At 35.1% G+C, this 72,089-nt stretch overlaps 3 protein-coding genes across 5 annotated transcripts in view; 2 read left to right on the top strand and 1 right to left on the bottom strand.

The window, feature by feature from the left end:
* LOC306879776 (phosphatase and actin regulator 1-like) overlaps nt 1–2,339 on the top strand; it is a gene marked incomplete at both ends in the record, with an annotated part of 12,378 nt that extends 10,039 nt beyond the window's left edge. The window contains 4 exons of the mRNA XM_079432961.1: nt 1,010–1,065; nt 1,145–1,206; nt 1,338–1,478; nt 2,259–2,339. Coding sequence (XP_079289087.1) covers nt 1,010–1,065; nt 1,145–1,206; nt 1,338–1,478; nt 2,259–2,339 — 340 coding nt within the window. The remainder of the gene's footprint in view (nt 1–1,009; nt 1,066–1,144; nt 1,207–1,337; nt 1,479–2,258) is intronic.
* An 11,654-nt stretch (nt 2,340–13,993) lies between these two features.
* LOC306880453 (desmoplakin-B-like) lies at nt 13,994–43,618 on the bottom strand. Of its 2 annotated transcripts, none has more exons than XM_079433963.1 (24): nt 43,346–43,616; nt 40,929–41,019; nt 39,091–39,221; nt 37,517–37,691; nt 34,788–34,913; nt 34,041–34,118; nt 33,768–33,935; nt 31,641–31,745; nt 31,470–31,565; nt 30,447–30,572; nt 30,184–30,339; nt 28,890–29,044; nt 27,494–27,620; nt 26,874–27,060; nt 25,392–25,567; nt 24,944–25,122; nt 24,002–24,140; nt 23,617–23,810; nt 23,374–23,536; nt 23,176–23,259; nt 22,063–22,170; nt 21,857–21,955; nt 18,470–20,296; nt 13,994–17,760 (listed from the first exon to the last, which is right to left on the bottom strand). In XM_079433963.1, the coding sequence occupies exons 1-24, from the start codon at nt 43,528–43,530 to the stop codon at nt 14,506–14,508; spliced, it is 8,130 nt and encodes a 2,709-aa protein (XP_079290089.1). In that variant the 5' UTR covers nt 43,531–43,616; the 3' UTR covers nt 13,994–14,505. The 2 variants fall into 2 exon arrangements, with proteins under 2 accessions (XP_079290089.1, XP_079290090.1); XM_079433964.1 differs by having other exon boundaries at nt 13,995–17,760; nt 19,799–20,296; nt 43,346–43,618.
* Nucleotides 43,619–58,438: 14,820 nt separating this feature from the next.
* Nucleotides 58,439–72,089, top strand: part of LOC306880297 (solute carrier family 22 member 23-like) — a 19,679-nt gene continuing 6,028 nt past the window's right edge. The window contains exons 1-8 of one of the 2 annotated variants that reach the window (XR_013785067.1): nt 58,439–59,422; nt 65,045–65,148; nt 65,217–65,371; nt 68,845–69,013; nt 70,821–70,948; nt 71,023–71,125; nt 71,230–71,441; nt 71,515–71,547. Coding sequence is in view for 1 of the 2 variants with exons in the window: in XM_079433752.1 (XP_079289878.1) it covers nt 59,021–59,422; nt 65,045–65,148; nt 65,217–65,371; nt 68,845–69,013; nt 70,821–70,948; nt 71,023–71,125; nt 71,230–71,441; nt 71,515–71,547 (1,306 nt within the window). In the remaining variant the exon portion in view is untranslated. The remainder of the gene's footprint in view (nt 59,423–65,044; nt 65,149–65,216; nt 65,372–68,844; nt 69,014–70,820; nt 70,949–71,022; nt 71,126–71,229; nt 71,442–71,514; nt 71,548–72,089) is intronic. The other variant, XM_079433752.1, reaches the window with a different exon arrangement.

Below are 72,089 nucleotides of genomic sequence, written 5' to 3' on the forward strand. Positions count from 1 at the left end.
TGAATCTAAAGTAAAACTGAAACCATACAGAAAATATTTTCATTGCATGAAATTAATGTTAATTAAATTATTTTTCATTAATTTATAAATCGTTAATAAATTATATATAAATGAACCAGAATTATAGTTGCCTGAATTATACTAAAAGCCAAAAAAATCAGTTGTCAGCTGAACCCTTGATCTAAAATATTTACTCTAAATGGAATATTTCAGTAATTTAACAGCACATCTGCATGCTCACAGTTCTCTATAGTTGGTTAACTTGGTCATTATTTTGCTACAATTCAAACGAGTTAAAACTAGAGAGACTTTTATATCTAAAAAATAGGTCAATAATTGTTTTTGCATGTGAATGCATTATATATGGGTTATAAGTTATATTGCTTGGAAGAAGGTATTTCTAAATGTAGTCATAGTAGTAACTGTTTTTAATGTTAATTAATGTTGCAATATCTCCATAAACTGCAGATCCTTGTTATCATATGGTTTTGTTGCATTTATGGACCAACAAAAGGAAAAAAATATTAATAGAAATCATAATTTTGTGCATATGATATTTTAATTCAATTCAGTTCATTATTAACTGTGCTATAAATTGCAGTTTTACATTTTAATATATTCAGATATTATCGTTATTTCTAATATTTGCATAATTTGCCTTTATTCCTTTTTTTTCTTGCATATCTTTTAAAAGGAAAAATGCATCAAAATATTTATCAGACATCTTAAAAGTGTTCACTGCAAATAGTTTTTTTTTTACTTTTCTATACTCCTAAGTAAGACTATAACAGGTGTGGGGTAATGTATACCTGATTTTAATATGCAGCTGTGGAGGGAATTTTGAACCAATGAGATTTCACTGTGGGTGGAGCTATACTTCTTGAAATGAAAGCAAACTTAGCAGCAAAATATTGCAATGTCTTTGAGTATTAAATTGCTTTATTATCAGTTTAGGATGTTTGTGTTCTTTTTAAATGATCTAAATGGAGTCTCTTGCGTCTGTCTCCAGTCGTCTGAGCCAGAGACCGTCAGCAGAAGAGCTGGAGCAGAGGAACATCCTCAAACGTACGTCTCTCAGACTCCAGTATGAGTATGATGAGGAAAGCTTGATGTTGTGAGTGAATGTGTCTGATTCTGTGTTCAGCGCGGAACGAGCAGGAGGAGCTGGAGGAGAAGCGCGAGCTGAAGAAACGGCTCTCCAGGAAGGTGAGAGCAGGAGACTTTTTTGGCTTTTCCTGTACTCTGTTCCTATAGCAACCAGCTATTCTGGGTCACGGCACACATTAGATTGGAGTTGCGCAACATCTTCAGGAGTGTGTTTCTCTGTGTGTGTTTAGTTGAGTCAGAGGCCCACCGTAGAGGAGCTCAGAGAGGCCAAGATTCTCATCCGCTTCAGCGATTATGTGGAACTGGCGGAAGCTCAGGATTATGACCGGCGCGCAGACAAACCCTGGACCAGACTCACTGCTGCAGATAAGGTTCATCTCCATCACCCTGAGCTTCTCTGACGATATAAAAGCTTGATGCTTTCACTTTTGAAAATTAAAGCATAAATGTTACATTGTAAGTAGTAGAATTTTGCATTAAAAAAAAAATATATATATATGCTGCAAAAAGTCTGCATATATATATATATATAATTTATTTATGCTGCAAAATGTCTATATATATATAAAATGACATTTCTGTTCCTATTTTAATTTTCAATGCATTTTTTTTACAGTACAATAGTATTATTAAAGCAGTAATATATTTCTAATAAGGAAAATCATAATAATTATTATTACTATTATTTATCATTTATCATAATTATTTATATATGTAATAAGTACTAGAAATTTACACTATATATTATTCCTATTCAAATTTTGTAATGCTCATTTTTTATTTTAGAGTATAATAAGATAATAAATAATATTAACATCATTTAATATTAGTCATATATAGTTAATAATAGTCATTCTTATTTTGTGGAATAGTAATAATATTAATATATAATTTTTTTTTATTTTTTTTTAACAAATTGTGCAGCCTTTCAAAATAAGCACAGCAAATGTAAAAATAAATAAATCACAATTTTATCAGGAAAATGATTTTTTTTTTTTTCTAAAACGTTCAACTCTGGGCAAAACATGGTGACATTCAGGAGAGATTTTGCTTAAATGCTTCTAGTTTAAGGATGAAATGTTTTCACTGGAAAACAAGAGCAGACTGATCTTCATGGGTTCTGAGTCTGGTGTGATTTGTGTCTCTCTCAGGCTGCCATACGCAAAGAGCTCAACGAGTTCAAAAGCACAGAGATGGAGGTGCACGAGTCCAGTCGACATCTAACCAGGTGAACACAAACACATCACTATCTGACACCAGATGCCTGTTAGGCTTCTCTGTACTTCATTAATGTCTAAATAATGAATCCAACATTATCAGCTGATTCCCTATAATGATAAGAAAGAAATCAAGCTTTTTTATATCCTTTTTGTCTATTTCCAGCAATGTATTTATTGAAAATATGCATTTTAATTCAATATAAATATACAGAAATAAGCTACTATTATTTTAATTTCAGTATGTATGATTTTTTTTTTACTTTCTAATGAATACCTTGTATTTTCTATCTACCGGTAGATCTATTTTTCTTTCTATTATTAAAAATATTAAAAAATAAATGTTTTTAAGTATATACAGTGCCTTGCGAAAGTATTCATACCCATTCCCATGGTTTATGTTGCTGCCTTATGTTAAACTGTTTTAAATTAACTCCATACACTATAATGGTAAAGCAAAAAACAGGTTTTTAACATCTTTGCAAATTTATTAAAAAACAAAAACCTTAAATGATTCTATTGCATAAGTAATCATACCCTTATCTGGGACAGTAGGAATTTAGCTCAGGAGCATTCATATTGCTTGTAGGTGTTACTAGACTTTGAGTGAAGGTAACCTGTGGCAAATTCAATTGAATGGGTATGATTTGGAAAGGCACACACATCCTAATAAAAGGTCCAACAGCTGATAATGCATATCAGAGCAAAAACCAAGCCCTGGGGTCAAAAGAACAGTCTGTAGATGTCAGAAACAGGTTTGCGTCAAGCCACACATCTGGGGAAGAGTTCAGAAAAAAATTCTGCTTCATTGAAGGATCACAGAAGCATGTCGTCTCTGTTACCCTTAATGGAAGAAGTCTGAAACAACCAGGATTCTTCTTAGAGCTGGCCTCCTGGCCAAACTGAGCAATTGATGGAGAAGGACTTTGGTTAGAGTGGTGATGAAGAGCCTGATGGTCACTCTAGTTGAGCTCCATGATCATATGTGGAGATAGGAGAAACCTACAGAAGGACAAACATCACTGCAACACTCCACAGATCTGGGCTTTATGGCAGTGTGGCCAAACTCAATCCTCTCCTCAGAGAAGACACAAGAAAACACACTTGGAATTTTAAAAAAGCACCTAAAGGACCCTCAGACTGTGAGAAACAAGATTCTCTGGTCTGATGAACCTCAATTCCAAGCATCATGTTTGAAGGAAAGCAGGCACTGCTCATCTCATGCAGAGTAGCATCCCAAAAGTAAAGTCTGCTGGTAGCAGCCTCATGCTGGGGGGGGTGTTTTTCAGCAGCAGGGACTGAGGGACTCGTCAGAGTAGAAGAAAAGCTCAATGCACCAAAATATTGAGATATCCTTAATGAAAACCCAGTCCAGAGCATTCAGAACGTCAGACTGGACAGAAGGTTTACCTTCCAACAGGACAATGAACCTAAACACACAGCAAGAGTGGCTTATACACAACGCTGTGAATGTCCTTGAGTGGCCCAGCCAGTGCCTGAGCTTGAACCCAATCAAATATTTCTGGAGAAACCTGAAAATGTGCGTCTGCGCCCATCCAACCTGGAAGAGCTTGAGAGGTAAAGAGATGAAGAGAAGAATGGCATATAATTGTCGCATTTGTTAATATAGTAATATATTTCTTATTTTGTTTACATTTTATATTAATTTTATACTCATATTTTTTAATATTTTTTTTATTGACTTCTATATAATTTTTTATTAATACATTTATGATGTTGAAAACTATATTGGCCAACATAACTGTTTTCAACATTGCTAATAATCAGTTTCTTGAGCAGTAAATCAGCATATTAGAATGATTTCTGAAGATCATGTGACACTGATATACATATAAAACAGTAGTGTATATTTAGCATAAAGACATCTACATGTTTCTTAATATATATTTTTTAATATGCATAAGTAAATTTGTTTAAAAATATATATTTTAATATTTTAAAAATATTTTATAAACATTGAAAATTGTACAAAAATCACATCACATATACATGATGTCTCAGTCTGTTTGGAAGCACTAGATTGCTGCAGTATTTAATGTAAATACGGACAAGTTCTTCCGGTTTAAATGATATGGTCAAGTGAAGCACATTGCATTATGGGATGGGCATCATGTTTACTGTGTTGTCATTCTTGTGTTCTCTGCAGGTTTCATCGGCCGTAGAGCCGCTTCGGTCCCTCTCTCTCTGGTTTGGAGCCGTTCATCTCTACTGGACCCTGAACAGACTCTCTGCTGCTGGTTTTGATCAGGAATCACTCGCAGCAGATCTGAGCTGATCCTGCTGGACTCTCAGCGGCCCGGCGGATACCAGCGAGCTGAAGATCTGTCTGTGTGCGGATATTTCTGTATATTTTGACAAAAACTGATCTATTACGTGCTCTTCGCCATGAATTTCTCTCTTTTTTGTTTTTTCCAGGCGATGGTTTTTAATGCAGCAGACGATGTAGTTGATTTTCTACTTGTAACTGAGAAACTATTCCAGTCCTTTTAGTTTTCAAAAACCGGAGAATGACTTTTCTAATGAGCGCAAACCACATTATTATAAGCTAAATTTAACTGTCTTAAAAGAAATAGTTGAGCCAAAAAGGAAAATTTGCTAAAATGTGCTCACTCTCAGGCTATCCAAAATGTAGACGAGTTTTTCTTCATCAGGTTTGTAGAAATGTGTCTCTGCATCAGTGTCTCAGCAATGGATGCTCTGCAGTGAATGGGTGCCGTCAGAATGAGAGCTGATAAAAACATCACAATAATCCACACCACTCCAGTCCATCAGTTAACATCTGGAGAAGACAAAAGCTGGAACAAATCCAGCATTAAGACGTGTTAACTTCAAACTGTTATGGATTACGGACTCATATTTTAGCAGGAAGCAAGGGTTTTTGCCATCATTCTGACGGCACCCATTCACTGCAGAGCATCCATTGCTGAGACTCTGATGCATTTCTCCAAATCTGATGAAGAAACAAACCCATCTGAGGGTGGTGTCATTTTCAGCCAATCATTCAGTTTTGGATAAATTATTCCTTTAATTCCACATTTCGTGCTTATTTTTAACTTATATGCATCTGCTAGACACTTTTATCCATTGCTATTAAATATTTATTTTTATCAGTTCAGTCATTCCCTGGGAGTCAAACCCATGATGTTGGCTGCTGTTTGTGCTATTTTAAGTCATAAAATTCAAGAACATCTTTAACCAATAACAAACAAGCAACGTTGGCCACGCCCACACGACTGGCCAATCACAGGAGGCGATGCTGCGGTTGAGTGACAGGACAGAGCAATAACGTGTTAAGTGTGACTGATTGTTCATGAGTCCTGTTGAGTGTTTTCAAACAGGGTTTTTGTTCCTCCTTCGTCTCATTTTGCGCTCATTGGTGCTCAGCTGTCATGTGATTGAGTGTTGGGTGGTCCTTTAAACTCCGCCCACTTTACAGGGCGTCGCGTTGCCAAAATAAACCCAAAACAGTGAAGGGAATCACAATAATCAGTGTTACATTAGTTTTCTTTTTGTATTTTATTCACAGTGATCATACAGAAATAGTAACATTAACATTAATGTATGAACTGAGTAATATTTGTTACAACGTTTAATCTTAGCTAATATTAATACAATTGTTCATGTTAGTTCACAGTGCATTATTTAATGTGAACAAATGCAATTTTTAATTTATTCAATTAACATTGTAAGTGTACTATGTTCATATTAATATTACATGAACTATTGTTGTGAATTATTTTATTTTAATTATATTAACTCATGTTAATGAACAACTTTTAATTTAAATGTCTATTGTTAAATGTTGAAATTAACACAATTATTTTATAATTTTATTTTATTCTTATTACATGAACAAATGTTGTTTTAAGGAGCAGGAAATTGCTTATTTTATTGTAATAATAATACTAATTAACAAAATGTAAACAAATACAACCTTTAATTTGAATAAAGGTTTTATTTGCTAACATTACATTAACGTTAATAGTTATTAAAATAAAAAATGTAAACATTAAATACAAGTTGTTTACTAGTAAATATTGAAATCAACAAACAGACTAATAAATTAAAGTTTGTCGATTTCAAAATTTACTAGTAAAAAAATTAATATTTACATTTTTCTTTTAATAACTATTAATGTTAACAAATAAAATCTTTTCATATTAGAAATGTATTAGAAAATATTGAAATTACCAAGAAATTATAAAAAAAAATAATTACTACATTAACTTTTTTTAAATTATGAATAACAAGGAATCAAAAAAACTTTAATATTAATTTAACAAAATTTTTTAAAATTTTAGCATGTACTAATCTATTTTTAAAATGAAGTTGTATTTGTTAACATGACTTAATGCACTGCGAACTCATGAATAATGATCGACTGTATTTTTTTATTAAACACTGACAAAGATTATTAAATGCTGTACACTGTTCATAAATATGAGACCTTTTTGTGAAGTGATACCACTTTTTAGACGTTTTTATGTTAATATATTATTTATAAATATTTTTAACTGACTTTGATACTAAGCACATTGGCAGGGCATTAAAGGAAAAGTTCACCAAATATATATATATATATATATCTGACTTTATCACTCATTTGCTCCAAACCTACGTTATTACATGTTGTTTTTCTGATGCTCATTAAAGGGATTTTTAATAACTTTTCTTGATCTTACGAATCAGGTTTGGAACGACATGAGGGTGTAAAATAACTGTGTTTATGACCGATCGGTGACCACACACACACACACACACACACAGAAGAGCAGACGTCGTCATGTTTTGAATGATTGATGTGTTTCTGTTTCCAGTCGTTTCTCTCTTCCGCTGCTGCTATTGGCTCAGAGAGCGCAGGAAGAGAACGGGAGGCATGTCATGTACCGTACTGTCACTCCTGAATGATGTATGCAGATTCTCATGTAAACCAACCTAATAAAAGAGCCACCACACACACAGCTGACGTTCCTGTCGTCCACGTCTGAGAGCTTTGAGTCTCTGTCACACATCAAACTCAGAAATGATGAATTATACAGAGAGCAGTGCTTGTGCCACAGATCGATGGCTTTAGTGACGATGGCGTCTGTGTTCTCCTGCGGCATCTGTACAGAGAGACCAAGAGATCAGAAGCGCTTTAGCAACATTTACAGCTTTATGTAGGTGCATCAAAAACTTGAATAAATGGCTAATCACAAAAACAACAGAAAAAGGAATTTTCGGGGTTCAATATTCTATTTATTCATATTCCATTCAGTATCATTTGTGGCAAAATGTTATTTAATATGATTAATAAAATAAAATTAATTAACTGCTTCTCAATAAAAAAAAACTATCATAATAATAAAAATATTTAATATAATAAATAATTTTAAATAAAGTAATTCCTTGTTCCTCAATTAAAAAACAGTACCTCATATAATAATAATAAATTAAATATTAGTATTTAATATAATAAATAAAATAATTCCTTATTCCTCAATTAAAACAGTAGTTCAAATAAAATAAATAATGTTATGTAATATATTAATAAAATAAATAGAAATAATAATTACTTGCTCAAAAAAACAGATAATATAATAACGATAATACTTTATTGAATTAATAAAATAAAACTAATAAAAAATATTTGTTGTCCCTCAATTAAAAAACAGTAGTTTATTTAATAATAATAGTAATAAAATACTATTATACTAAGTGTTTCTCAAAAAATAGGGGTTGATATAATAATAATAATAATAAGAATCAGTTAAATTATAAAATCATTAGTCAAAATCTATGGGACGAGATTACTGGAGGATTTTAAAAGATAAAAAAAAATTACTTGGAAAAGGGTCATAATATAAAGATTAATAAAGAACCCAGAACATTTATTTAAACAAACCCATTTTTGCCATGATATGTAACTGAAAGAGTGATGTTTGTGGCTCACAGTAGACAGGAAGTTGTTAACTCTGGGTCACTCATTCCCATCAACATGATCTTATAACTGAGCAGAATCTCCACGGCAACAAGCACCAGAATCTTACAGGAGCCGATGATGACTTTATCCCAAAACCCTGCCGACCAATCACAGCACAGCACAGTCTAACAATCAGCCAATCACACAAGAGCAAAATCAATTAATCAGACAATCACAACAGATAAAAAAAACAATGAAATATGTAACATTGATAATAATCAGAAATGTGTCTTGATCATAAATCAGTATATTGGAATGATTTCTGAACATCATGGGACACTGAAAACTGGAGTAATGATGAAGAAAATACAGTTTTGATCACAGAAATAAATTACAGTTTAACAGATATTCATGTAGAAAACAGCTGTTTGAAATAATAAAAATATTTCACAATTGTTCCTGTATTTTTGAGAGGAATCAGTAAACTGCAGTGGAGGTCATTGTGTCCTGACCTCTGTAGGCTGGACTCTGTAAACAGCCAGCAAAGCAGCGTCTGAACCAGAGACGGTACGGCAGCGAGTGCAGAGCTCCAGACGTCTTCAGATGAGCCAGAAGAGCGGCGTCCTCCTGAGACAGGAAGTGCTCCAAACTCTTCGGCTGAAACACAGAGACTGTGTTTAATTAAAAACAAATGAGAAAAACTATATCAATGAGAACAAGACAGAAGAACAACTAAACACGGACCATTTTTGTGGTGTTTCTGTTAGTTTTGGAGCTCCATATATGAACTTGGAAAGATGTGAGGGTGAGTAAATACAATAAAATAATAATAATAACTGTTGTTATTATTCAGTAATTTGTCAAAAAAATAAATAAAAAATCAAATCTGGTGTTAAAAGGAAAACAAGTAAAATGATTAAACACTTAAACATTAAAAATAATAAAAAATTAATATAAGAATCATATCATGTCAAAATGATAATCAACATTAAAGGGGACCTATTATGCAAAAATCACTTTTATAAGGTGTTTGAACACAGTTATGTGGCCGCAGTGTGTGAAAACAACCAGCCTATAATGTAAAAAATTCACCCACTCATTTTTTAATAAAACCAATAAATCATAAACAGTCTCTCAGAACGAGCAGTTTCAGATTCTCCCTCTGTTCACGTCACCGAGGGGAAAAAATCCCACCCAGTGACGCTCTCTGCCCGATTAGCATAAACACAGCCCTGAGTGAGAAGCTGCGTCTGTGTGCACTAGGGGTGTGCTCAAAATATCGATTCTTAGATACATACCGATATAATAAAAAAAGATACAGTATCGATATTCTAGCCCTTAGTATCGATACTCCGCCCAGCCATTAGGGGGCGCAGCGGCACCCGCGAGTTTAAAAAAAACTCATGGAAAATGTTAAAGCAAGATGTAGCATTTAAGCGATTTCAAAGTGAAATATGTTATGGCAGTACATGGTGTCACAAAAAAGAATTATAAGAAGATTTAATAAGAAGTTAAGAAGAAGAAGATTTTGTGCTTGTGTGAGCTCAGACTGTACCCTTGGAAAGTTAAATGTTGACTTGTGGTAATTTCCAGATTAATACAATTTGTGTACAATTAATCAGAGCACTTAAAGTTGCAAATATTTAAGCAAAATGCACTTTGTTATAATGCACTTTTGTCTTCATTAAATTGAAGAAAAATGCAGAGTTCTGTTTGTTGAGTAAATGTGTTCAGCATTAACTAATTGGCTCTGGCCCATGTATTTTTATTGAATCGTATCGAATCGTGTCACATTGTATCAAATCGTATCGAGACAGCTCTGTATCGAGGTACGTATCGAATCGTGACCTGTGGATCGAGGTATGTATCGTATCGCCAGGTTCTCCAAGGTATACAGCCCTAGTGTGCACATAGTGTGTGTTCATACTCGAAGCCGGAGGGTGCTCTCCGCAGAAAGTTGCACCATGAAATTCCTTTTATATGAAATGAATGAAAACAGCTGTTTTCACAGAAATTCACAGAGTTTGGAATTGCGATTGCAACCATGTTTAATTTGGTCATCTCCATGTAATAATTACCGTGCGACTCCACCGGGCAGGGACACCGGCAAGGGACAGAAGTGTCGCTTTTTATTTTAGTTTTTTCATTTATATGTTTATTATTGAAATGTTGTTATATGCATGTGTCAATTTTATTTAATTTCTTTATTTTCTTAAATATGTGGGTACATAGTATTTATAGAGTTGTAAATTTTACTTTTAGTTACTTTTTCTTATTTGTAAGTCGCTTTGGACAAAAGCATCTGCTAAATGACAAAAGTAAAGTAAGTAAGTAAGTAATAAAGCATATGAACAATGCAGTACTAATTGACATCGCATTCATTACAGTATAGAAACTATCATGGGATAAAAAAGTGTTTGTAGTATATAAACAAATCATTATTATTGGTTATTGTCCAGCATCTGATTTCTAAGCCAATTAAAAGCTAAAAAAAAGAAAAAATTAAAGTTGCCTATACACTACCAGTCAAATGCTTTTGAACAAAGATTGATGAAAGATTTTTAATGTTTTAATTTAATGCTCAGAAAGCCTGGATTTATTTGATCCAAAGTAGGCCTACAGCAAAACAGTACAGTTTTGAAATATTTTCACTATTTAAAATAACTGTTTTCTATTTGAATATATTTTAAAATGTAGATTATTCCAGTCACACCATCTTTCAGAAATCATTCTAATATTCTGATTTGCTGCTAAAAAAGAAAAATGTATTATTATGATGATTTTGAAGACAGCTGAGTAGAATTTTTTTCCAGGTTTTTTTGATGAATAGAAAGTTCAGAAGAACAACATTTATCTGAAATAGAAATCTTTTGTAACATTATAAATGATTTTTGATCAATTTAAACCATCCTTGCTAAATAAAACAATTAATTTCTATAATTTATTTTTCAAAATAAATAAAATAAAATAATAATAATACTGGCTCTAAGCTTTTTAATGGTATAGTGTATAATGTTACAAAAGCTTTTTATTTCAGATACATGCTGGTCTTTGGATCTTTCTATTCATCAAAGAATCCTGAAAAAAGTTACTCAACTGTTTTAAATAATAATAATAATTAAAAAAGGTTTCTTGAGCAGCATATCAGTATATTAGAATGATTTCTGAAGGATGATGAGACACTGAAGAGCGGAGTGATGATGTTGAAAATTTAGCTTTATATCACAGAAATAAATGACATTTTCCAATATATTCAAATAGAAAGCAGTTGTTTTACATAGTAAAAATGTATTTTGGATTAAATAAATGCAGGCTTGGTGAACAGAAGAGACTTATTAAAAAAAATCTTACTGTTCAAAACCTTTTGACTGTTATATATATTACAGAAAGTTATATTGTATATATATATAACATTTCTGTCCCCCTCACTTCTGAAATGATGGCTACACCCCTGGAGAGTCATCACAATTATCACCAGTAAAGTATGGAGTACCACAAGGATCTGTCCTAGGTCCTCTGCTATTTTCAATATAAATGTTGCCTCTTGGTAATATTATTAGAAAATACGGGATTAGTTTTCATTGCTATGCTGATGATACTCCACTATATATCTCAACAAGACCAGATGAAACTTCTCAACTATCTAAGCTAATAGATTGTGTAAAGCTAGTTCATGCATTCATGACCTCTAGACTGGACTATTGTAATGCACTGCTACCTGGTTGTCCTGCATCTTCAATAAACCAGCTACAGATAGTCCAAAATGCAGCGGCTAGAGTTCTTACCAGGTCAAGAAAATATGATCATATTACTCCAATTTTACAGTCTCTGCACTGGCTACCTATTAAGTTCCGTATCATTTACAAAATATTATTACTTGCCTATAAGGCCCTAAATGGTTTAGCTCCTGCGTACCTAACTTGTCTTCTACCACACTACAATCCAACCCGCTCCCTAAGGTCACAAAACTCTGGACTTTTGGTAGTACCTAGGATAGCAAAGTCCACTAAAGGAGGTAGAGCTTTTTCACATTTGGCTCCCAAACCCCGATAACGTTCGGGGTTCAGACACACTCTGTTTAAATCTAGATTAAAGACACATCTCTTCAGCCAAGCATTCACATAATGCATCTTATAATCTTGTACTGCAGTTATATCTGATAAAATGTACATTATTATTATTCTTTAGCTTGGGTTGAACAAATCATTTTTGCTTAGATGGAACAGCAGCTACGCTAATTATGTCTCTATTTGTTTCTCTGTTGATTAACATCCCGTGGTAACTAGGAATTACAGAATCTTCAGTCTGGATCCAACCCTTAAATGATCTGAGATCCGAACACCTGAGAAAAGATGATGCCAACCCCTCAGAGGACCTCAGAGGATGCCAACGCTCAGACAACATACAGAATTACCAAATGTTGCCATAAGTCAAACATATTAAGGTTCTGCAATATATAAATATATTGTGGAAACTTAAATTCCTGTAGAGCTGCTTTGCAACGATTTGTATCGTAAAAAGCGCTATACAAATAAACTTGAATTGAATTATTGAATTGGAGCGAAGCATTGTTTTTTGGTACTTCAGATCTGTTCTACTCTATGAACTGTCACATACTGTAATACAACTGAATGATAGGTTTTTTTTTTAAAGTTGCTAGGTTTGTTAGTATGTACCCGTTATGGGAAAAAAGCGCCTAAAGGGTGTCTGAAAGTTACTAAATATTGTTCTAAAGTCGTGCTCGTGTGTGTGAGACGCGGAGCTGATGGCAGCGGGCGGTGGATATTGTTGCGATCCGCCCAGGTAAAGTCTATGTGTGGGAAACTCTGACCGTATCCAGACACAATATTTTTAACTAACCATTCGGAGACGTCCTCCTGTAGCCGCTGAGTTGCAACTTCTTCATCCTGATCAGATTCTGGGTCAAACTGAAAAGCTTGAAGGACTGCGTGTCTACGAGCCAATGCCATACATCCACTGTCAACATTAGCGCATGGTACCATGGCCAAAGCTGCAGGACACACCCACCCTCCACCTCTCTCCTCCTCATTAGCATTTAAAGTTACAGACACAGAAATGGCACGTTCTAAGGAAAGCTCATTGTGGGACTGGCTGGTAGTGGCTGAAATTCTGCACCAAGGCTGAATTTGGGGAACGAGACTTCAGATACATTACTAGGGAGCACTTAGGCCTATAAAAAAGCATCCAAAAAACAGCATGTCATGGGACCTTTAAGCTTACCAAATAATTAATATAGCACATTAAGGGGATATATTATTCAACCACCTAGTTTATCAAAAAAGAATACTCATTTTCTGACTTCTTGGGCTGACCCCTAAATATAGAATGACTCTAGAGAGTCATGATAAATCTTAGTGAACGCCCTTTACTTTATGATTTATTATTTGAAGAGATCAAACAAATATTGCAATTAAAACTGACAACAGCAGCATTTCAAAAATGCTAAGTAATAATAATATGATGTTAGTACTTGTGAAATAATTTCACATCTTCATAAAACAGGATCCTTATTTCTTTAACATGCACTTAGATCTTTGGTTGCAATCACTAATAAAACCTAATGGAATTAAAAGTATTAATGTTCAATTTTGAAGTTTAAAAGTAAAAATTGTGAAGTCAAGCCTGGATTAGATTGTTTAAGGCATGAAATAACTCTGCTTTAACTCCTACATATATAATTTTATACATAAAATCAATCCGTAGTAATCATTTCTCACACGAGTCATACATTTAATGAGGTCTTTCTTTATTTGAGCAATAAAACCGTAAGAAAATGTCAGACACAATGTTAGTGTTACTTCACAAAGTAATTCAGGCTATTACAAAGGTAAAGTGAAGGCACTGAAACACTCAGAAAAACTACAGCAATTCAACAGTATTAGTGTAAAAACAAATCAGAAAAGTTACATCTGTACCCAAAATCTAGTGTCATAAACAAATTTTATCTGTTTAATAAAATTTAAAAAGCAGAAAAAAACCCATAATGTGAATAAGAAGTCAAAATTAAAAGTGTATTTTTTTGTATTAGCTAATACATTCAATATAGATTTAAAGAACACTAAATGCTATTGTTTTTTTTGTTTTGTTTTCTAAACAAGGTGGTAAATTTTTTTTGATTCGTTTAGAACACAATCCACATTTCCAATAATAAATGTTACTGATTTTCTCATATTGCTATCTTAAAATACTTTGATGGATAATTGTGTTATATAACATTGCACAGAACACAATGATTGTTTAAGAGAGTGATTTGGAGCTGAAAGAGGTTCTGCTGTAGCTAGTGCTGCTGTATCTGGAAGACGAAGAGGGGGATAAGGTGTAGTCTACGCTGCCCCTACGGGATCCGCTTCGAGAGCCTGAGGCTGATCCTGGATTCGAGAGATTGTAGGGGCTGCTGATTCCACGTGATGAAACCGTGGAGGCTGGAAGCATGTGGACACCCGTGTTCTCCTCGGTCATGCAACCTTCCAGAGCCTCCTTGTAGGATATCCTCAGCTTGGTCTTGGGGCAGGTGAGGGTCTTGGGGTGGTGGCGTGTATCCTGGAGCTTCTGAGCTGCTCTCATGTCCAGCCAGCCGAGCTGTAAAGCCTCCTCAAGCGAACGTCTGCACCCAAGCTCTGGGTCGAACAGCCCGCCGGTTAAATACTGGAATTCGAGGAAGCGCTGGCCAGCTTCGTACGGCAGCCATTTTTCCTTGACGGCCTCGGCGGCTGACATCTTACGTTTGGTTTTCACGTCTTCGAAACCAATATACGCTTTCTGGGCAGGTTTTATCCTGTTAGCCATTTCATCATTGAGAATACCAAGTCGGGTTGCTTCTTGAATAGAAATACGGCGACCGTTTTCAGGGCTCACAATCCCTCCAGTGCAAGCCTGTGCCTCCAGGAGTCGTTGTGCTGTGATAGAATCAATAATTCCTCGCTTCAGAGCATCACATATGCTGATCTTCTCCAGCTTCTCTGTGTCAAAAACTGCTCCAACTGGATTCTGTTCCTCAATTGTTTCTACTAATGGGGTCAGTTTGATTGACATGCTGGAAATATGCTTGGCGGAGTTTGTTGAGAATGGATCTTGAATGGTTTCTTGAGTGGAGATACTCTCGACTGTTTTAACAGTTTCAGTTTTAATTATATGGCTTTTCATTGACGTCTGGGATGTGAAAGATGATGAGGCGTCAGAGGAGCTGAGCGGTTTGCTGAGGGTCTTCGTCTTGTTGGTGATCATATCTGCAAGCTCTGTAAGGGTGAGACTTCCTGAGCGATACTTATCAAGGACATATTGGTCAATCACTCCCTTAACTAGCAGTTCTTTCAAGTCGTACTGAATGCCTGTTTGCATGTCCATTATTGCTGTACTGGTCGAGCCATCTGGGGCAGTGATGACGGTTTCTTCCCACTCACATTCTTGCTGAGACAAGTCCAAAAAGGTTTCGTAGTCTATGAGGTTCTTCTCATAGGCTTCACGCACAGTCATCTCTTTATTACTTTCAGGATCAACAATCAATACTCGTCTCTTCCTTTTGGAGTTCTTCTGCTGCATCTTTTTCTTATCATAAAGAGGCAGAAGCACTAGTCCTGTCTTCTTATCTGGAATGCAACGGCTCTTTAGCTGCAGGTAGGTCAGATTGTCCTCTGTGTTTGGGTCGAAGAAACCCTTTGTGTCGTCTCCTTCATCTTTTAGAATCTGGTTCATCTCTTCATCAAAGTAGCGCCTTTGGTACGCCACATCAACGTCAATTCGGTGACTGTGTTTAGGGTCAATGATGCCACCACTTGCAATCTGAGCCTCCAGCAGGCGAATGCCATGACCTTTCTCTATGAGACCACGTTCGATGGCTTCAAAAAGGGAGAAAATCTTGTTGGTGCCTGGATCTTTGTACCCAGTTACTGCTCTCTCTGCAGACAGAAGCTTGTCTTTGAACTCCACACCCACCAGTCCTTTCTTACAAGCCTCCTCGACTGTGTAGTACTCATTGTGGATGGGATCAATCATGAAGCCTGAAGCGGCCTGTGCCTCCAGAAGCTCCAAGGTAGTGCCTGGTCGCAGAAGCCCATCCTTCATGGCCTGGTAGATGGGCAAAGCGCAGTCGTTAGCTTCATCATAAATCCCAGCAATGCAGGTTGACCCTCGGAGATAAGCCCGAAGTCTGTGTTCAATATCTTGGCTGGTAATCTTGCCCTCTCTCAGATGATCTACTTCCAAAGGTTGCAGCAATTTTGCATCCACCAGATCTGACACGCTAACGTCATGGCGCAGTCCCTGTACAGTCATGGGTTTCTCTGGAGCTGGAAGCAGGAGCAAGCTAGTACTGAGGTCAACCTTGCTTCGCTTCTTGAGGGTAACATAGCTTGCACGTAGACCATTGTCAGGATCGATATAGCAATCAGGTCTGGCATTTAGAGCTTGATAAAGATTCTCATCAACAAGGTCACGGTCCATGGCAGTATCTCTGGAAAGATATACGCTAAGGATGGGATCAAGGATGCCTCCCGCCGCCTCTTGTGCCTGCAAATAACGCAGAGCTGTTTCTCGGTTAACTATTCCTTTCTTCATGGCTTGGCTTACTGGCAAGAGTTTACCAGTTTTGGGATCCCTGAATCCAACGCAGGCGGCCTCAGCAGTCAACAGCTGCTTCTTGTCAGCTTCATCCACAAGTCCATTCAGACAAGCCTCCTCAACAGTCATCCTCACATTAGCTCTGGGATCTATGATGTACCCTGTGGCAGCTTGAGCCTCAAGCAACATGTTTCCACTCTCGTCTGAAATCAACTTTTGTTTTTTAGCCTCGGTTAAGGACATTTTGCCTTTAGGTCCTGCTGCCAGCCCCGCAATGGCTCCTGTACCTTTAAGATTTAGCCTAATGTCAACAGATACGTCCTCGACAGTCCTCTGGCCATTCATTAACTGCTCAAATGTCACCTTGTCAATCACACCACAGTCATATAGCTGCTGGGCTGTGACCTTCTTGCGGACACCTTCGAAGACCAGCGAGGAGGCATCCGTTAGGTCTGTCTGAGTGTATTTAGTAGCTCCATCTGGTTTCCTCTGCAGTCTCAGCAGCTCATTCTGTTGCGAGTCTCGAAGCACCTGCATCTCTGCCCTCTCTCGTTCTAAGTTCTGCAAGAGCAGCCTGTAACGTTCTTCGGTCTCCTTCACTTGCGTCCTAAGCCTCTCCATCTCGGCCTTGACAGAATTAAATTGGCTCTCCAGGCCGGAGCGCTCCGAGTTGTGCTGTCGAATCTGCTCTTCGTGAGTCGTGCATTTGATCTTCCATTGGGTAAAATCCTTCTTGATCCTATCATTGTCCGTCTGCAGCTGTAATTTGAGTCGCAGTTCTGATTCCAGTGAGAGTTTGATACGGGCTAGCTCGTCTTCCAGCTTTTTCAAGTGCATCATATCCTGTTCCATTGTGGCCATTTTCTTGAGGAGGTCATCCCGCTCTTGCTGCAGGCTGCTGCACTGATATTGGGATGTTTGGATCACAGAGGAAGTCTGCAACAAAAGGACCAAAGAGAAAATTATTGTATTATCATTTAAGGTGACCATTTTGTATATGATTTTTCAGACAGGACAATGATTTGTTATTGTATGACAATGATTTATCATTCATTGACGATTACAAAACAGAACTAATTGGTTTTCAAGCTAATTACATAGCTATAGCCAACCCTGCTCCTGGAGGGACTACCTTCTAGCAGATTTTAGTTCCATCCCCACTCCAACACACTTTTCTGTTATTTTCAAGTAATTCTGAACACCTTGATTAGCTGGATCAGTGTGGTTGATTAGGGTTGAAGCTAAACCCCAGCATACTAGCTCACCAGGTGCAGGGTTTGCTACGCCTGTTCTAAAGTTTCAAAATCACAAAGGGTGTCACGAATAATAGAGCTTAGATTATGTTTTGAAAGTGGTTGATCATATATGCAATGGATGCTGTTGTGCAAAACAAGCACGCAGCATGGGAGCTTGCAAAGGACAAACTACAGCGATGTGTATTAAGATGCAAATCTGCAGGGTGTGGTGTAGAAATAGGTCAAACATGCACATTAAGACATGCAAAATTGTGTCAGTTTGTTATTGTGACATATTTTGCATGTCAAGACAATAATTATTTATAGCATGCAATGTGAGAGAGACGCATGCAGCTGGCTAAATCTACGCACTTTAACTCGAGAACTCTAGTTTCTAGTTATCCTAGTACCTCTCTGGCTTGTTTTTGTACATTTTCTATCTCCACTTGCAGTTTTTCTCTCTCTCGTGATAGCTGTCGCATAAGCCTGTCATGCTCTGCACCGGCACGCTGGCTGGACTCTAGCTGTTTCTGCAAAGCTGCAATTTGCTCAGTCAGTTCCCGATCGCCACGTTTTTTGTTTTTGAGCAGTTCTTCGTGTTCTAGACGCATAGAGCGCAACTCCTCCTCCAGGCGGAGGCGATCTTTGGTAAGAGTTTCAATGAGCCTTTGCAGACGCTCAGTTTCAGCAGTGCCTATGTTTAATGCACAGGTCTTCTCTTCCATGCTGCGATGAAGGGCCTCGTAGCGCTGGTTGGAGTCTTGGACGCGCCCCTGCTCCTGCGTCAGCTGTAGTTTCAAAGTGTTCATCTCGGCTTTCAAGGCGGCGAGGCTCTGAGAAGACGCTTTGTGCTCCTTCAAGGCGCGGTCTAGGGCCTCCTTCAGCTGCTTGCATTCTTCATCCACATGCTTGGCCTCAAGATTGGTCTCTTCCTGGCTCTTACGCAGCGTGGTGATTGTAGTAGTGTACTCCCGCATGGCCTGGCTACTCTTTTCAAGTTGCACCTCCGTTCTCCTGCGCTTGCTGGCCTCCTCTTCCACCGCTTGCCGCTGCTTCTCCAACTCATTTTCCAGCCGCTTCAGCTCCTCCTGGAGCTCTTGAATGCGGGTTTGGAAGCGCGTAATAGTCTGTTCAGACCGGCCCTTCTCAAGAGCATGGGCCTCCAGCTCCACCCGGATGAGGCTCAACTCCTGGTGGGAAGAGCGTAGTTGCACCAACTCCACATTACAGTTTTCATTCTTAGTTTTGAGGTCGGCCAGCTCCTCCTCCAGTCTCCTGGTCTCGGCCTCTAAAGATCTTTTCAGACGTCGCTCCTCCTCAAGAAGGCGTGTGAGACGGTTGATCTCACTACTCTTTTCTTGCAGTGCCCGACTGGAGCTCTCCTGTACTTCCTTCGTTTTGTTGTCTGCTTCACGTTTCTGGCTAGACAACATCTGGACTTGAGATTCCAGCTCATGCCTCTTTCGGCCTTCCTCTGTACTTACAGCACTAAGTCTCTGGACCTCCTCTTCTAGGTGCTTCCTCTGGGCCTCCTCCTGGCCGAGGGAGATACGAAGCCTTTGCAGCTGCTCTTTCAACTCCCTAGATTCTCCCTCTAATCTTTCAAACTCCAGACTCATGGAAGCAGCATCACTTTCCTTCAGCTGCGAAAGCTTCTGCATGCTGGTCTGAGTAACGAGGATTTGAGACTCGTAGGTCTGTTTCACCTCTCGTATCTCTATGTTGTGCTCCTGCCTTACCTTTGCCAGCTCTGCCTGCGCCTCCTTGACGCGCCGAGCCTCATCTTCCAACTCCCTTCGCAGACGCTCCAGCTCTCGGGTCCTTTCAGACACCGTCTTTTCCAGCTCCATCTTGGCCCAGCTGGTCTGCTCCAGTTCCTTGAGTTTCTTGCGCATAGTTTCATCATGTTCTTCCTGCAAAAATGTGTAGCGCTCTTCCACGATTTTCTTCTTCCTCTCCATTTCGTCCAACTGGAGTTTGAGGCGACGTACTTCATCCGTAAGCTCTTGAAGGCGGTTGGTAGAAGAGTCCAGGCTCTCCTGTGTGGCCATGCACTTGAAAGTCTCAGTCCTCTTCACCTCTTCCAGAGATAGCAGGTGTGTCTGCGATTCATTCAGCTCCTGCTGGTATTTCAGAAGAGCTTCCTGCAAAGAGGCATTTGTTGTAGTGTGATCCTTAATAGCATCTCGCAGCTCCTGAAGTTCCTCCTCGAGAAGCTCAATCCTTGTATTCCGGATCTGCAGAAAACATTTTAAAATACATTATTTTGTGCTACATAACTATATATTTATCAGGTAAGTCCCTTGAGAATAAACACTCGCATCATGAAACCTTCCACTGACATTTGGCCAAAATGTCTGTTGACTTGTCTGAGTCCAAAAACCATTTAAGGTCATTTTAAGGCATTTGCATTTACCGAAGAAGGGTTAGGGAGGGCTGCATAATTTGGGGGAAAATCTAATTGCCATTTTGTGATTTAAAATTCAATTTAAAAATGCTCAGCTGCACAATTTGGCTGAAAACTTTGTGAACGCGGAGAGGGAGAGCAAGAGAGAGAGAGCGACAGTCCGTGAGAGATATGTATACTCATATGTGATAAGGGTACGAACCAGTGCTGCCAGGGTTGTGGTTTTCCGCACAATTGGGCTATTTTGAAAATACAGTCGCGGGAAAAATTACAGAGCCGTGGGTTGCGGTTTTTTGGGCTACATTTATAATGTACTGCGGCCGCCCAAAGTGTATATATACATGTGATCGCAAAAGGAAGTTATTACAAACACTCGATGGTGGTTTAAAGTGAGTTCTGAGTAAAAGTGTACTATTAATCTCATAAACTGTCTTATCTAGCATGATGTTAGCTCTAATGCACCTACAGAACAGGTCCAATTCTTCTTCATAATGCATTTTGCCATAATACTTCATGTAATGTTTTGTTGTATTTATTTAGAAATACTGTTGATAATAGTTGGGTAAATGTGCCCTGGAATTAAAGCGATGTGGCTTGGTAAATGTTTTATTGCCAGTATAAAGGCTGATAATGGCTGAATTAAAACATAAGAATAATAAGGATTATGTCTCATACCTGGCGGAGATGTGAAAGGTTCTGTTTCCTTAAACTAGTTTGTCATGCATTCCTTTATTTCAACACATTTACAGGTAAATCCTAGTATTTTAAATTTGCAATTAATTGTGATTAATCACAGTCCAGGACTGTGATTAACGCAATTAAATTTTTTAATCGATTGATAGCACTATTATGACTTATCACATTGATTTAAATTGGATAATATTGTACCAAATAAATATATAAATGCAAACATGATATATAAAACATAAAAGAAAACATATCCACATTAATTTATTAACAACATGAAGTGCATTAAACATTACATTAAGTCAAGGTTTCTTAAACTGGGGTTCATGAAGGAACTGCAGGGGGTTTGTGAGTTTAATAAAAAGCTAATAATTAAAATATAAAATTAAAATAAACAACAAAATCAAAATGAAAAAATATTATGTATTTAATTTGTTACAATATGTAATCATGTAATCAAAAAAAATAACTGTAGTCTGATTACAAGTATTTTAAAATGTAATGTAATTTAATTACAAGTAATTAATTTTTGTAAACTGATTACCAGATTATGTGTAATCAGCTACTACCCAGCACTAAATGATTATAAAAAATATATATTAATAATAAATATTAAATAAAATATTACTATTTTAATATTTCACTGTAAAAAAATTAATTCTTGATTTCATCACTCTGCCAAAACCGAAGTGTCTTTATATACCTTCACTTCTTCCATGTTCTTCTGGGAAGCCATAAGAAGTTTGTAGTAATCGCTTGAACGGGTGAGCAGTTCTAAGTAGTGTGCATTTAGAGAAGAGACCTGGGGGACAAAGACAAGTATGAAAAAATGTATGTTATAATAAAACAACACTGCAATAACAGTAATGCTTGTGTGTTGACTGGGAAAGTGTGAGTTTGTAGGTGTACCTCTTCAGAAATGGAGGACGATGGTGACTGCAGCACAGTCCTCTTGATGGGGATGTTTAACAAAGTTTCCAGTCCAGCGCTGTAAGCTACCAACTCAAGCTCATAGTTCTACAGAGACACAGTTCAGGTTTACTAAATGCTGTCAGATCTGAAATCAGATATTAGTAAGTCTGCAAACTACAGCAGTAGCCTAAAACAATGACTACATATGTGTTTGTATAGCACTTTTCACATGGCTTCAGAGCAGCTTTACAGAAAGTCATGATGTGATTTTAAAGCATGAAGATATTATAAATATTAAATAGTCTTTTAAAACGTCTTATAATCGCAATTCAGATCAGAGCTGAGCGATAATGTTGTTTACATTTTACAGTGATGTTTTGTAATATTTATCTTAACACGTTACAGTAAGATCCCATCAGTTATTAACTAATATCACCTAACAATGAGCAAAATATTTGTTTCAGTATTTAATAATCTTTGTTAATGTTCGTGTTATTTTAGTAACCCTGAGAAACTATTATATTTTTTGCTAATATCCGAATCAGTTTTTGTTTACATTTTCCATTTTTATTTTGTAATTTAATTATGCCCATATAGTTTTATTAACTTTTATTTCAGTTTTAGTTATTTTAGTACATCAAGTTGAACAACTAAAATGAAAAATGTTGCAACCATCTGAAATATTTAAAAAAATATATATATTAAATTTTATTGCAGGTAAAAAATATTGGATTTTTGGGTGTTAATTATTTAAATTTTTATTTTCCGTTTCAGTTTTAGTTAACAATAATAACCCTGGTTAACATAAGTTAATAAAAACACATTAATAATATTAAGAGAATAAATAATATTAAGAGACACAACTTTTGATTTTAATAATTAATTAAATGTATTATGCAGTCAAATTAACGAACTAAACTTTCATTGTTTGCTTATGTTATCTAACATAAACAAATGAAATCTTATTGTAAAGTGTTAATTAGGCATGGCCTAGGTTACATAAGCTGAAAAGTATGATCATTTGGTGTATTAATTACTATATACGTCATCATTGGTTGGGACTTACACTACAAAATACTCTAAAAGCACATTAAAGGAAAGGTTGAATACCTTGATGGCATTTATGCAGGTTTCGCCATCTTTCTGCACCGTCTCCAACAGCTCTCTCTTGGCCTTTATATCAGAGTTTAACGCCTGCACACATTAGAAAAGAGCATAATGAAAGTCTACTTAAACTTCAGTTAAATTAATAGCTGTGGATTCCTTTAGGCGATTGTTTTGGTGATTAGCTTAGTTTTCCAGACTCACTTTCTGTTGGTTGAAGAGTTGTGTGTAAACTGCAATGTCATCGGTCTTGACGGTCTGCTGAGACTCGATCTGCCGCTGGGTTTGGTCGATCCAGCCGCTGAGATGAGAACTAGACTGCAGGTATCGCTGCAGATGCGGCAGGTAAGCGTCCAGATCGTCCAGCCTGAGAAAACACCCTCGTTAGTCTCTCATTCAGGCCTACAGCTGAAAACCAACCGTTCTGTTAGGGAAGCAGCGTCTGACCTGTTGTTGATCTGGAGCTGGATGCGTTTCCAGCGGTCTGACAGCTGGTTGACGTGCTCGGCGTACTGCACGAGGTTGATGACACACCTGTAACCGCCCTGACCCGTCTGTTCGTTATACTGCTGGATTTTATTCAAATCGATCAGCAGTGAATTCAGCAAATCCTTCTTCTGCTCCAAATCACTGCGCATTCCCTGGGTTTGGAGAAAACGTACAGGTTAAGTCATAATGTAGAGTTAACTGCACTTAGACTCGACACGAAGGACTCGTTCAGGTTTTCCTCAATTTGATCATTTTAATGAATTCAAAAATAATTAAATAATAAATAATTTAATTTTTATTTATTTTTTTGCCTTGTTTTCCAGAAATATCTAAACATAATTACCTGAAGCACTTTCTGGTATTTTTGCACCTCGTCCGGGTCGAGCGACGCCGTCTCTTTCTCTGTCAGCCGAGCTTCATAAACCTTCACCACATCTTCAGCTTTCAGCAGATCTTTCAGCAGAGACTTCAGTGAATTCAACCTGAAACACAGAAAACCCTGAACACTGAGGACGGCTGTGAATTTGAAATATTTAATATTTCACAGCAGCTGATATTTTAGCTGATGCATCCAATACAGTAATGTTCATAACAGTTGTTTTAAATTTTAATAATAATAATTATTATTATTATTATAATATAAAAAAATATATTCCAACAGAAAACTATTTTAAATTGTAATTTTATTAAAATATATACGAAAATATATTCAAAAAGAAAACAGATTGTATAAATTATATAGTAATTATAATAATTATAACATACTAATAATATATAATATAATTATAATTTATAAAAATATTCAAACATAAGTCATTTTAAATTGTAATTATAATATTTAATAATAATAATAATAATAATAATAATAAATAAAAACATTAACAGTTATTTGAAATTATAATATATAATTATATACCGTCTATGTATATTCAGATACAAATTAGTTATTTGAAATTGTAATTATAATATATAAATAAAATAGAAAACTGTTATTTGAAATTGTAATTATAATATATAGTTATAATTATATTACATTAAAATAATTTTCAAATACAAATGTTTTTTATTGCAATTATATAAAACTGTTATTTGAAATTGTAATTATAATAATATTAGAATATTTATATTTCACAATATTACTGTTCTTACTGTATTTCTGGTCAATATAATGCAGCCTTGGCAAACATGAGAGACTTCTGCATTAAGAATCTTAGCGACCCCAAACTTTTGAAGAGTACTGTATCATTACAATGAAATGCAGCTTTTCTGTTTGAGTGTGGTGTACCTCTGCACGTGTGCAGTAGTGTAGTTCTCCAGGTGAACTAGTCTCTGGTTAATGAGGTCCAGCTGTGCGCTCAGGTATCTGGTTTTATCGCTGTCCGTGGCGTCTTTGAGTTCGGTCTGAACGCTGTCTCTCAGGCTCTGAAACTCGGCCTTCAGCGTCTGCACGTCCTTCTGAAAGACCTGCACACAAGCGCTCAGCGTTAATCCCACGGCTCTCTAAACCTACCCTTACAGTAATGCAAATACAGTAATCATGTGTTATTCAGGGTTGTGGCTAGAAAGGATACAGCTATGGCCGGAAACCAACAACAAATACATTTTTCTACCTATTAGATTGTGTTTTAATGCAAATACAGTAATTATCGTTGTTCAGCGGGAGAAAAATGACACAATATAAAATCTGGCAGGTAGGATGAAATGTCAGGACACCAGACTCATGCGTTTGTCACCTGTGTTCTGGCGATGTGGCTTTCGCACTCCTCCGGCGCGTCATCTCCTAGCGCGATGTACAGGAACGTGACGAGAGACGACTCTGCGCCGTCCAGCCTCAGTCGCAGTGTGTTGAGTTCATTCAGCAGTTTGACGCTCACGGCCGCCGCGTATTCAGATCCCTCGCCTCGAGCGGCTACCATAAACACAACACATTCAGGATGTTACACAACAGATCTTCATTGGTTTTCACTTGTTTGCCATTAAAAATATCTAAACATTCTTCATAGTGTGGCATTAACTGCACTTAAAGTGACAGTTCACCCAAAATTGAGTTCATGTTCCCCATTAACTTCCACAGTATCTTTATGTTAATCAATCAATAGATCAATCAATCAATCAATCAATCAGATCTATCTATCCATCTATCGTTCATTTTAATAAAAAATATTTTATTATTATCAGGATTTTCCAGAAATATCTCAATATAAATGTACTTGAGAACTGCAAAACAATTGCATAAGATATTAATATTTGCTTTAAGGGGGAAAAAAATCTGGAGTTTTCGTTTTTTCTTTATAGCATAAACCTCACTAAATTTGTCTACATTTATACTTTAACCAAAAAAAAAAAAAAAAAAAAAAAAAAATCAAGATATTTTTTGTCAAAACAAGTCTTAATATCTTACTTGCACAGTTTTGCTTATCAGTACATTTGTCTTGTTTTAAGGAAGCTTAGATATTTTACTGGAAGTGATAGAGATATCAGAGATATTAATATTAATAAATAGATGTATTAATTTCCTTAAAAATATATTTTCCACAACTTTTGAATTTTAGTGTCTCATTGTTTCCACAAAAAGTGTTATATTTATATAATCTAATATTATATAGATATTATGTTGCATAATACCATTATTATATTACATAATATTTATATAAAATAGTATATAAAAATATTTTGATCAAATAAATACAGTCTTGATAAGAACAAAAAACATAATTATTCCAAACTTTGACTAGTAATGCAAATATAAATAAATCTATATATTTTTGCATGATTTGTGCTTAAAACAACAACAAAAAACTTGGTAAGGTTTATTTAAGAAAAAGATATACATAAATCTTAATATCTTGAGACCCCTGAATTCTGCATTTTGTTGCGTATCTGTGCATACAATACAAAAAACTATTTTATTAGTCAGTAATTTCAACTTACTTTCCATTTAAAATATCCAAACATTATTAAATCACAATACATTTACTTGGGAACTAAAATGACTGTTAGGTCTTGTTTTCTGAAAAATTAGTTTATGCTTAATACAAGGAAAAATGTCAGTAAGAAGTGCTTAATTCAAAGATTATTTTAACCATAAACTCACTTCATTTTGAAACTTTTTTCAGAAAACAAGATTTAATATCTTAAGTCTTTTTCCTTCTGAAGTAAATGATTTAGGAATTGTTCAATATTTGTAATAGAAGATCAGACTGCTGCACACTGACCGTAGGTGGGCAGATCCACCACCAGTTTGCTGTAGTGCTGCTGGGCTCCTGTATACTGGCTCTCGATGTGTTTGTAGTCTTCGGCCCCGAACAGCTCTGAACCCTGCGAGTGTTTCTTGAACTCCTGGAAGTGCATCTCCAGACTTCGGACGATGCTGCTGTACTCCTCTGGACCCATTTTGGAAAGCTGCACACAAAGACGAAACGCAATTGTTTTGTTAGCTGTTTTGATCATTTTGTTGGATAGTTGCTCTGATAATGCACAGTTTGTGTGCAACAAAAGTGACAGTAAAGACATTTATAAAGTGACAAGAGATTTCTATTTCAAATAAACGCTGTTTATTATTCATCTGTGAATCCTGAAAAATAAAATGCATCACAGTTTCCACAAAAATATTGCGCAGCACAACTGTGTTCAACATTGATAATAATAATAATGTTTGTTGAGCAGTAAATCAGTATATTATAATGATTTCTGAAGATCATGTGACACTGAAGACTGCAGTAATGATGCTGAAAATACAGCTTTGATCACAGGAATAAATTACAGTTTAACGCATATTCACATAGAAAACAGCTGTTTTAAATGATAATAATATTTCAGAATTTTTACACATTACCATGTTGATGGTGAGTGAATTGATGTGGTTGATGTCCAGCAGACAGTACTGCCATGAGACCATACTCTTGACGTTGATGTACAGCTGATTCCAGACGGTTAGAATGGCCTCATAAAACTGAGAGTTCCTATCGTCAAACAAACACAGTTAAACAGTAAAAAAAACAACTAAATCAAGTCTTAAATCATGTCTGACGTGCAGAAATACACTACCAGTCAAAAGTTTTTATTAAAGAAGTCTCTTCTGCTCACCAAGCCTGCATTTATTTGATCCAAAATACAGCAAAAGCAGTAATACTGTGAAATATTTTTACTATTTAAATGAACTGTTTTCTATGTGAATATCTATTAAACTGTAATTTATTTCTGTGATCTGCAGCTGTATTTCCAGCATCATTACTCCAGTCTTCAGTGTCACATGATCTTCAGAAATCATTATAATATACTGATTTACTGCTCAAACAACATTTATTATTAGTAGTATTATCAATATTTAAAACAGTTGAGTAAATTTTTTTCAGGATTCTTTGATGAATAGAAAGATCCAAAGATCAGTATTTATCTGAAATAAAAAGCTTTTATACACTATACCACTCAAAAGCTTTTAAATATATATATGTAAAGACATTTATAATGTTACAAAAGATTTCTATTTCAGATGAATGCTGTTCTTCTGAACTTTCTATTCATCAAAAAAACCTGGAAAAAAATTCTACTCAGCTGTGTTCAACATTGATGATAATAATAAATGTTTGTTGAGTAAATCAGTATATTATTATGATTTCTGAAGATCATGTGACACTGAAGACTGGAGTAATGATGCTGAAAATACAGCTGCAGATCACAGAAATAAACTACAGTTTAACACATATTCACATAGAAAACAGCTGTTTTAAATAATGAAAATATTTCACAATTTGACTGTTTTTGCTGTATTTTGGATCAAATAAATGCAGGCTTGGTGAGCAGAAGCAACTTCTAAAAACATTAAAAAACCTTTGACTGGTCGTGTAGCTTTTATGGTTGAGGCACTATTATAATTTTTATCACCTTATACTAACAACAATATATGTATAGATTGTGTTTGTGTGTGTGTGTGTGTTAGTGTGTGTGCGCGTTTTTGTGATAAATGAGGACATAAATTTGTATAATGACACAGGTATGGCAGGTATTACAAGGTGAAGGTGATTTATGAGGACATTGACCCATGTCCCCACTTTTTAAAACCCTTATAAATCATAAAGAGTGAGTTTTTTGTGGTTTCCTGTGAGGGGTAAGTTTAGGTGTAGGGCAATAGCACATACAGTTTGTTCAGTATAAAAACCATTACGCTTATGGGATGTCCCCACTTTTCACAAAAACAAACGTGTGTGTGTGTGTGTGTGTGTGTGTCTCACTTGCTGGCCAGGCTGACGGCGAGCGGGTTTGGAGGTGGCACTAACAGACAGACCGAAGGCACCTGCATGTCCATTCCTCCGGGTCCCGTCACCTGCCACGTGGTTCGCTCAGAGTTATCCTTCAGGATTCCTTCATCGCCCTTACGGATCGTCTTCTGCAGACGCACACATAACCAGAACAGCACTTTATTTCCCACTGTGCATCATTTATGAAACAGGAGCGACATTTTCTGTGTAAAAGTATTGATACCCAATTGATACTCGATTCATTGAAGCATTTACACAGAAATTAGTTTGGAATCAGTAAGATTTTTAATGTTTTTGAAAGAAGTCTCTTCTGCTCACCATCATTTATTTAATCAAAAACATTGTAAAAATTGTACAATATTATTACAGTTTAAGATAACTGTTTTCTATTGTAATATGTGTTAAACTGTAATGTATTCCTGTGATGCGCAGCTGTATTTTGAGCATCATTCCTCCAGTCTTCAGTGTCACATGATCTTCAGAAATCATAATAATATACTGATTTACTGCTCAACAAACATTTCTGATTATTATCAATGTTGAACACAGCTGTGCTGCTCAGTATTTTCATGGAAACTGTGATGCATTTGATGTTTTAAGGATTCACAGATGAATAGAAAGTAAAAAAAACAGCATTTATTTGAAATCTTTTGTAACATTATACATATCTTTACTGTCACTTTTGATCAATTTAATGTGCCCTTGCTGAATAAAACTTTTATTTTTTAATTATTTATATTATTATTATTTAATTCTAATTATTTATAATTTTAATTATTATAATTATATTTTAATTATAAAATTATTATAAAAACTATACATACTATTATTAATATAAAAACTATTAAAACATTTTTTTGCTAAACTTTAGAATTGTTTTGTATCAGTTTCCTCAAAAACATTATATTTATATAGCATAATATTATATACATTTTATACAACCTTATACTATTATTGTATTATTTATATAATATTATATTTCCATTAAATATAAAGATATTATAATATTTAAAATATTAAAGAAATAATATGATCAAATAAATGTAGCCTTGGTGAGCAAAAAACATTTTTCAAAAACATAAAATAATTGTATTTATACACTTTTGACCAGTTAAAAAAATAAAAAGTTAAAAAGGAAGAAAAAATAAACTATATATTACAAAGTTATTATTAACAATATGATAAATAAAAAATATTATTATTATTATAAAAATAAAAATATATATGTGTGTGTGTATATAGATATATATACACATGTAAATGTCACCTCATCCTGTCTGAAGTCACACAGCGCCTGCACGAGGATATTTTGGCCCGTGATCTTCTCGTCTGGGTTTCTGGGTCTCAGTCTGACGATGCTCTTGGATTTGAGCACCAGCTGCTGGACCATCTCCCTCTGCTCCGTCAGATGCTCGCGCTCTCTCTGTGACACACACACACACACACACACACACACACACACACACACACGCTGATAAAGCTGCAGTGCTGCATCAGCGCTCACTGTGTTAAACCGGACCGAAGCGTCACCTCCAGCCCCTGCAGCAGCTCCAGTAAGTTGTGTAGAGCGGTGGATTTATCGCAGGAGAAGTTCTTGCGGATGTTATTGTGCTCTTTCTGCAGCTTGCTGTTCATTTCACCCGCCTCCTTGAAGAACTGTGGAAAACAGAGCATAAAGATGCATAAACACCCTAGTGAAAAAAAAATATATACTTAAATGTATTTGAAATACATTTCTGTCATGCTAAGTATACTAAAAATACATTTTTACATTTTTGTACTTAATAAAATTTCCTGCAACTGTACTTTCAGTATACTAAACTGCTATACTTAAAGTCTGCTAAACTGGAACAGCTAATTTATAGTTAATGCACTTTAATTGTGCAGAAGTAGTGCTGAAGTACAATTAAAGATATACTTAGTATATGTTATTGTGCTAAAGTGCAACTATTGCAAGTACACTTTAAATATTTAGCATTTAAAGACCAATATTATTCAAAGATCATACAATCCTCATCAAAAGTGACATTAAAACATGTAATATTAAAAAAAGTGCATTGTGCACAAGTAATATGCCAAGTAAAGTTTAATTATAATTTTTATAACTGTCTTGAGTTATCTGTCAGTATTTTTAGATTAGATTCAACTTTATTGGCATTGTGCAGAGTACAAGTACAGAGCCAATGAAACACAGATAGCATCTAACCAGAAGTGCAAATAACAAGGTCTATACAGTAAATAACATAAAATATAGAATATGTGTATATGCATTACGCTTTATGACATATAGTGCAAATTATGAGGTAGAAGGGCAGAGACCAGGTCAGTGCAAAATGACTGTAAATACATCATAAGATGCAAGGACGTATAACAGAAGGTGCATTATACAGTGAGGTATGGAAATAGCATATGTTTATATATGGCCAATGACCATAACAGTGCAGATATGTTAATACATTTCAACTATACTTAGTTTGAATTAAATGTATTTTAAATATATAACTTTTTTACTAGAGCACTCAATCCAAAATGCAAAAAAAGCATCCATCTCACCTGGCTGTATCGTGCATTTTCCTTCAGATGGACGTTAATGCATCTGGTGATCTGTAGAAGCCAGCTCCACTGCGTCTGCAGCGTCTCCATGTAAGCCTGAGAAACACAGTCAGACTGAGCGAGAAACACGACAGGACAGGTGAAAGCGTATCAGAGACCAGACGCGCTCACCTGGATCTTATCAGACGCCGGGTGCTTGTTTTTCAGCAGACTGTCCACCTTCGATTTGAGCACGTTCAGCTGAATCTCCTTCTGCTCCAGTTCACTCATGAGTTTCTGAAACACACATTCAACAGATGTCAACAGGATTAACCAGAACTTTCACTCTCTTTTTAGAAGTTAGGACACACATCGTTAAAGTAATGTTCATTGAACATTCTTATAAACTTTTTAATAGTTGATATATTATAAAACATGTGACCCTGGATCACAAAACCAGTCATGAGGGTCAATTTTTTTACATTGAGATTAATGCATAATCTGAAATCTGAATAAATAAGCTTTTTCCATTGATGTATGGTTTGTTATGATAGGACAATATTTGAAAATCTGGAATCTGAGGGTGCAAAAAAATCTAAATATTGAGAAAATCTCCTTTAAAGTTGTTCAAATGAAGTTCTTAGCAATGCATATTACTAATCAAAAATGAAGTTTTGATATATTTATGGTAGGAAATTTACTAAATATCTTCATGGAACATGATCTTTACTTAATATCCTAATGATTTTTGGCATAAAAGAAAATTTTGTTAAAATGTTGGCTATTGCTACAAATATACCCCAGCGACTGAAGACTGCTTTTGTGCTCCAGGGTCACATATTAGAACAATATTCTCTTATCATCCTAATAATGTGTTTTGTACTTGATAAACGTTCTAAGAAAAGTTTTTTTTGTAACCTTTAAATAATGTTTTAGTCACATTAAGAAAACTGGACATTTTAAAATTCTTATAATATTACAAAAGCATTCAAATAAAATTACATTTTGGGTAAAAATAAAGTTTGTAGAATATTGTAAGAAACGTTTGTAACCTTTAAGTAACATTATAATCATAACAAGAAAACTGGACATTTTAACGTTCTTAGAATATTAAAAATAAATGTTGAATTAACAGTATAGAATATATATTTTTTTTAAATGAAATATAAATTTTTAGAATATTAAAATAAACTTTCAGATAACATTATATTTTGGGTGAAAATATCATTTTTGTAAGCTTTAAATAAGGTTATAATCACATCAAGAAAACTGAGACATTTCAAAATTTACAAACATTTCAAAACAACATTGATTATAACCTAAATGTGTTACGTGAGGAAAAATCATCAGTTAAGTATCTCCAAAACCTAAATTATATTCAAAAGACATGATAATACTACAGTAGGTAGTAAACACAGTCCACAAGAGGGCGCAGCAAGTAAATAAATACACCGTGTTATGTTGTTCAATAAAAACAAACCTGCAAGTGCTTTTATTTTTACAAGTTAAATTGCATTAAAAATTATTTTAAAATATTTAAAATTATTTAGTCAGTTTTTGATCATTATATGGAAATGTGCTTGAAATTTACACCATATTTTGTCATGTTAAATTGTACTTTTTATTCTAAAATAAAATAAACTTCATAGAGGGTTTTGCATTCATAAAACACCTGGATTCAGCAGGTAAAATACTTACATCAAAATAAACAGGTATTTTAGTTTATGAGAAATGAGTGCAAAATTAAATCAAATATTTTCACACATTTTATAGATTCATTTAAACATACATTTTTGTGATCTGATCTCCTGAAATATTAATAATATTACAATGCATTCCCTATTGTAACACAATATTATTCACAGTGTGACTTACAGTTCTGTCTAGTTTGTTAATTAAGTTCATTTGAGCATTTGCATAATTCGGTGCAGACACAAATTGTGAAATGATGTTTATGTAGTGTTATGTCTGATTAATGTCATCTAGGAGGCATTTGGTTAAGCGTGCCCCAGTTTATTCACTCTTCAGCTTCTTTAAAAACGTTCATGTCTTCATTGAAATCGGTGTGACCATGCATTTATAATGCAAATGCACTTTGCATTTTTTTTTTCAGTCATTTGATTTTATTATGCTGAGACGCCTAAACAGGGTTGTTATCATTAACTAAAACAAAAACCATGAAAAAACATTTACATTACTTGAAATATATATATTTTTTATTGATTTTAAAAAGGCAATACGTCTCATTCTGGTGTTGTTTTCACACACACTGATGAAGGAGTCAAGCGTATTGTCAGTAATGAGTGTGTGTGGTCTTACTGAGAAGCTCTCTTGTTTCTGAGGGATGTAGGTGTCGATGTTTTTGTCGCCCCAGTCGAACACCAGCTCCTCCTCCTCTCGCTCGTTCACCCACATGATCTGTCCGGAGATCTCCTTGAGGATGCTCCGCAGGTCCTGCAGCTGGACGCTCCGCTGGAACGAGGCTTTCTGGAAATTAGCGCAGGTTATGTCTTAACTCTCTCACACACTGGGAAATTAAAACACATGTTTAGCGGTATGTTTAAGTCTGGGTTTGATTAGAGCCGGTCTCACCAGTAGACTGTCCCATTCTTGATCCAGTTTGTTGAGACAGGATTTGGCCAGTTCTGGATTTTGGTCTCTGCCTCGCAACTAAAGCAACAAAAAGGTGAAAATATACAACAAATACTAAGAATAATCTATAAACTGTGTATTTATCTATCTATCAAGATATTTAATTTTTTTCATGTGTGTGTGTGTATGTTTAAAAAAATGACATGAAATCACACAAAAATGAAATGGAAAAAAAATGAATACAATTATTTTAATAAACATTTAAAAAAAAAAAAAACATTACATAACATCTAATATGTTTTTTAATTTTCAGGCAAAATATATCATATGAAATATTTAATAAAAATGAATACCATTTGTAAAATTATTTCAATAAATTCATAATTTTCTTTATAAAATTTAAATAAATTATTTTCTTAAAAAAGAAACATTACAAAATGTATGTATGTGTGTGTGTATATATATATATATATATATATATATATATATATATATACACACACACACACTTTTTTATTATGAGGTGAAATATGACCTAATCATGTAATAAATCTCAGGTGCATCATAATGCACAGTAGAAAAGATGGACAGTTATTAATCTGCCACAGATAAATGAGACTAATTAGACCATAACTTAAGCAGTCCAGCACTGATATGGCAGCCAATAACAGATGTGTGTGTGTGTGTGTGTGTGTTAAAGGTCACGTCTGAGTTGTTTGATTGAGGAGGTTTGTGTGTATAACTCACCAGCTCCGTTCGCCCTCGATCCACCTCCATACTTCTCTGGATGGAGCTGTGAAACTCGCTGTGATTGGCTATCTGCTGCTCGATGGCCATAGAATCATCTCCCCACGACGACGTCTCTATCAGCCTCTGCACACACACACACACACACACACACACAGATTTAAACATGGTGTTGTAGTAGTAGCAACACATTTAACACAGTTTGTTTTGTTGCATTAAAACTAGTTTGGTATTATAATGAACAAAGCCGTCTGCACTGGAAGTTTGATGTTTTCTGCTTAGTTCCGCTTAATAATTTTTGCTTATTCATATGGTTGAATTTGATCATGGAAGGTCAGCAGCAAAGACGCTGGTGAATAAAAAGGGTTTAAATACTTAAAGGATATTTGTGTTGTTGAACATCTTTAATTATCGCAGGTTTGCTACAGTAACATGTTCGCACACAACGCTCTCAAGATTTCTCTCAACATGGCAACACAAGAGCGGTCAGTCAACACATGGGAAACAAAGTAACTGGAGTTACTTATTTGAAAAAGTAAGTTAAGTAATGAATTACTTTATTGGCTACTGAAAAAAGTCATCTGATTATGTAACTTGTGTTACTTGTAATGCTTTCCCAACACTTGATGATGCAAGCCCTGAACAACTAACAAAAATATGCTCTAAGAACGTGTTTCTAATGTTACCATTTAGTTATCTCTGAATGTTTTTTTGTTTGTTTCATTATGTGAATGTTAAGGGAACTCTCCATTACTTCTGAAACAATCTAAAAAATCTTACACAAAAGTCCAACTAAAACAGTTCATTAAAACAAAGTATAAATACTATTTCGGTGCTAACAAGTTTTGAAAAATGTTATTTCTGGATGTTTTGAAAAAGTTTTTTTTTAGTTTTTTAATGTTATACCAACGTTATGGGAACATTCCATTTTAGAATTCTTGCAAAAATGATATGAATGTTACTGAATGCTCTCCGAATGTTCCAAATAAAGTAGCAACATTTAAAAGAATGTTAGACGAACGCCCAATGTTCAGAAAAAAATCACTCCATGAACAATGTATACGAATGTTTTCTGAACATCTTAAACAGTTTTTTATTTTTTATTATGCAAACATTGAGAGAACATTTATTTTAATAATTGTGCAAATGCTATGGGAACGTTACTTTACATAACGAATGTTTTTTGAATGTTCTCTAAAAAAAAAATCAAAACATCCACTTTTTAAATGTTTAAAATGTTTTGTGGTTCTGCAAACATTAAGGAAACATTCCATTTTAGAATTTTCCAAACATAACGTGAACGTTACTTTTGAATGTTTTCTGAATATTCAGGAAGAAAAAAAAAAATCCATGAATAATGTTTAAATACTATTTTGGGGCTAACATTTTGAGAACATTAGTGAAGACCAGATAACAATGAATAAATGTTCTATTAATGTTACATAACGTTTGTTTGCTCATATCTTTACTAAATATTCTGACACTGCCTGGTTTTCTTCTCCAGCCCACTCAAAATCAGTGTGCTCTTCAGCAAGCGTCTGTGATTCATTAACTGTGACCTCCTGACAGGAGGGAGTGTCAGTGTTATTGACCCCTGCGGGAGCCTGAGGAATTCTGGGCTATTAGGACTCGAGGGAGAGACTCAGACAGACAGACAGAGAGAGAGGCATGCTGGGTCTCATCTGAGTTTCTCAGTACAGGATTGTGTTCTCTGGCAGGACGCCACGCTCTAATCTCTAAAGTTTTTCTTTCGTTTTCTCTCACTCTCTCTGTCCTGGCAAACACTCACCCTGTGTCTTTATCTAGGCCTGACTGAACAGAGCAGCACTTATCTGTGTGCTGTTAAGTTGATTTCTATTTCTGGTGCATCAAGCTGTAGTAGTAGCTCCGCCCACAGTGAAAACTTAATATTAAACATCTCATACACTAACAGGGCTGCACTAAATGGGTCAAACGTGACAGTAAAGACATTTATAATGTTACAAAAGATTTCAATTTCAAATAAATGCTGTTCTTTTGAACCTTCTATTCATCTGTGAATCATGAAAAATAAAATGCATCACGGTTTCCACAAACATATTTGGAAACTGAGCAGTAAATCAGTATATTAGAATTATTTCTGAAGATCATGTTACACTGAAAACTGGAGTATAATGATGCTGAAAATACAGCTGCGCATCACAGAAATAAATTACAGTTTAAAATAAATTTACATAGAAAACTGCTATCTTAAATTGTAATAATATTTTAAAAAATGTACTGTATTTTTGATCAAATAAATGCAACAGAAAAGACTTTACATTAGAAATCTTCCTGACCCCAAATTGTGAACAATATATTTTCTATACATTTTAAATATTTTATATCTATATTTTTAAGTTATATGTTTATTTGCACTCATTTATTGTTTACGGTTTTTTGTTGTTGTTTTACATTTGATCTTTTTGAATTTTGATACTGCAGCGAGCCGATATGGCTAAACATGATATATCACAATGTATTTCAGTCTTTTGATTATGTTGATATCAACTAGCCCATAAAAATTACATTAAAGTAACTGCAATGTTTACAAAGCTACTCAATTATAATCATTATATTATATTAGATATTATCTCCTGCAAAAACCACCCGTGCCATGGAAAACATGCATGGATAAAACACTGTGCAAGACCGTATAACACTTTCATAAGCTCTCAAACAGAGACGGCTGTAATGTGAAGGCTGTTTACCCTCTGCTGAAGCATCCAGGCCATGGCCTCGTTGAAGCTATTGAAGCTACCTCGTTGGCTGTGCTCTTCACGGCTCGTACTGCGCCGCATTGACCTGCTGTTCCTATTCTGCTGCAGCGGAGGACCGTTCAGAGCCATGCTGAGCTCTCTGAACTGCTCAGAAAATACTTTCACACTGTCCACAGACACAGAGAGAGAAGATAAGGTTATAGCAAAGGTGTGCATAGACAAGACACTTAAGGACAAAACATTCAGAATTATGGATTGCATACAGTGACATGCGAAAGTTTATGAACCCCATCTTTTCCCACTGAGGACAATTCAGGGAGTCCAACACAACTATTAAAAATGGTTCAAACATTCACTGATGCTCCAGAAAGAAACACGATGCATTAAGAGCCGGGGGTGAAAACTTTTGAACAGGATGAAGATGTCCAAATTTTTCTTATTTTGTTGAAATATATATATTTTGTTCCATTTAGTACTGCCCTTCGGAAGCAACAGAAGATACTTGCATGTTTCCCGGAAGACAACTTAAGTACAATTTACCTTGATCTTCAAATTCAAAAGGTTTTCACCCCCGGCTCTTAATGCATCGTGTTTCCTTCTGGAGCATCAGTGAACCGTTTTTAATAGTTGTGTTTGAGTCAATCTTTTATGTAAAATATCTTACTCAGGACTAATGAATAAAAAAAAAATAACATGCATTGTGTATGCTCTCTCTTATTTTGTTATAATTAGTCACATTTTCACAGATTCTGCAAGGGGTTCACAAACTTTTGCATGCCACTGTATACAATACTGTTCAGAAGTTTGGGATCAGTCATATTTTAGAAAGAAGTCACTTCTGCTCTCCAAGACAGCATTTATTTGATTAAAAATATAAAATTGTGAAATATTATTGCAGGTTAAAATAACTGTTTTTTTTGTGTGAATATCTGTTAAACTGTAACGTATTGCTGTGATGCGCAGCTGAATTTTCAGCATCATTAATCCTTCAGAAATAAAAAATTTCATATTATTGTGGAAATCTTGATACATTTTATTATTCAGGATTCACAGACGAATAGAAAGTACAGCATTTATTTTAAATAGAAACTTTTGTAACATTAATAACGTCTTTAATACAACTTTTGATCAATTTAATGCACCTTTGTTGAATAAAAGTAATAATTTATTTTTAAAAAATTATAATATTACAGCATCGTTTCCACACAAATATTGGGCAGCACAACTGATTTCGACACTGATGATAATCAGAAATGTTCTTGAGCAGTAAATCAGTATATTAGAATGATTTCTGAAGATCATGTGACACTGAAGACTGCAGTAATGATGCTGAAAATACAGCTTTGATCACAGGAATAAATTACAGTTTAACAGATATTCACAGAGAAAACAGCTATTTAAAATTGTAATAATATTTCACAATTTTACTGTATTTTTGATTAAATAAATGCAGCCTTGGTGAGCAGAAGAGACTTCTTTTTAAAAATGGTAATTATTAGAAAGGTTTGTCCAGTGGTGTGTGTTTATTTGGTGGCAGGTACAGTAACGTCTCTCGTGTGTCTCACCTCCTCACCACGCTCTCAGACGACAGGTTCTGCTGGTTCAGATCCATAGCGAAGCCTTTGAGCTGGTCAATGATTTCTGCAGCAGACACCAGACAGCTCTGAGCTTCAATAAAAGCATTGGCATCTCCACCCTGCAGCACACACACACACACACACACACACACACACAATAGAAAGAAAGCCACCAGAAAAGCCCAGGATCAACAAATGCAAACAATCAGCTGTATCAGAGCAACTCAGTGTGTGAGTTTAGGCATTCTGACTTGAGAACAAACACTCTGTGTTCAGTCCTCTAGCGTCAACTCAGTTTATTCATCATTAACAATAATGTCTAGTCCTCTTCTCAGCTTATTCTGGCCATGAAGGGCACACTTTGACATGACCATGTTTCAGCAACGTGTTTGTACATCTGAAATCAAAGCTACGTCAATAACAAATCTCTTGCATGTAACCTCAAATAATAGTACAGCAGTCTCAGTACAGACAACACTGATGAAATTAGCAGAATGTGTGGATTTCTAGATTAAATGTGACAAACTTGAAACATTCGAGTTTTGCTCACAAAATGAATCGGATGGTGTTTGAACAGTGTTTATTGTCCTTCACGTTGTTCTACACACAAATGACTTTCTTTCTTCAGTGGAACGCAAAAGAAGATATTCTGAAAAATGCTCACGCTGCTCTTTTACATACAATCACCACAAAAAAAAAATGATTGTTCAGTTGTTTGTCTTGTTTTCCAGTAAAAATATCTAAACACTGAATCAAGATACATTTACTGGAGATGCAAAAACGACTCAAGATATGAAGTTCTGTTTTCTGAAAATTTATCAAAATTAAGTGGGTTTATGCTTAAAACAAGAAAATAAAATCTGCCATGGACTGATATTTTTTCTTGTTTTAAGCATAACTTTAACATCTTATTTGTCAGAAAACAAGACTTAATACTGTCATTTTGCTTCTCAAGTAAATCTATCGTGATTTAAGAGTCTTTATATATTTGTAATGAAAAAGACAAAAACAAAATAAGACAAAAATACTAAATTATTATTTATTTATTTTTTCAATAATGAAAGAGAAAGTGACCACAGCAAGATTTTGAAAAAGCGTCTGCTAAATTAATAAATGTAAAATTATATTATATATATATCATTATCAATTCTTTAATATAAATAAATAATTATAAAAATTAAATCTTGTATAATGCACAGGGCTAATTATGATGCTTTTTTGCTTTTGTTTATGATATATTTTTTGCATTATGAAGAAGAAAAAGGTCATACAATACTCATATGACGGTGAGTAAATAAGGATAATTGTATGTTAAGTAAATAATTTATATAATATATTTTTTTTTTAATATGATTTATTTAGAATTTTTTACATACATTGTGGCAAAAAAAATAACTATAAGCAAAATTAAAAACTATATAAATATATATTTCGGAAAACTGTTTTGTGTGTTTTTTTTCCACTGCTGTGAGTATAATAAAAAAAAATTAAATTATGCATATAAAATTGTTTAATATGTTAAAGTAATATAAATAAACACATGAAGTAAACACGTGTTTCACTTTCATTTTCTCTAAAGTCACTCAGGGACAAAAGTGTTTTATTATCTGAGAAATGTTAGTTATGTGTGTGTGTGTGTGTGTGTGTGTGTCTGAGTGAGTGAGTGAGTGTGTGTGAGTGTGTGTGAGTGTGTGTGTGTGTGTGTGTGTGTGTGTGTGTGTGTGAACGCAGCAAACAGACTCATGGGAAACTCTACAGCTCATTTATGATCCTGTCAACTCTTGACATGAGACTAAATCAAACTGGTGTTTATTCCTCATACTCACAGACTTCAGTATAAACGCTGCTTTGTCCAGGTAATCCTGACACTGAGCCTGTAGAAACGATATCTGCTGCTGCACAGGCGTCATGCTGGGGCTGATGGGGAAAAACATCAACTATCAGCATCATCTACAAGCATTACAGACAGGGTTTTCACTGCTGACTGTGCAGTATTTCACTGACGGCTCTACATTATGTGTCATGAATGTTATCAGAAGTTCATCTGAACATTGACGGATTCATTGTGAATTATGAACAGCTTGTTCTTTGCTGATTTACAGTGCTGCATTCCTCTAGTCAAATCTCTCAGTCGAACCAACCAGCCGGGGCACATCTCCCGTGCAAAAAACAGAGCAATAAATCCCTAAAAACGTCTGGTTTTGGTTCCTGACTAATATTTGTCATATTGCAGTATATTACAGGTTATACAGTTCCAGCTGAAACTAATGGCTTACAAACTTATCGTTGGTTATTGATCCCTTTTCTAAATAATAATCTACATAAAGAGTTTAATGTTGTGTAAATCAGTCAAGCATATCAGCTCCCGTGGAAAAATGGCTATATAAAATGCATAATTTGATGCATTAACATAAAATTAAAAAGGCAAAACGCCATATATTTATACATATTTGTTTTTAATAAAACATTTTTTTATTTCTATACCTTTTATTTATATAAATTTATTTGGCACATTATTTAATTTATTAACTATTTTCATTACTATTATTTTTTTTTATCATTCATTACTTTATTATTTTTAAACATTTAAAAAAAGATTACTATTATTTAATTTTTTATGTATATTTTTATTTATTTATATAAATTGCATTTATACACACTTTATCTGGTGCATTCTTTTACAATAATATCTTGACGGCATTCAGAACAAACAAGTGATACACAGTTGAAACTGAATTAAATGTTCTGGTGAAAAGTTCTACAAATATGCATTAGGCAAGAAAACAAATAAAAAGCAGCCATTTTTAAACTTAGATGAGCAGATGTGTCTGATTTGAATGGAGAATATGCATATGAAAGCACAACGGAGTCGTTATTCATGTTTATGACCAGTAGCTGCCAAATGACTCATGAGCTTGTGCGGAGCGCTTGGATACCGCAGGCAGAGCCTTTTCTCACAGGATCCTGTAAATATTGAGCATGCAGGTCTACAGGACGCTCTTCACGTCTGAAAGTGCAATGTAAACTAGTGCAGAAACGGAAACAAAGGAGCTGCACAGTATCAGCAGGGATTGTGTTACAGAGCGACCAGCAGAGGCCTACATTTACACAACTACACCTCATCCTGACCACAACCTGTCTGACAAAAGACTGCAGCTTTACACACTCCACAGAGAGATATGAGCCTTTAATGTGCCTATTATAGACCTTTGAACCTCTTTTGAATTATGATACAGTTTCACCTTGATTGTACTAAACACTTTGTGACTTTTAGTTTTTACTCTGTATTTTTTATTTTTTTTTTTACAAATGTCTGTTAAATTCTTCTTTTAACTTCTTTGCTTTAAATAATTAAATTAATATTTTTAAATTTTAAAACTTAACTTTTGCTAACAAAAACAAATCATAGAAAAAACTTTACATTTGTTTACGTTACATGTGCATACTAGTGCTTTTTTTTCAATTCTGTTAAATACGCATTTTAAATACCTCTGGTAAAAACTTTTAACTTGTGTTTTGAATAATTAAATTAATATTTTTAATTATTTAAATTACGTGTTTGTTTTGTATTTTTAAGCTTTTAGATTTTCTATATAAAAATTGCTGAAAATTTTTACAGTAGTGTCCGTGTTATATTTGCATAGTTCTTTTTTTATTTGTTAAATATTACATTTATGTTTTAATTATTTGGAATTCTATAAATGTTTAACATTTTGTATCTTTTAACGTTCAGTTATTTTCTGTAAACTGGCTGAAACTTTTGCGAACAAAAATAAATCATAGAAAAAATATATTACATTAGTGTTCGTGTTATATTTGCATATTAGTTCATCTTTATTTTCAAATTACTCAATATTTAAAAAAAAAATTGTTTAAATTATACAGCATTTTGTATTTTTAAGCTTTTAACTTCTGAAACTTTGGCAAACGATAAAAAATACTTACATTAGTGTCTATGTTACATGTACTAGTGCTTTTTAAAATACTTTTAAACAATATAAATATGCAACATTGAGTTTGCATTACGTTTGTTTTGTATTTAACGCTTTTATATAACTTGCTGAAACTTTTGCAAACAAAAATCATAGAAAAAAAATACATTAGTGTCCATCTTATATTTGCATACTAGTCCAATTTAACGCAAATATTTAATTTAAATGTAATTAGGTTACATGGACGCTATTGTTACCAAAAAAGAAAAAGAAAAAGAAAGTAAACCCGCGAGTAACAGGTGTTTACTCACACTTGGCCAGCGCTCATCGAGCCTCTGGAGAAGCTGTGGCTGTATCCGTCCACATACTCCTGGGTGAACCCATTATTCCCCCGCTGCACCACAACCTCGCTGCGCGCGTACGGGTTGAGCTCGGTGCGCGATCCGGTGCGGCGTCCCAACATATTGAGGCCGCGCTGCGAGCCGTACGTGCTCATGACTGCGAACAACGGCGGAGATTCAACGCGAAGCTGAGCTCAGATCAATCCAGCAGTCCAGACCAGATCCTCTGCGCGGAAGAGCCGCAGTTTAGGATCTGAAGTCACACCCACTGAACCCTCCCTCCCTCCCTCGCTCTCGTGCCCAGAGGCGTTCCTGAGAGAGAACTTCATCACATTCTGCGCTGTGACATGCGCCGGACTATTTTAAAGACGTATACTTATTGCTAATTATCATGCATGCGGATTTATGACCTCAGATGAATTCATAAACCATTCACAGGATGTTTGCGCTTTAATACATGCATTTGCAGCTACTTTTAAGCAGTGTTGAGGGTAACGCATTACAAGTAACGCGAGTTACGTAATAATATTACTTTTTTCAAGTAACTAGTAAAGTAACGCATTACTTTTTAATTTACAAGATAATATCTGAGTTACTTTTTCAAAAAAGTAACGCCAGTTACTTTTTCCTCATTTATTGACTGACAGTGCGCTGTGTGAGCATGCTGTTACTATAGATCTAAATGTGAATGTGCATTAATTCATCCCACTCGCAAAAAACAGATTTAGTATTCATCAAAATGAATTAAAACAGTGAAATGCAAACTCAGAATATGACGCAAACCTGCAATAATTAAATATGTTAAACAACACAAATGTATCTAATCCCATTTTATTAACCAATGTCTTTGCTGCTGACCTTTGATGATCCAGTTCAACCATACTAATAAGCAAAAATGACTTTAGATAAACTAACAATTGTACTTCATTGTTTTTTTATTGCCGAAGAGTGTTAAACCTTCTTATCCTGAGTTTTACTTTACAGACGTGAATTTACTTTTCCTTCACAAGATACAGGGCTTTTACATTTGTATTAATGTAATGTCTTGTATTAAAAACAACCAAGCCCTGCTCATATTTTAAAAGTAACGCAAAAGTAACGCAAAAGTAACGTAACGCATTACTTTTCATAAAAAGTAGCTAAGTAACGTAATTAGTTACTTTTTTAGGGAGTAACGCAATATTGTAATGCATTACTTTTAAAAGTAACTTTCCCCAACACTGCTTTTAAGTGAACTCCAATAAAAAGTGCTTAAATAAACTTTAAATTTAGAGTGTAATTAAATAAAAAAAATAAAAAAAGAGCAATGCAACTTTTCCCAACATGCATTTTGGCACCACCGAATATTTAAGCAAACCATTAAAGTTAAAGACTGATGCACTTAATACATCTCTTGAATACTGACTACACTGAATTTTTCTTTTTACTTTTAATTAAGCACCTGTTTTTAACTTTTCAACAATATGCAAAAAATGATTTAAAATAAACAGTTGCTATTATCATGCATGCAGATTTATGAGCTCATAAAATCATAAACTATATACAGAACGTTTGCGCTTTCATTAATGCATTTGCAGCTCATTTTAAGTGAGCTTGCTATAAAACATGTTTAAATAAACTTTAAACTAAGAGTGTAATTAAATATAAAAAAGTGCAATGCAATCTTTTCCTAACATGTACTTAATTGGAACCATTGAATATTTAAGCAAACTGTTAAAGTTAAAGACTGATGCACTTAATACATTTCTTGAATACTGAAAACACTGTTGGAAAAATAGACTTTTAATCAAGCACCTGTTTTTAACTTTTCAACAATATATATAAAACTATGATAAAAAACTGTTGCTATTATTATGCATGCAGATTTATGGGCTCAGATGAATTCATAAAAATACAATGTTTGTACTTCCAGAAATGCATTTGCAGGTCCTTTTAAGTGAGCTGCAATAAAAACGTAATTAATGAATGCTTTTGTAAGAGTTCTGGGATCTGTAATAAAACTCAAGATGCATGGTCAAAAAAGTGCAATGCAAACTTTTTACATCAGGCTGTAACTTTTTTCCAGCTGAAATCGATGTGTACAAACTGATAATTAGTTATAGATCACTTATCCAGTTAATAGATAACGACTAGTTAAAGCAATCAAATCAGCTCCTGTTGGAAAGATATATTTCTAATTATTTAACTACTTTTAACATTCCAACAATTCATTAAACAAACAACATAGTTGTTGATAATTATCATGCATGCAGTTTGCTTTTTTTTTAGAGTTTTATCTGTTATTAAAAATTAAAAATGGTCAGAAAATACAAAGCAAACTTTTTACAACTGGTTGAATATTTTATATTGAATATTTAAGCAAGTCATTAAAATGAAAGTCTGATGCATTTAATAAATCTCTTAAAAACACTGCTGTTTTTGGTTCCAATAGGCTATAGAATATATATTCCCACCTGAAACTGATGGTATCGCTTCCAATTAATAGCAACTTCTTTTAACTTTCAAATATGCATAAAAATATTTAAAACAACATACTTGTTGCTAATAACCGTGCATGCTAATTTATGACCTCAGATTAATTGAGATTCAAGTGAAAAACATTTTAATTTTTTAGTTTTTATCAATAATTACATTCAAAATGGTCCAAAAAGAAATAAGCCGTTAAAGATGTTTTTGGTTTATTGATTTATCATGTTATATTACATTACATGATTGATATTTCAATCTGAAACTGCTGGTTTGTACACTGTTTATTAGTTACAGATCACTTATCATTTTAAATGTACTTTCCACCACAAAATTAATGAAGTGGAGATGGACATACACCATTGTTAGATGAATAAAATATTCTAGTGTGCTTGAAATTAGATTTTATATTAGTCCACATGTCTTAAAGTGTCCAAAAGTGGAAGAAACACCCAATTTGAGAATGCATTGCTATTGCCACATTAATAATGCTGCTTGAATCTTGGGATTGATGGACAATGGAGTAACAGAGAGAGGCAAGTTCAACCAGAGTATCAGGTGAAACGTAACATGATCAGTTTAGGCTTTTGGGAACAAAACACAAACACATTGAGTCTCTCTCTTTCTCACTGCTTCCCAGAATAATGGAGAGCGTTTCTTATCAGGAGGGTCTTTCTGACTCACTTCCTGCTGAAAAAAAGTTCAACTGTATCCTGAGTTTCCTCCGATCACACAATCACGCATGCTGCCCTCGACACAATGAAGCTACTTCAAGAGGATTTCCCCAGACAGACAATTATAAACCCGGAGTGTCTAAGTGCAAATAGCCCGCCTTGTTGGCAAAAGCTATTTACACTCAACCCACCAACGTGTGATTAGTATTTTTGAACACGCTCATTCAGTATGAGTTTCAGTAGAGTAGATGGTAAAGTGCGTGCTTGTTGACATGATCCACCCGAGTTCAAACACACCTTTTGCCAGTAGCCCCTCACTGCAGAACAAAGATCCAGGGGGCGGGGTTGGATCCACATCTAGAGGGTGGAGATTGGTAGGTTCAGGGGTCAGGGGGTGGAGACGGGTAGGTTTAGGTATGTGTAAGGTGGGAGGAGTTGGATCTAGATCAACCACGCCCCCTGGATCTTGTGTTCTGCAGTGAGGACCATCTCCCTTTTGACAAACTTTTTTTCTCCCTTTTCAAATCTCATATCGCATCGGAAAGGCATCTATTTTCAATAAAAATTAAGGAAATAATAAAAAAGTTGAAAATAAAAGTATCAGGTAGGGTTAGGGTAGGTGTAGGGAGGGCTTTATTGTCCCAATAAGGTGGCATCCTTTTAATGATTTGATCATTTACACTCAATACGATATTATTGTGTACTGTTTTATAATGTACTACAATACAGAGGTGCAGATAATTGCCATTATTTGCAGTAAGTAGTATAACAGCTTGCTATTTTAACATAGTATAAATATAATCTATAGTTATTTTCACAGAATGTAAAGTCGTCGTGACGTATTGTCAAGTATGGTGACCCATACTCGAAATTGGTGCTCTGCGTTTAACCCATCCAAGTGCACACACACAGCAGTGAGTAGTGAACAAATGCACACACACACACACACACCGTGAACACACACCCGGAGCAGTGGGCAGCCATGCTGCGGCGCCCGGGGAGCAGTTGGGGGTTCGGTGCCTTGCTCAAGGGCACCTCAGTCGTGGTATTGAGGGTGGAGAGAGCGCTGGACATTCACTCCCCCCACCTACAATCCCTGCCGGCCGGGGACTCGAACCCGCAACCTTTCGATTTGTTGCGGGTTCGAGTCCCCGGCCGTATCGTAATAGTATCTATCACTAAGAAAATATGCTGCCCTGCTGCTTTATAACCAGCACAAGGTTTCAGTGCATTTCTTATATATAATGGGTGTTTGCACAGAAACTTCTCTTGGGTTTCCAGGCATGTCACTTCCTGTCTGCATGTTCATATGAATGCCACTTCCTGTCTGCGATCTGTCCCAGTGTTTGTGCCGAGCCTCAACACAAAAATGAAATGAATGACATGATAATAACGTTGCATGGCAAACTTTTAGTAGGTTTAGTGATAAGAACAAAGCTCATATCTAGTACGAGCAAGCAGTGGTAACTAAAACTAATTACATTTGGATATTTTGCCTAGCTATAATATTGCTTTATTTCATCTATATTGTTGATCATTTGTTTTCCAGTAAGTGACAGTGGTTATTTCCATGCTGCTCATTTGTTTGGTGAGAAGCATGGTGAGGGAGTGTTTCTGTGTGAAGCTGCTGCACAAGCCAGTTTCCATTGGGTTTATTTGCATATTAGACCAGTCATTATCCTCTAAAACTGCACATATACAGGTACATCTCAGAAAATTAGAATATCGTGAAAAAGGTCAATATTTTTTGTCCCTCATTTCAGAAATTGAAACCCATATATTATATAGATTCATTACATATAGAGTGAAATATTTCTATTTTTTTGATGATTATGGCTTACAGATAATGAAAACCCAAAATTCAGTGTCTCAGAAAATTAGAATATTACATAAGATCAATAAAAAAAGGATATTTTAAACAGAAATGTCAGGCTTCTGAAAAGTGTGTTCATTTCTATGCACTCAATACTTGGTTGGGTTCCTTTTGCATGAATTACTGCATCAATGCGGCGTGGCGTGGAGGCGATCAGCTTGTGGCACTGCTCAGGTGGTATGGAAGCCCAGGTTGCTTTGATAGCGGCCTTCAGGTCATCTGCATTGTTGGGTCTGGCGTCTCTCATCTTCCTCTTGACAATACCCCAGAGATTCTCTATGGGGTTCAGGTCAGGAGAGTTTGCTGGCCAATCAAGCACAGTAACACCATGGTCATTGAACCAGCTTTTGGTACCTTTGGCAGTGTGGGCAGGTGCCAAGTCCTGCTGGAAAATGAAATCAGCATCTCCATAAAGCTTGTCAGCAGAAGGAAGCATGAAGTGCTCTAAAATGTCCTGGTAGATGGCTGCGTTGACTGTGGACTTCAGAAAACACAGTGGACCAACACCAGCAGATGACATGGCAGCCCAAATCATCACTGACTGTGGAAACTTCACACTGGACTTCAAGCAACATGGATTCTGTGCCTCTCCAGTCTTCCTCCAGACTCTGGGACCTTGATTTCCAAATGAAATGCAAAATTTACTTTCATCTGAAAAGAGGATTTTGGACCACCCTTTTCCTGAAGATGTCTGAGCGTGGAGACTCCTGATGCACTGACTCCAGCTTCAGTCCACTCCTTGTGCAGCTCTCACAAGTGTTTGAATCAGCTTTGCTTGACAGTATTCTCAAGCTTGCGGTCATCCCTGTTGCTTGTGCACCTTTTTCTACCCAAATTCTTCCTTCCAGTCAACTTTGCATTTAATATGCTTTGATACAGCACTCTGTAAACAGCCACAGCTTTCAGTAATGACCCTCTGTGACTTACCCTCTTTGTGGAGGGCATCAATGTTCGTCTTCTGGATCATTGCCAAGTCAGCAGTCTTCTCCATTATTGTGGTTTCAAAGAACAAGGCTGCATGGTTAGTGTTTTCACAGTATTTTCGATGGCCTTAGTTAAGCCCTGCTGGTAGATGCTAGAATTGCATGCTTATGATAGCAAAAAGCCTGTTTCTCCATTGACATGCATTCAGAAGTAGCTGTGTATTCTGATTATTTTCGGTAGACATTTAATTTTATTGTAGATGTTTTATCATTGACAGATTATTTTAATTGTGACAGATTGCACATATATTTTTTCATCTGCTGCCTATGATGAGTGATGTGTCACCAGTTTTATTTATTTATTTGATTTTAGCTTTAAAAACCTCAGCAAAAATAAGTAGCTTCCTTCAGCTATTAATCACATCTTTGGTTGTGACATGGAAGACAATATCATAATATAATGTGTTGAGGAAAGACTCCTCCTCTCTGCTGTATTAAGTAGGTTTATAGTGTTTTATAGTGAATGTTTAAGGCTCTATACTGTAAATGGCATGAAGACGCACGTGTGTCTTGAGTCATTATAATGCTGCTGAGACTCAGATTACTCAGCACAATGCAAGGGATTTGTGTAAGTATCACTGATTAAAAACTTCTTCTCGTAGGGCAATTTTTTAGTCAGAAAACGTTTGAGATGATTCCAGCTGTAAGTTTATACGAGCATCTTAAGTTTATACAAGTCTCATGCCCAACAGCTACACAAAGACATCTGAAACTCACAGAAACAGGTTGCATTATATATTTGATCTCAAAATCAGAAGAAACAAGGACTTTGCATGTAGAACAAATACACTTTTGTATTTTTTATTTGAATCCCTGTGAAATATGAAATGAAATATGACTTTTTGTAATTCTCATTATGCTTAATAATGATTCTCAATAGATTACTGTTACTGTAATACAATAATTCTTATTATCTTAAATTATGATTGTTAAATATAATTGTTAATTGGTTGTTAATTGTCTTGAAAATGGAGCTGCATTGCAAAAACAGTCATTTTACTTGCTGCAAAATATAATTGTTTGGTTTTGAGGTGAAATATGTGCTGCATGTCTGTACGTTTGTGCATTTTAGAGGACAGTGCGTGTGTTAGGCTTCGTTCTGATCATCTCCACCCTCGCCGGAGGCAACACGGGAAAAAAAGACTGAACTTGTTTGCATGCGCAAGTGTGTGTGAATGACAGCCTCATTTGGCGTGCTGGGAAAATGATTAGAGCGAAGAGCAAGTCGAGCAAATGTTAACTAAAGTATAGTTCACCCAAAAATGAACATTTCAGGTCATCCAAGATTAGGATGAGTTTGCTTCTTCATCAGATTTGGAGAAATGCTGCATTGCATCAGTGTCTCAGTAATGGATGCTCTGCAGTGAATGGGTGCCGTCAGAATGAGAGATGATAAAAACATCACAATAATCCACACCACTCCAGTCCATCAGTTAACATCTGGAGAAGACAAAAGCTGAAACAAATCCATCAAGACGTCCATTATCCGTAATAATTCTTAAGAGGAATTCCTCCAGTGAAAAAGTGTTCTGGTCTGAATCAGGAGAGAAATCTGCACAGATCAAGCAGCCAAAACAGCTCTAAACAAATATGTGGGTGGACTTCTTCACTGGAGGAAGCGTTATTATGGATTATAGCCTCAATGGTTAAAAAGGTTTAAAAGTGTCTTGATGGTGTTTTGTCTTCTCCAGATGTTAACTGATGGACTGGAGTGGTGTGGATTATTGTGATGTTTTTATCAGACTCTCATTCTGACGGCACCCATTCACTGCAGAGCATCCATTGCTGAGACACTGATGCAGACACATTTCTCCAAACCTGATGAAGAAACAAATTCATCTACATCTCGAATGGCCTGAGTGTGAGTCAATATTCAGCAAATGCTTATTTTGGTGAACTATTCCCTCAAATCTGCATTTATAGTCAAAAATGCAATAATACCAAAAAATGCAGTTTTAGAGTTAACACACAGACACTGAGAAGCAGGAGACGTCGTAACTCATTAGGAGAAACCGTTTCTAATTAGTGATTTATCTTTCCTGCAAGTTTCTTTCTTATGCAATAAGCGTGTGCAGTTCTTGAGAAAGTGTTTTCACAAATGCCTCTGATTATACGTTTGGTGACAGTCAGAGGTTTGGTGAGATTGGAATGAGCGCCAGGCCGAGACATGCAGTAAACACGTTCAGAAATGTGCCCAGAGCGCTGGTTAACCCAGTGAATCTGAAAGACAGAAACTCTCTCTGAGCGTCGGTGACCGTATGCGTGGTCAGATGCGCTCATTCACACGTCCTGCTGTGAAATACTGCAACTGCATGTCTGGACTAACACACTGTTCACACCCACAGAGACACCAGCACGTTCTGATCACATTATTACAGCCATGAGAAACGAGTCCACTTCTGTAATGTGATGTGTTTTGTGTCTCAGAGATGGAGTGAGTTAATCTATTTCAATTAAACATTAGGGAGGCCAATTTCTTTTTTTTGGAAATAATGTGCACTGTTTAAAATAAAACACTGTTATTCATATTAAATGCATGCACTCAGTATGTTGCAAGGACACAATAATGAAAAGTGTTACATAAATGTCACTTTTTAAATGAGCCTATATACTTTCTTAATACATAATATGTCTTAAGCAATAAACAATAATTCACCTACATAATATTTACAATTAAATCAAAGGATTGCATTAATGTGCACTATTATAACACGAACACTGATGTAATATTTTTTGTTTGCAAATGCTTAAGCAAATAAATAATTGCTTAAAAATAAAACAAACAAACAAACAAAAAAGTTTAGATAATTTTAATAGTATTTTAATAATTTTAGAAAATAGAAAAGATAAGTACTTTGACAGTAAAAGCTAAATAAAAATACACTTAAAATACAGAAATACTTAAAACACAAATATGTTAAACATTTGGATAATTAAAAAAATAATAATAAAAAAGTAAAAAAAAAAAATAATAAAAATAAAAAAGAGATATATTTAACTGAAATATGTAAAAAAAATAAAAATAAAGAGTGACAGTGTAAAAACTAAACTAAAATATAAAAATACTTAAAAATGCAAAATAATTAACAATACACTTAAAAATATAGAAAAAGTTTAAAAATACAAAATTTTTAAACAATTACATTATTTACATATTTTTAAATAATTATTTTAAAAAATCAAAATCAAAGAGAAGCATTTAACCTAAGCATTTAATCTAAGAATTTATAATAATTTTAAATAAATAATAAAAAATGTTAAAGTTGAATAAATAGTAAAAAATGTTAAAGTTAAAAGAGAGGTATTCAAAAGAATGATGCCAAAAAGAGTGAAAGTGCAATGATGCACCGTTGAAGCATGCAAAATCTGAAGAAATCATTTCAAAGGTGCCTATGTCTGTTAACTGATGCGAAGTGCATGAGGAAAACACTGATGCAGCACAGAGTTTAAGAGAAACACACCGCTCTCATATATACACACGACTCAAACTGCACTGTAATCACTTCAGAGGACAAAGAGATGTGCAAAGCCATCAGATCTGATAGCTGGAGTTTAATGTGCATGCATTAACGGTGTACTGTGTTAACTTGTTTAATTTCTGACATACCTGTCTACCGCTTCTTTAATCAGGTGCCAGAGGCAATTCATGCTCATTTGGAGCAGCTCAATGACAGAAACTGACTGCAGGGCTTTTTAGGAGAAAGACTCGTCTTTCCTGTAGACCCAGAACTTTTGGTGATGGCAAACACTTCAGGATGAACATTTGAATGATCTCAGGGTAGCTTGGACTTGAGGATTAAAGGACAAAGGCTTCATTTAATTTTCAAGTCCTTGCAGGCCATTTCAACAGTTTTAAAAGTGCACGTTTTATATGTGCATTGTGTAAGTGTCATGCTATTTAAATTAAAGGAGGTCATAAATTTGCATGCATGATAATTAACAACAAGTGTGCTGTTAAAAATACTTTTATGCATATTGTTGAAAAGTTGCACATATAAAATAATAATAATACTAAAGAAATAAAAAAATATATATTTCCAGCAGGAGCTGATATGCTTGATTGATTTACTTATTCTTTATCTAGATTATTTTAAACATTCTATCCAATGCATATTCGCACCTTGAATTTATCTTTTGAAGTTTTGCCATGCAAAAAAGATCTTTATCTCTATTGTAAAATGTTTAAGTCACTTTCCCTTGACCTTCTGTATTGCTCTCTCGCTCTCACCCCCCCCCCCACACACACACAGACCACAAACTCGCCTCTCACACCTGCAGGTGTTGCACAAGTCTGATCAGAACAGGTTTGTGTGTGAGAGAGAGAAAGAGAGAGTGTGAGTGGGGGGCTGGGAGTGTAAATGGGTGTGTCTGTGTATGTATGTGTGTGTGTGTGTGTGTGTGTGTGTGTGTGCATGTTTATGTGGTTTATGAGGACACAAATGTGTATAATGACATGGGTATGACAGAGGTATTACAATATGAAGGTGGTTTATGAGGACACTGCCTATGTCCCCGTAATTCAAAAGGCTTAAAAAACATACTAAATGGTGTTTTTTTGAAAATCTAAAAATGCACAAAGTCTCCTGTGAGGGCTAAGTTTAGGTGTAGGGTTGGTGTAGGGCAATAGCACACACAGTTTGTTCAGTATAAAAACCATTACGCCTATGGAGAGTCCCCATAAACCACAAAAACCAACATGTGTGTGTGTGTGTGTGTGTGTGTGTGTGACCAATTGACACCAAGGATAGTAAAACCTGAAATATTTGACATTTTAAATTAAAAATAGTAAATGATGTTTATCTGTAAGTGTAAGAATGCAAACAGATTTTCTGTAAAGGGTAGGTTTAGGGTTAGGGGATAAAAAATATTGTTTGGTCAGTCTATGGAAAGTCCGCAAAATTTACAGAAACAAATACATGTGTTTGTGTGTGTGAATGTGTGTGTGTGTGTGTGTGTGTGTGTGTGTGTGTGTGTGCGTGTGACCTTGAGTGGGTGGAGTTGAAACAAATATTTTGTCTTGCAACACACCCACACTGCAAGGCAAAACTATAGATAGACAGATAGACAGACAGACAGACAGACAGACAGACAGACAGACAGACAGATAGACAGATAGATAGATAGATAGATAGATAGATAGATAGATAGATAGATAGATAGATAGATAGATAGATAGATAGATAGATAGATGTGTGTGTGATGGCATGTGTGTGTGAGCTGCATGAGTTCTGACCGTATGCTGTCGTCTCACTGTGAAGAAACCCCCCCCCCCCCCTCTCTCGCTCTCTCTCTCTCTCTCTCTCTCTCTCTCTCTCTCCCCCTCTCTCTCTCTCTCTCTCTCTCTCTCTCTCTCTCTCTCTCTGAAGCGTAATAACGCTCCTCTTCTGAGCACATGATGTCACCTGGCTGCTCGCAGTGGCATCTGGCAGCTGAACGCTCAAGTCATCAATTATACATCAGACGGATTCTGTTGAAAGAAGACAAACAAATAAATGGAACATATGCCTGAGCTGTTTGTTTAACCACAATATAGTATTGTTTGTGGTACCTTAGAGAAGCATGTAAATAGCATGTTGTGTGACTAAGGTGATGATAGATATCAAAGTATGGTTTTACTATATGGAGATGCATATACTGTAAATGTATCTATTTATTTATTTGTTTGTTTGTTTACTGTTCATTTTCTCCAAATGGATTTAAAAAAAATCTTCAATAATCCATGAACCAGTCAAACCATCTCCAATATAACACAATATTACAAAGTTTAATTTGAAGTAAAAAAGTATTTGATCATCTGAAATAAATAAATAAAAAGTTTATTTCAGTTGATCAAATACCAAATCCTTTTGTTGTTTTTTTCCATTAATTAAAAAATAAATAAAACAAAAGGTATAGACTTGTATTTATAATAAACAAACAAACAAATACATACTTGTTTTTTGAGAGAGAGAGAGAGAGAGAGAGAGAGAGAGAGGATGAAATACTCATCCCTTGTCACTGACTATGACCAAAAGTATGTTGACAGCTGCTTCTAATGAACCGGTTTGGTTATTCCAGTTAATTGTTATTATCATCTTGCACCATTTAATGACATTCTAGAGAATTATGTGCTTCAGGCTTTGTTGCAACAGTTTGTGGAGGTTATTTTCTCTTTTGCAAAGCAAGATCATTTATAGAAATGTGGAAAATCTTGAAACGTATTGTTTTTTTCAAACAAGAAGTTGAAATGATGCTGATGGTGAGTGGCTTCTGTCATATTTTAAGATCACTGGTCGTGTATTTTCTGGGAAATCGCATTACTCTCTGGAGAAAATGCAAAAGCCTTTTATTTCTGTAACTCCACTGAGACTTTACTGGAGTGAGCATACTTCCGAATAACTACTTTCTTGAAAAAAAACTACAAAGGTGGCCATATGAGCCCAAACTGCACCGGAAGTGTGATGTAAAGTTTCCGCTCTTCTTGTTAACATATAGCGCCATCTGCCGGTCACTATTGAAATATGACTTTACCAACATCCACCTCCAGAGGGAAGCAAACAGCAGCAGATCTTCTCTGGTCAAGTTTTATTCTTTAGGGGGAAGGGAAGTGGTGTGTGGCCAAGTATGGTGACCCATACTCTGAATTAGTGCTCTGCATTTAACCCATCCAAGTGTACACTCAGTAGTGAACATACACCCGGAGCAGTGGGCAGCCAATGCTGCAGCACCCGGGGAGCAGTTGGGGGTTCGGTGCCTTGCTCAAGGGTCTCACCTCAGTCGTGGTATTGAGGGTGGAGGGAGTGTTGGTTATTCACTCCCCCCACCGACAATCCCTGCCGGACCTGAGACTCAAACTCCCGACCTTCGGGTTACAAGTCCAACTCTCTATCCATTAGGCCACAATACTGCCCTTTAGTCACTGCAAATGATTTGTCGGTACGTAGCCTGCCGTTTATCATGCCGAATTGAATTTGGACAACACATTTCTTAAACGAATTGCTGTTTTGTTGTGCTATGCAAGAGTCCTTGTTGACACTAATCTGAATCTGGTGATCACAAACGACTGAGATTGGTTGATCCTGACCAGCGCTGAGAAGAATAACAGGTACCACGTGACTTGCTCGCTGTGCACTGCTGCAGTCTAATAAATTAAATAATGCCACCGAGCAATTTGATTAGCCATTAAATAAATAAATAACTGCTAAATACAGAGAATTGCTAATTATCAGTTGCAACTGACCAATTAAAAACAACAGGCAGGTCGCTAAACCCTGCATATTTTCCTCCCCGACCCACTTTTCGCATTCACACTAGTTTATTTGGTCTAACAGTATCATAACTGCGATATTTATTTCATACACATAATTACTAATTTTGTGACATTTTAACCATACAAGAGGTCACCTTTGTACATTTTATCCTAAATGCACACAATTAAATTAAAATTTCAAAATGTATCATTTTAAAACATATGACGAATAATGAAAACACAATATTTACCTTGATTTGTGCCTCAGGTGCTTCACTGACACTGTTGTTTCCTTAGTAAGCAAGAACACTCATTTGTTTAGGGACAAAATTGTTGGTTGTGGTGGAAATGATGACTAATTAGACTTTATGATGGTATTGCATATTTTAAATGACATAAATATGCCAATAACAAAACACCCATAGGTGTACAACAACAGCTGCAGTTGATGAAAGACCACCTGTGCTGAATCTCCTCAGTGAAGTACAGTGTGTCCTGAAGTGCTGAGCTTGTTCTTGTTTGGGTGTAAAGGATAATCCACAGCAGAGCGAGCCAAGGACGGCAGACATCTCCAGGAGAAGCTTTGTGAGACGAGCGCTGTCGATGTGTGCCAGGCCATATGGTGCACGGCCTGAATGAATGAAAACAAGGAGATATTTCAATGACTTCATATAATCATAGGAGTGATGAGAACATCTAACAGGAGCTAACGTGGATTTTCAAAACATGTTTTAAAAGCTGATTTGTTATAGTATTTGGTCTACATTTTCCAGGCTTTAAGTGAAATGAATAACTGTTAAACTCTCACAACTAAGCAGGAACTACAATAGAATACAATATAATATGTCACTCTTTTTTTCTCACATAAAATATTTTAAACTCAAATCAATATTTCATGTCAATTTATTAATTTTATGGCAAGATAATGTACAGTATACATAAAGCACATTAAAATATGAGATATAATATGATATAATATATCCTTGGCACTCTCTTTTTTAACTCACATAATAATACTTTTACAATTCAATATTTCATGTCCATTTATTTATTTATATGGCATGATAATATACATAATACACAATATAATATAATAATATAATATTCCTTAATGCCCTCTACTCATAATACAATCATTTAAACTCAAATCAATATTTCACATCCATGTATTTAATTATTTATTTGGCACATTAATGTACAGTATACATAATGCACATTAAAATATAATATATTATAATATAATAATGTTTAATACCCAGCACTCACTTTCTTCTCACATAATAAAATCATTTAAATTCAAATCAGGATCGAATGTCCATTTATTTATTTATTTATATATGGCAAGATATTAGAAAGCATAATACACATTATAATACAATAGGCTACAATATAATATAGTATAATATAATATAATATAACTTAATATGTTCCATGACACGCTACACTCTTTTTTACTCAGATTACAACGGCATTTAGTGATCAATATTTCATTTCCATTCATTAATTTACCTATTTGAGAAGATACTGTACAGTATACTTAATGCACATTATACTATAAAATATATATCATGCACATTAGACTATAAAACATATTACATTATTATAATGTAATATTAATATGTAACACTTGAATACTGCCGAATGTGAGGTTTTTGAGCATCTGTTTTTTGAAACTGGACATTAATGCGCTGAAGTTAAAAGAGCACTAACTGTCCAAGAAGTCAAAAGTCAAAGTCTCCTTTATTGTCAATTCTGCCACATGTGCAGCATATACAGAGGATTGAAACTGCGTCAGACCCCTGGTGCATACAGATAACACCAACACTAACGATAGAATGTACAAACACAAATAAATACAGAAGAAGGCCACTGAAGTGTTTTTGCCCTGATCTCATGGGGGGCAGATGCCACACAAAGGCTCTTTGTTGCGCTCGTCCAATCACACACACCGGAGGACAGATCATGCGAAGAGGGCGGATCTTGCGTTTGGATGTGTTCGGTGCGCGATCGCCGGTGCAAACGGCGCGCTGAGGGACCAAGCATTCAGTACTTAGGGGTTATTTATGAACTAGTGCGCGGCCGCTGGGTGGGATCGGCTCAGCAGCATCCCTGATGTGAGGACAGCGGGATTCAAGCATGGATACGCGGGCCACACCTGTGCGCCAGCTGCGTTACCTGCGGACCTGTTGGAGACCACCGGGCACAGACGCGCAGATCTGGGCATCCTGCAGCGCGGCGATGGCGTTGTGACCACCGGGTTCGATAAAGACCTTATGGGGCCCCTTGCGCATCATCGCGCCCGCTGGATTATCATAGCTCGGATTCGGAGTGGGTTCCGTTCAGACCGGATTTACACCGAACCTCAGCGTGTGTGAGTGTGATTTTGAGACAAAGAAGACCGTCCGCGCAAACCGACGCGCTATGGATGCGGTTCAGATGGATGGGCTCAACCCACCACCGTCGGAGAACGGCAGTGTGTCGCAGTCTGAACCGCACAAGCGGCTCTCGCAGGTGGACACGGTGGTTCTGCCGTTCCTCGGCGGGTTTGGGAGATATCAGCGGCGCTTGGTGGCTCTAACGTGGATCCCAGCGTTTCTCATCTCGTTCAGCCAGTTCTCGGATCAATTTCTGCTCGGTCAACCGGACAGAAAGTGCGTCCGTCCGGATCAGAACGGAACGAGTTCGGCTCGGGAGATTTTCGATCTGATCGCGACCGGGAACCCCGTCGCCGCCGCCACCGAGGGCAGCAACGTAACGGCGTGCATGTGCTCTGAGTGGAGGTTTGAGCTGCAGTCGGGACTGCAGCAGAATGTAGTCACCAAGGTAAGATGCTCTGATGGATGCCCTTGGAAAAGATTCCCTCCGGCGGATGGAAAGCTGCCATTTAAAGGAATAGTTTACCTAAAAATTAAAATTCCGTCATCGGTCAGAATCGGTCGTATTTACTCGCCCTCGCCTCCTTCAAAACCCGTACGACTTTGTTTTAACCAAAAAAGGGGGTTAACCGAATATTTACGCTGCTTTTTTTTCTGTACAATGGAAGTGGATCCTGATAGCACACATACATGACGGAGACATCTATTTAACATCTGCATTTACATCTGTAAGACATATTTTTTGATCATCTGCAATGTCTACTGGACGTTCCCTATTAGATGTCAGATAGACGTATATATTATATATCTTTTATATGTTTATGATTTAGAATGTATGTAAAACTGACATCTGAAAGACGTCGTTTGTACCCAGCAGATGCTTTCCAGATCATGAGATCTTTAACAGACATCTTGCAGACGTATGTGTGCTATCTGGGGATGGGGACAGGGACAGTTGAGCTGCAAAAATTCTGCAGAGAGGAAGATTGTTAGCTCAAATTTAGGTCTGTTTATCTCACAACCAAATTTTATATGGAAGCCCATTCATGCTTTGGTATGTTGTACTTATGGCATGAAATGTCATAATTCTGACATACAAATACATAATAGATTTTTAAAAAATCGACATTATGAGGAAAAAAAAAATCGAAATTATGACAATGACACTAAACCACGAGTCAAAATTGACACTAAGTCAATTATGACATAAAATGTCAAAATTATAGCAAAAGACTTAAACTTGGCCATAATTATGCTTTTATTATCATTATTTCGTCTGAAGTATGCCTCAATTATGACTTTTCAATCTCCTAATTTTGATTTTTTTATTTAATAATTTCTACTTTTTAAAATAATGTTGACTTTGTTTTATATTTTATGCAATGATTTTGACTTTATTTCTCATAATTTTGACTTTCATCTCATAATTGTCAATCAAGAGATAAAAGTCAAAATTATAAAGAGTAAATTTTTTGCATAAAATATCATAATTATAAAACAAAGGGGATATTTTTCGTTTAATCTCATAATCAAGACCGAAATAAGCTTCCATCATTTTATGACATTGCTTTTGTGTTCTTTCTTTCTTTCCTTCTTTCTTTTTTTCTTTCTCTCTCTCTCTCTCTTTTTTTTTTTGTTATTTTGGAGCTTGACAGCATCAGGCCACAAACATACATATGCAAGTACTTGGCAATACAATACCTTGCAAATAAGCGAGCTGATTGAACATATTTAACATGCATCTTGTTGGTCTTCTTGAGTGATAGACCTCAGTGCTCAATATAGTTTTCCAATGACTGACAAAAGATGGCAGAATTAAAAATTTGTGGGCGAACTATTCCTTCAATTCCTTTTACAGAGAAATGTATGCAATGCACAGGGAAAATAAAGGATCTAAAATGATTGATGGATGCATGCTGCATGCTGTGCATGATGTGTTGACTAGGAAACCATCTCCTCCTGATGAGAAATCACATGAAATCACATAAAAGTCATTCATTTTAGGCCTTACCAAACATGCACTGAAATGACTGACAATGCACAATGAATCTGTAAACGTTTAGCATGAAATCAGCTGATTATTTGATGCACTTTGTAGATTTACTTTTAATTAGCAAGGTTTTACTCAATAGGGTGTTGGATCAAGGAATTGAAAGGTTGTATTGATCACTGATGGTTATGTAAATGAGGTATTTAACCAGCAGTGTCAACGGGTTCGTGAGCATATCACTTCACCTACAGTATGCATATCAGGCTGATAATTCAGTGTCCCACCCTCCAGACTGGAGCAGATAACTATTTAAATGCTCACCCCAACGTACAGAGATAACGCTGAGGCCTGAAAACTATTGTCAGCACATTTCCTCTTAAAGTCTGAAAAAACAGTTTGTCAGATAGCAAAAACTAAATGTGATTAAAGTCACAATCATCCTGTGAAACTCTTGTGAGATTTGCATTTGTGCTGCTGAGACTCCAAATAAACATCTTTGAACGCCACATGGGAATCTCACGCAGAACTAGTTCCAGTAAAGGCTTTTATCATATTATTATCTCACACATTTTCTTTCAGAGCTCAATGCACATTTCGGTTTGCACAGAAGTTTGCTACTTCACATGGAAGCCTGTTTCCGCTATGGGATAAAAGAAAAAAGGTAATTGTGACTTTTTATCTCACAATTCAGACTTGAGAAACATTTAATAATTGTGAGATATAAACTCAGAATTGCATAAACACCAAATCATCATGTATAAATGATGCATGTAATTCTCATGCAGAACTAGTTCATATAGAGTCTTTTATGACATTATTATCTAAGAATTATCACAGAATTGCGGGATCTAAACTTAAAATTGCAAGATATAAAGTCAGAATTGCAAAATATAAACTCAGAATTGCAGGATATGAAGTCAGAATTGTGATATAAACTCAGAATTGTGATATAAACCCAGAATTGCGAGATACAAACTCAGAATTGCAGGAAATAAAGTCAGAATTGTGATATAAACTCAGTTGCAGGATATAAACTCAGAATTGCGAGATATAAACTCAGAATTGCGAGATATAAACTCAGAATTGCAGGATATAAACTCAGAATTGCAGGATATAAACTCAGAATTGCAGGATATAAACTCAGAATTGTGATATAAACTCAGTTGCAGGATATAAACTCAGAATTGCAGGATATAAACTCAGAATTGCAGGATATAAACTCAGAATTGTGATATAAACTCAGTTGCAGGATATAAACTCAGAATTGCAAAATATAAACTCAGAATTGCAGGATATAAAGTCAGAATTGTGATATAAACTCAGTTGCAGGATATAAACTCAGAATTGCAAGATATAAACTCAGAATTGCGAGATATAAACTCAGAATTGCGAGATATAAACTCAGAATTGCGATATAAACTCAGAATTGCGATATAAACTCAGAATTGCAGGATATAAACTCAGAATTGTGATATAAACTCAGTTGCAGGATATAAACTCAGAATTGCGAGATATAAACTCAGAATTGCAGGATATAAACTCAGAATTGTGATATAAACTCAGAATTGCCAGATATAAACTCAGAATTGTGATATAAACTCAGAATTGCGAGATATAAACTCAGAATTGCGAGATATAAACTCAGAATTGTGATATAAACTCAGAATTGCGAGATATAAACTCAGAATTGCGAGATATAAACTCAGTTGCAGGATATAAACTCAGAATTGCGAGATATAAACTCAGAATTGCGAGATATAAACTCAGAATTGCAGGATATAAACTCAGAATTGCAAGATAAAAAACTCAGAATTGCAGGATATAAAGTCAGAATTGTGATATAAACTCAGAATTGCAGGATATAAAGTCAGAATTGTGATATAAACTCAGTTGCAGGATACAAATTCAGAATTGTGATACAAATTCAGAATTGCAGGATATAAAGTCAGAAATGTGATATAAACTCAGAATTGTGATATAAACTCAATTGCAGGATATAAAGTCAGAATTGCGATATAAAGTCAGAATTGCAAGATATAAACTAAAAATTTGTAAGATACAAATCAGAATTGCTGGATATAAAGTCAGAATTGTGATATAAACTCAGTTGCAGGATATACACTCAGAATTGCAAGATATAAACTCAGAATTGCGAGATATAAACTCAGAATTGCAGGATATAAAGTCAGAATTGTGATATAAACTCAGAATTGCAAGATGTAAAGTCAAAATTGCAGGGTATAAAGTCAGAATTGTGATATAAACTCAGAATTGCAAGATATAAACTCAGAATTGCAGGATATAAAGTCAGAATTGTGATATAAAGTCAGAATTGCAGGATATAAAGTCAGAATTGTGATATAAACTCAGAATTGCAAGATGTAAAGTCAAAATTGCAGGGTATAAAGTCAGAATTGTGATATAAACTCAGAATTGCAGGATATAAAGTCAGAATTGTGATATAAACTCAGAATTGCGAGATATAAACTCAGAATTGCAAGATATAAACTCAGAATTGCGAGATATAAACTCAGAATTGCATGATATAAAATCAGAATTGTGATATAAACTCAGAATTGCAAGATATAAAAAACCTGAATTGTAAAAAAAAAAAATTGCTATTATATTTTTACTTTTTATACTGCGGTTGAAACAAGCTTCCATAAGTTCAGCCCTAACAAGCACACGCTTTCCTCCAGACTCAGTATTTTATCAGTGAGTCTGAGATAAAGCCCTGTGTTCCTGTCTGCATGTTTTTCTCAGAGTCTTTGGTCGAGTAGCCGGACGCCTGATGTCCTGCTGACCTGCTGTGTGTGTGTGACCTTTCTCACACCGATAGCCTAGTGTCTTTACTGAGTGTGTTAAAGAGCTTCATTCATGCTGCCGGCCGAGCAAACAAATGCTAATGAAGCATTCTGACGATGTGACGACTCTGCAGGAGAGAGGATATCTGTTCACTTCTAGCTTTAGTCAATTATTGGTCTTTAGTTTAACTAAAGACCATTAACTTTAGTTTATTGGTCATTGTACAATAAAATACTCTAATACAAGATATTAAATCAGAATAAATTAAAGTATGACAATAAGTGCATTTATTTACACATTAAAGAAATAAAAATAGATTTTTATGACAAATAGTGGTGAGAAATGTGCTTAACTGTCATAAAAATATTATTAAAATTCACTAATTCACAAATTGCTTTTACTGTATTTTACTGTAATTTAAATAAGCATACATATACACACACACACACATAAATTATTATCATGTATAAGTACTATATAGTTAAAATTAAATACTACACATTGCAGTAATAAAAATAGTATTTAATGGTAATAAGAGGTGAGAAATGTACTTAAGAGACATGAAAATATCACAAAATGAAATATCTTTATATATATATTTTTTGTTTTTGGGGTGAAATATTACTGTATTTTTTTCTATTTCTTGTTACTCTCAATTGTATTTCACAAACTGCTTTACTGTATTACAATAAATAGAAATTCTAATTAAAAAAATGTAATCCGCACAAAATACATATAAAAAAAATATTATCATCATGCATAAATATTTTCAAATTTCAATAAATGCATTTTTTACCTATTGCAATTTTGATTTGTTTTGTGATGATAATTAGTAAGGAATAATGTTCTTTATTGACATGAAATTAATATCACAAAAGTTTTGAAAATATTTGGTAATAAACTTGTTAAAGTTACACTCTTAAAAATAAAGGTTTATGGCGATGCCATAGAAGAACCAATGTTGGTTCCACAAGAACCGTTCAGTCAAAGGATCTTTATAAAAAACATCTCTTTCTTACCTTTTTTATAATCTGAAGAACCTTCTTTTGCCACAAAGAAGCTTTTGTGAAACAGAAAGGTTCTTCAGATGTTAAAGATTCTTTATGGAACCATTTAGACAAAAAAGGTTCTTCTATGGCATCGTGAAGCACCTTTATTTTTAAGAGTGTTAAAAAGTGTTAAAGTTAGTTACATATGGGCCTGTTTGTCTTATTTAGAGAAAGCCAGTGCTCTAGAGTGTGTCTGAGCTGTGTTGTGAATCTGTTTGTGTTGCAGTGGGCGCTGGTGTGTGACGGCGAGTGGAAGGTTCACATCGCTAAGTTCTCTCTGCTGGTGGGCTCTATCTTTGGTTACCTGCTGATGGGAGCGATGGCAGACTGGTACGTCAGAGACACACACTCACGTCTGTGATGTTGCGCTGGTTCTCTGACAGTGTTTTTTGTCTCAGGTTGGGCCGTATCCCGGTGCTGCTGGTGTCTGTGCTGTCTGTGCTGGTGTTCGGTTTGGCCGTGGCGTTCTCCGTGGATATGGCCATGTTCAGCACGCTGCGCTTCTTCGAAGGCTTCTGTCTGGCGGCGATCAGACTCTCGCTTTACGTCCTCAGTGAGTCTGACTCTCTTTCCTCCTCTGTTTTCTGTAGGTTGAGGTTGTAACGATCTTTGCAGCCTCTTGATTTTATTGAAATGTCTGACTGAATATACAGAGTCTGTCCTGTAATCACATTTCACAGAAAAATGTTTAAATATACAGTTTGATTTCACTTACAAACTTTTTCATCCAGTTCTCATCAAGTAAAAAGTGGTGGGGTGGTGATGGCGCAGTGGATAAGACACATGCCTTTGGTGTGAGAGACCCGGGTTCGAATCCACTGTGAGACACCAATGTGTCCCTGAGCAAGACACTTAACCCCTAGTTGCTCCAGAGGCGTGCGACCTGACATATATAGCAATTGTAAGTCGCTTTGGATAAAAGCGTCAGCTAAATGAATAAATGTAAAAGAGGAAAGTCGAGGAACCTTAGAACTTGTACCGGTCAGGTTTCAATCCCAAGCAACAAAATCAAAAAGACACAGGGGATCTTATTATGCTTAGCTTGAAGAAAACTACAAGTATTTGGAACATCAATAACTAAAAATTTTTCCTGACCATTTAAAAAAATAATAATTTGCATTTTAATTTCATTACTTCTGATTATATATATATATCAGTGTTTTTTAGAGTCAGTATTTGTTAGAGTGCTAGATTTTCATAAAAACAAAAAATGATGCAAATAAAAAAACTATGTGAAATAAAAACGCTATTTTTTACTATATTTATATTTTTCAAAAAGAGAAGAGAATACATATAGTTTCCTTTATTTGTTATACTGCCCATATTTTAATTTCAATAAAAATAATACATAAAATAAAATGCTTAAATGCTATATATATATATATATATATATAATAAAAATGCTATTTTGTACTATATACTGTATATATATATATATATACATACACACAGAATCAAAACCAGTATCTGTTGTACTGCTAATTGTAATATATAAAATATAAAGACTTTTTTATACTATATTTATAACAAAAACAAACATGTATTGAATACTTCAGTTAGAATAACCATTGAGAATAAGAATAGCAAAAAAATCAAAATAAATTTTTTTTAATAAAGCTTTATTTTATAGGCTTTATTTTCTTTATGCAAAATATCATACATATTCTTTTGATTTTAGGGTTAAATATGGCATGTTTTCATGAGAGTCGCTGTGTGCCCAGTCTCTCGTTTAAGCACACGCTTTAATTTATGTGATCTATTTAATTCTCTGTGTGCTTTAGAAAGCGGTTTTCTGATGAGCAGACATTAAGTGATGCTGATTAAGTAGCTTTTTCAGAAGCGGGGGAAGCTGTGTGTGTGTGTGTGTGTGTGTGTGTGTATGTGTGTGTGTGTGTGTGTTTAATGGCCAGAACACCTCCGAGTTCATTAATTTGCTCTAATGGAGCCACTTTCTGCTTCGCTCAGACTCAGATGACATTTGAAGGTTTTCTCAAAAGCTTTTCAGTTATACTGGACGTCGTCACGAGTAAAAAACAGCCATAACATTAACTAGAGCTTCACTTTCATAAAATAATAAAATACTGGTATTACTGGAGTTTTCCAAATCAATCATCACCATTTTCACCTGCTGGACCAAAAAATGCTTTCTTAAAAATAGAAAAATGCAGTATTTCACTCTGACAGAATTAGTTTTGGCTCAGAAAGCTGTTGTGTTTAATATAAAGAATAATCAGCATCTCTTCTTGGTTTAATATCTGCTCATGAGATGCCAAATTGATCCACTGGGATAAGTCGAGGGATCACATTACGCTGCGGTCTGGACTCTGAACTCCATTTCATTCACTGTGTGTGATTGTCAAAGTCTCTCTGAAGCGGATCGATTTCTGTCTGAGGGGAGGAGAGGAGGAATTAGGAGAGAGACACTGACTAACTAAATGTTTTCTGCTCACCAAGGCTGCATTTAGTTCATTAAAAATACAGTAAAATTCAAAAATATTTTTATTATGTAATATAGCTGTTTTTTTGTGAATGAGTTGTAAACTGTAATTTATTTCTGTGATGTGCAGCTGAATTTTCAGGATCATTACTCCAGTCTTCTGTGTCACATGATCTTCAGATCCTCCAGTCCAGTGGGTGGCGCTGTGTACAACTGAAAAACTAAACAAACGACCATAAAATCTTCTTTGTGTGCAATATTGGCTCAAAAAGTATGAATGAGTGTGTACTTAAAATACATCAGAAACATGAACAGCCCAGTGTTTTTGACATACATAAGATAACACAAGATTTGGGATTCACTCTTATAGATTATCATACAGGATGGATAGCATATTTAAACATTATTCACGATATATTTACTTAACTTAAGTTATTATAAAATAACTTATAAGACATAAGTCTTGTTTACTGAGAAATGTATTAATATTAAGTGAGGTTATGCTTAAAATGAGAAAACTATCTGTCATTGGGGTAAGAAAACGACGCTGAATTTGAAGGGAAAACAAACTCACTTAATGTTTATAATTTGTTTTCTTTTTTTTATGATTAAGTAACATTTTAACAATCAAAAAAGGTAAAAACATTTTTAGCCACCTCCTAAAATTTTATTTAAATTTAATAATTCTAATTAAATGAAATCAGGAAATGTATACATACTGTACATAATTCTCAAATTTTGTGAGATTTTTTTCTGGATTTGGTTTTAATGGCCGGACTTAATTTTAGCAATCAAACATCTTGTATTTAATTGAAATCAGGAAACCTATACAAATTAACAAATGTTTATTAAATAAATTACAATCTTGGGGCCCTATGAAATCCATTTGATTTCCCCCCAAATTTAATTGTAATTTTTTTTGTGGATTCGTTTAATTAAATTCTAGTAATCAAACACACGTCTAACTAATTAAAATCATATACAATAAAAGTGTTACAACAATTAGATTTTTAGGGCCCTATGAAATCCATTTAATATTTTTAAGTTTTTAAAATAATTTTGTTTTAATAGTTAAATTAAATGTTATTAATAAAAAACCATGTCTAATTAATTGAAATCAGAAAACTTAAATAATTTAACAACAGTTTATTAAGTTACAGTTACAATTTTAGGGCCCTATGAAGTCGGTTTAATTCTGTGTTTTTTGTTTTAATTTTAATTTTGTTTTAATGGTTAAATTAAATGTTAGTAATCATGTCTAATTTTCTTTTTTTAGTAACAATGTATAATTAACTATACACTGAAAAAAAATGATACTAAATTATTTTAGCTACTTTAAAAATTTTTTTTTTTGAAAGTTAGTAGCTAAAATAAATAGATTGCAATTGTTTTTGTAAATTCAATGAATCATTTTTTTCACTTAAAAAAACAAACAAATTATTAAAAGTACTAGCAGTTAAAATTTGAGAGCCCCCTGAAAATCATTTAGTTTTTCCCAAATTCATTTTTTAATTTCTTCTTGATTCAATGAATGGTTTAATTAGGTTGTGAGAAAGAAAGAGCGTGTCTAATGATGATGATTTGCTCAGGGATCGAGTTATGTTTGCCGGCGTGGCGTTTCTCCATGACCATGATCGCCAGCCTGATCATCGTGGGGGGTCAGCTGCTGATGCCCGGTCTGGCGGCGCTGTGCCGTGATTGGCAGGTCCTGCAGATCGTCATCATCGCCCCGTTTGTGCTCATGCTGCCCTACGTCTGGTAAGACGCTCAATAAAATAATCCTGATGCACGAGACACACACCACTAGAGAAATGCATGGGAACACACTCCTGTTTACAAGCTACTCGTTTGGGCCTGGTTTCACTGACAGGGCTTAGGCAATAGTTCAATTAAGACATTTAAATAGATTTTATAAACATGCCTAAGAAAAACAACAACACTGGTGTGTATCTTGAGACAAAACAAAGGCACTGACATTTTTTAAGATCAGTCAGCACGTTTCTTTTAGTTGAAACAGCTCAGACTTACATTTTAGTCTAGGACTAGGCCTTGTTTGTGAAACCGGGGGTAAGTTTGGTGAATTTTACCATGTTTGTGGCCTATTAAATATTTTAACAGCAGTTGAACTAGATATCCTCATGCAAAACTAAAAAGTGATAAGCTGACTTAACTTAAAAAAAATTGAGGAAACCCGTTGCCTTAAAATTATTAGGTAAATAATAATAATAATAATAAAAGTTAAGTGAACGTGAAAATTCACTTAACTTATTTTTTTTTTTTTATTATTTACTTAATTTTAAGGCAATGGGTTTCCTAAATTTTTAAAAAATTTAAGTTAAGTCAGCTTATCACTTTTTACTGTGTATATTCTAGTTTGCTTTCTGCACTGCAAATAAAGGCTAATCTTACTTAGTATTTTTGTCTTGTTTTTAGTCAAAATATATTTAAAAAATATTTAAATTAAGATGCATTTACGTTTTAAGCAAAATGACATAAGATATTGTTTCTAAGCAAAAACTATTTAAGTGCATTTAGCTTAAAAGAAGTAAAATTATCTGCATGGCATAAGTAAAATACTTTTGTTTTAAGAATATTTTACTTACTCGACTGGCAGATAATTTTACTTGTTTTAAGCTAAATGCATTTAATTTAGCCCCCCCCCCCCCCCCCCCTCCCAAAAAAACAGTTGTCTTGTTATTAGTGCGGTGAAATAATAAATGGCGATTAATCGCATCCAAAATAAAAGTTTGTTTACATTATATATGTATGTGTACTGTGTATATTTAATATATATATATACAAATACACACACATACAATATATATTTTGAACATATTTACATGTATATATTTATATGCATATAATTTATGTTATATATAAATATATTTAATATATAAACATATTTTTCTGAAATATATACATGCATGTGTGTGTATTTATATATACATAACAAATACAGTATACTCATTACACATATATAATGTAAACAAAAACTTTATTTTGGATTAATCGTTTGACAGCACTATGTCTTTTGTTGATAATAAATAGAGGGTCAATAAAAACAGCATTCATAAAAAGCATGTCTAATCAATTGAATTCATAAATCTTCAGCTATTTAATTTAGTCTTATGAAATCTGTCCTTTCTTCAGAAATTCTGTGTTTTTTGTGTTTTTTTCTGAAAATTAAGTCATTTTCCTTCTGAAGTAAATGTATCTTGATTTAAGAATTTTTTGAAGTTTGTACTTTTTTTTTTTTTTCTCGGTGTAAAGGTCATTGCACACGGAGTCTGAAATTTCCGTATGCGTTTTTTTTTTTTTTTTTTCATATTCATCATCCTTTCCTATCAAAATGCTTGCTATGGATGCAAAAATGCAGAAAATCGAAGCTGATCCGAATTTTTTATGATAGACGAAAGTTTCAGAGGCAGTGTGTAAACGTGATTGACACAACATGAGGTCGTATTTATTTTTTAACGAGCGCAAATTTCGGACTCAGTGTGCAATGACCTTAAGTGGTCAGTTTGTGGTCAGAATAAGCAGCTTTCTGCGGTGTTTCTCTGCTCAGGATGTTTCCGGAGTCTCTGCGCTGGCTGTTGGTCACTCAGCATTATCAAAGAGCCAAGCAACAGATGTACCGCATCGCCCATAGCAACAGCGTCGACACGGCAACCGACCCCAACGGCATCCTGTCAGGTGAGCACCGCAGTGAGTGATTTACCTGCAGCCCGAGGAGGATGATGATGGTGATGATGGTGATGGTTTTGCAGAGCTGGAGACTGAACTGCAGCAGAAGCCGAAGACGTTCTGCGTGACGCAGCTCACCGGCACCAGAAACCTGTGGAAGAACACCGTGGTTCTCTGCGTTAACTCGTGAGTGCATAGAGTGCATAGCGTTATTAAAATAAATAAATAAAAATTAGATGAAAAACTCTTAATGATGAGTGAATGATTGTGTTTGTTTTGGTCTGGCTCAGGCTGACGGGTTACGGCATCCATCACTGCTTTGCGCGCAGCGTTCTGGAGGGCAGCGCGTCTCACCTGCATTATTACGCGTTAGCGGCGATCGCCGTGGCCTCCTGCATGGTGCTGTTTCCGGTGGTGGCCGGCTTCGGCCGGAGAGGAGGACTGCTCACCTTCATGATCATCACGGCTCTGGCGTCGCTGCTGCAGCTGGGATTGCTCAACCGTATGTATAGTACAGTACATCTCTGAACGCCTCTGAATGCTTACTAACGCCTGTCTTCTCTCTCCTCATGCAGTGATCGGCAAGTACAGTCTATGGCACGATGCAGGTAATACAAAAATATTATGCATAACATATTTTATTGTTGTGACAGAAGAGAATAAACAATGATAAAGTCAAATAATAAAATGCATTTCAATAATCATGCACAGTTATTGTAGTGTTAATGCAATACTGTAGCTAACATGAAATTGCAATGAATAATACAGCATTAAATGTTAATTCTACAGTTAACTTTAATTTCTACTACATTTACATTTATGCATTTAGCAGACGCTTTTATCCAAAGCGACTTACATTGCATTCAAGTTACAGTTTTTTTACATTTTATCAGCTCTTATTTCAGGTATAAATAATACATAATATTATACATTTTAATTTATTTATAGGTAATTTAAAATGTTACATATACATTAGGGAAAAACTATTTTTATTTTTTGTCATGCATAGTTAGTAAAAAAACATTTGATTAACACATTTAATCGAATTTACATTTTTTTTTTTTTTTAGGTATGTATTTATTTTAATCAAACAAAAAATTTGATTAAAATAAAAAATCGATAAAATATATACAAATTAGATTAAAATAAT

The sequence above is a fragment of the Barbus barbus genome (genome assembly GCF_936440315.1).
Source record: "Barbus barbus genome assembly, chromosome: 14".
NCBI classification, from domain to species: Eukaryota; Metazoa; Chordata; class Actinopteri; order Cypriniformes; family Cyprinidae; genus Barbus; species Barbus barbus.

Coding starts and splice junctions, on each gene's coding strand:
- LOC306880453 (XM_079433963.1), bottom strand. CDS start 43,530: ATGAGCACGTACGGCTCGCAGCGCGGCCTCAATATGTTGGGACGCCGC. Junction 31,566..31,640: donor CGGCGTCTGATAAGATCCAG/GTGAGCGCGTCT, acceptor TGTGTTTCTCAG/GCTTACATGGAGACGCTGCA. Junction 21,956..22,062: donor CGTCCTCCATTTCTGAAGAG/GTACACCTACAA, acceptor TTTGTCCCCCAG/GTCTCTTCTCTAAATGCACA.